This window comes from Peromyscus californicus, unplaced genomic scaffold (genome assembly GCF_007827085.1).
Source record: "Peromyscus californicus insignis strain IS unplaced genomic scaffold, ASM782708v3 Scaffold_8__1_contigs__length_139910024, whole genome shotgun sequence".
NCBI classification, from domain to species: Eukaryota; Metazoa; Chordata; class Mammalia; order Rodentia; family Cricetidae; genus Peromyscus; species Peromyscus californicus.
Window position 1 is genome coordinate 101,005,963 of NW_026294606.1, and position 71,369 is coordinate 101,077,331.

A 71,369-nucleotide genomic window follows, 5' to 3' on the forward strand; every position below is an offset into this window, starting at 1 on the left:
ACAGTTCTGCTCCATTACAGCCTCCCCACAAGATGCTTTGCCCCATTTCATACCCAAAGCAATGGAGCCAGCTGAGTACGAACTGAAACTGGGACCCCAAACAAACTGCTACAAGGCATAACAACGGTTTTGGTGAGGATGTGGAGAAAATGGAATCTGCATTCACTGCTGGTGGGACTGTAAGATGGTGTGGCCAATTTGAAATACAGTTTAACCATTTTCAAAATGTTAGTCACTGTCTTGGTGAGTTCAAGGCTAGCCTGGGCTACATAAGACCCTGTCTCAAAACAAACAAAGCCCCCAAACATCTGTATTCATTAAACAGTAGCCCTCTTATACCCCTCCCCTGAGGTCCAGTTGATGACCATTCTAGTTCCTGTCTCTATGAATTAACCAAGCACCTCATGAATGAAACTGCAAAACTTACCTGTTTGTAGCTGTCTTGAAATTAATCCTGACTGTGGCATGTGTCAGAATTCTCTTCCATTTTAATTCTGAATAGTGTGTTCCTGTGTGATTATGCCACACTTGGCTTATTCATTCATCTTTGATAGACAAATAAATTTTAAAGCCTATGTGACCCTATAACCCCACTGAATAGCTTCACTAGGTAACCTCTACTTTCTTTCTCTCTCTCTCTCACTTTGTCTCACAGATAATGTAATATTATATATATATATATATATATATATATATATATATATAATTTTATATGGGTTTGTTTGCTTTTGTTGTTTGTTTTGAGACAGAGTTTCTCTATGTAGCCTTGGCTATCCTGGAATTTGCTCTGTAGACCAGGCTGGCCTCAAACTCAGAGATTGCCAGCCTCTGGCTCCCAAGTGCTGGGATTAAAGGCATGTGCCACCAAGCTCAGTAACTCTCTCTGTTTTTTAATGGATGCTAATTGCCTATGTTACTTAAGGCATATTGAGAGGGGTTGACAAACTATACCCAGAACGCCAATCGATCTCACTGCTTATTGTTATCTATACAGTGTCATTGATAAAATTCACACTCATTTGTTTATCTACTTATCTATGGCTGTTTGCATGCCACAGCAGCAGAACTGAGTAGCTATAACATCAATTATAACAAAGCCTAAACTATTCACTACTTGGCCTTTTAAGTAAATATATGCTGTTGTGGGATGTCTTTCTGTATGCTGTGAATATGTGTGACTCCCATTGGATAATAAATAAAGGTGTTTTGACCTATGGCAAGAAAGCTTACAGCCAGGTGGGAAATCCAAGCAGAGACACAGAGAGAAGGATGGAGTTGGAAGAGACTTAAACCCACTGCCCAAGGAGCAACAAGATGTCAGCAGACCAGTAACACCATGGTCACATGATAATACATAAATTAATAGAAATGGGTTGAATTAAGTTACGAAAAGCTAGCTAGCAAGATGCTTGAGCCATAGGCCATACAGTTTGTAATTAATATAAGCCTCTGAATAATTATTTTATAAGTGGCTGTGGGACCGCAGGTGGGAGAGATTCATCTGGACCACAGGGCCAGGCAGGACCAGAGAAACTTCTGTCTACAATATGCTCTTTCCAGAGCTATAGAAACAAATAGACTTCAACATTAATAAAGTGAAAATACAAGCTTATTTTTCTTTCATGGCATCTTAGTTGGAGTTCAATTGCTGTGAAGAGACACTATGACCACAGCAACTCTCATAAAGGAAAACCTTTAATTGGGTCTGACTTACAGTTTCAGAGGTTCAGTCCATTATCATCATGGAAGAAAGCATGGCAGACATAGTACTGGAAAAAGAGCTTGAGAGTTCTACATCCGGATCCATAGGCAGCAGGAAGAGAGAGACCCTAGGCTTGGCTTGAGCATTTGAAACCTCAAAGCCTATCCCCAGTGACACACTTCCTCCAACAAGGTCACACTACTCCAACAAGGCCACACCTCCATAGTGCCACTCCCTGTGAGCCTGTGGGAACCATTTTCATTTAAACCCCACACATGGCTAGGCAGCTTCTCTCCTTGCTTGATGCATGAGCATAGGATGCCTCCATCCTGTGGCTAGGTGATGCCTGGGGTCTCTTCCTCTTTTGCCTTGAGCTGATAGAAGAGGAGAGTCCCTGCAGGAGACGTCTACTCTTCTACTTCCCTCTACCTCTTTAGGCCTGGCTCAGCTGGCACACATATGACTCATTCATGATCCTTTGAGTGGCAACCTAAGCTCCAGACATCAGTGGGCATAGTTGTCTCTGCCGTACCAACACCAGAAAAGCAGCAGCACAGTCAATGGAGGAGGGCAGCCGTGCCTGGGTAGGTGGCTTTTCCAGCCTGGAGAAGGCCAGATGAAACGTTGTGCTAGTTATACCAACCCAAGCAAGCCCCTCCTGAAACAAAGAAGTCAGCAGGTTTGACTGGCACCAACTGCCACAATTATGAACTGGCCTTGTGCAGAGCTAGATCACGTCACCTTTTTGTATCGGTTACTTTTTTATGGCTGTGATAAAACATCACAACTTGTAAAAGAAAGGGTTTGTTTGGGCTCACAGTACTAGAGGGATACAAGTCCGGCAAGGCAGGGAGGCGTGGCCACAAAGGGGCAGGCCTGGCTGCAGGAACAGGAAGCCGAGAGCTCACATCCTCATCCACAAGCACAAAGCAGAGGGAGCAAACTGGAAGGAGGGGGCATTTTAAGTCTCAAAGCCCACCCCTAGTGACGTACTTCCTCCAGCAAGGCCACACTAATCTAGTCCTCCCCAGTCACCAGCTGGGGACAGGTGTTCAAATGCCCACGACTCTGAGGGTTACACTTCCTTCAAATCATACTCTCCATCAACCCACGGGGTTATGCACTGCTGAGATCCAGCCTCAGGACAGGGTCAGACCCGTTTCCTGGGATGTTTAACTTAGACTGAAAGTCAAGCACTGCCAAACAGTTTGTATATGAAGAATTGCTGTGGTTGGCTCCACAACCGTCAGTGAACACCAAAGCCCCCTTTAGAAAGGGGCACAGCCTTCCATACAGCCCATGCATAGCTTTCTATGCATTAGTCACCTCTAGGTTATTACTGTACCTGTTCTGATGGGAGTGCTATGTAAATAAAAGTTATAATGTATTGTTTAGGAAACAAAAAGCACATTTTCAGTGAAAAAAACCCCACCAACTTTTCTTCTAAATACTTGCAGCCCATGATTGGTTGAATCCCAAGTATAAAACTCATGGATGCAAAGGACTGGCAATATACACTTTTTCTTACATTTCTTAAGATTTCAAAAAGTTCATGACCACCATCACTACCACCTCCAAAGTTACAAATAAAACTAAATCTGACCTAAAATTCTTTCCACACTGTGGTGTGTGAATGAAAAAGTCCCCCATGGGCACCTGTGTTTGAACACAGTGGTGCTGTGGGGGGGTTTGTGGAAACTTTAGGAGGTACAGTGGGGAGAAGGATGTCACTGCCCCCCATCTGCCGTCTGGCCCCACGTCTTGCTGGCATGCCTTCCCGGTTATGAGAGACCGTCCCTCAGGAACTGTGATGCAAAACTACACCCTTTCTTCTCTAAGCTGCTTTTGTCAGGGTGTTCTGTCACAGTCACAGCAAAGTGACTCATACACCCACCCTGGAAGAATGGTGCTGAAGGCAGACAGAAAAAAATCCATTACTATAACTTGGTTGTCTGAGACACATCAACAGGTTATTCTGAGTTTTGCTCTACTTTATTAATTACAAAGTCATATCTCATAAAGTTACCTATCAAACACAGATATCAATGAGTGGGGATGGAAAAAAATACACACACACAAAACAAAACAAAACAAAAAAAACCGGAAAAGCCCCCAAGCCATATACCCAAAGCCTGGGAATATAGCCAGCTAACCATAAAAGCTGAAGTAGAGGGAGACGTGTTGGAGATGTCCAGTACTGTGAGGTCACATGGTCTGATCTCTTTGGATCTTCACTGGCAAGACCATAGCCCACAACCTTCAATATAAGAGCTGGTATACTGTAGCACTTTCCTTGGAGCCCGTGACCAGATACTGACTATCAGAGGACACGTCACAACACAGAATGTCATAACACTCCTCTACCTAGAAAAGAGAGGTGAAGAACACGAAGGGTCGGGGCTGGAGCCAGACATTGAGGACTTCATGTTTCAAGGTTTACGTAGACTCAAGGCTTCATTGAGTTGTGGATAAAGCTCAAAGCGAAGACCATGGGTTCACAGGATCAGTCCTCAATCCCTACCACTATAAAATGCCATCTCAGTGATATTTTCCAGTTCTCACTGGAACCCATCAAGTAGGGATCTGGGGCCACAAGCTCTGAGTGCTTTAGTTCGCACACCCCCACCACTCTCCACCTCCATACCTGGAACAACCTTCGTAGAGAAGGTGCTGCTAAACAATGGATCATATCATCCAGCGTGGACACAAAACAGGTCCCTGTCAAAGGGAAGAAGAGGTACGATCGAGAGGTCAGAAACTGAGCCTATGTGCTCATTCCGGCTGTCTTCAAGTAGACTAGGGAGAGATCAACTATCTGCTCTGCCTCGGGTTCCCTGCCCTATAAAAATCAGGTGCGTGGCCCAAGCCATCCCTTCATCTGCTGCCACCAGAGCCATACCCAGAACATAGTGAACTGTCACTGAACAAGAGACCCATGAGATGGGACTCCTGCCACTTCTGTCTGCCTGGACCTTCAGGCTTCATTCTATATGGGAAGCCCCTGTGATAGAGGGGAGCATAAGGATAGGGGGTGGAGAAAGAAGGTAGGAACCCATGGGGGGGGGGGAGCACCTGGCTTCTAACTCACCACAAGAGGCAAACTTGAGGTTGTGGTGTTGTGTGTATCTTTGGACCACAGCTTTGTACTTCTCCTCCCGGTGAGTATGGAGGATGACAATGTCACTCATTCTCAAGCCTGCTAGTACCCATTCCTCACTGGGGTCATGAGTAATGCTAAGGATCTGTGGGAAGGGTTGAGTCAGCATTCAAAATTGCCAGTGCCCTCATCCAAGCCTTGGCCTCACATTCACACTCAGCACCCCCTGCCCACACCCAGGTCCCCACCCTGGGGTTGAACTTGGTCCTGAAGGTGACCAAGCAGGCACCTCATGGCATAAGTTGTGTTGCTGCAGCTTCTGGTAGCTCCTCATGTCCCAGGAGTACAGGATGGTGTCTTCACCACCTGTCCAGAACTTAAAGCCTGTGACGTCCACGCAGCGGGACCCGTAGGGAGGAACTTCATGTTTCCTGGTGGGAAAACCACTCAGAGGTCTTTAGAAAAGTTTGCCCCCCGGCCCCCCAGAATCTGGAAGGGTTAGGAAGCCCCTAGATGTACCTTCCAGGCTGTTTGGCATATCCCTACCACCAAGAAGGGGAAGTGGGGTCTCATTCTCAAGCCCTTCCCAAGGGACACCTGAGTGGCTCTGGAGAGAGGTCCTACCTGATTAAGATTTGGTTCTGCACATCCCAAATCTCCACAAATCCTTTGAAAGAAGCCAAGCAGATGTGGGCATCAGAAGAGAGGGCCAAGGAATAGCACATGGGGCCTGTGGAGGCCATCTGGGCCCTGATTTGGGGTGTTGGAGCCAGGTCCCAGAGAGTCAGAGCCCGGGCCATTCCCCCTGTGATCAGACTCTGCTCATCGGGGAACAGCTTGCAGGTAAGTACACGATTCCGAGGGTCCTGGGGAAGAACACACGCTCTCAATACACGTGGCAGTGCTGGGGACAGAGGCTTTCCCTAAACCTGATTGAGAGCCCCTCACCTGAAAGTCCAGCTGGGCCTGAGGCGCTCGGTCCGAGGCATGCAGCGCATCTTCGTCCCACACCCTGATGTAGCCAGTGCCACACGTGTACACATGGCGTGGGGCACTGCTAATGGCAATAGCATTCACTCGCTTCCCGTGGCGGAGAGTGCCAACCCTCCAGGAACTACGTGGGGACTTCCGTGTGACTACTGCCTCATCTGGAATGGGAGGCTGGCAGGGACGGCGGGACTGGTCAGCCAAGGCGGCAGCCTGCTTTGCCCCTGCTCCCCAAATTTCTAAGCTTCTTCTTTCTCATAACAGAACTTGGTTCAGGGGCCCCCAGGTCACATCTCTTGTAGAAGTGGCACTGTGGGGCTAAAGGCCCTAATTGTCAAAATGGTGGAACAAGGAGAGCAGCCTCATTGAGAAGATGGTATCAGGCCCGGCACTCAGGAGGCAGAGGCAGGCGGATCTCTGTGAGTTCGAGGCCAGCCTGGTCTATAGAGCGAGATCCAGGAACGGCGCAAAACTACACAGAGAAACTCTGTCTCGAAAAACCAGAAGAAAAAAAAAGAAAGAAAGAAAAGAAGATGGTATCCCAGGCCACCACTACCTAAGAGAACGGGAATGGGGTGTACAGACACACCACTTCTCCACTGGAGGGTGGGCAGGAAAGAAGGATGGTGTCTGACTGTCAAAAACATAATATTAAGGTACTTACAATGGCTTTGAGGAGTGACCAGACTTCTCTGTTGGGCAAGGACGAAGAACAGAACTGACCTGCAGGGAAACAGCCACACCCACCTCTCATGGACCAGGCATCACAGCAAAGTCACAACGTCAGAAAGAGAGCTGCCCTCTTACACCAAACGGGGTACTTCATCCACCATCTGGGCTCCAGCGTGGGCCACTCCCCCTCCCTGACCACACTGTCATGGCCTGCACTTACCAGTCATAGCTCCTGGATGAAAGCTACACCAGAGAAGAAAAGAGGGAGAAGATGGCATGAAGTGTCGGGCCCTCTCTGCCCAGGACAGTTCATCACCCTGCCCAGCCCTTGCTCATGACAGCCTTACCTTGAGCTGGTTCCTCCTTCTGGTTCTGCCTCTGAAAACCACATGGGCTGGAGCCCAGATGTGTCCTGGGCTTGGGGATCCCACCGCTGCTGGGTCATACTGTGCATTTCCTGATAAACAGGGTCATGCTGTATTGAGGGACATGGGGGCAGCTGGCCCGTTCCCTGCGTGCTGTCCATTTGGCGTTGTTCTTGTTGCCCATGATGAGAAAAAATACCAGAGCTTTCTGGCATCTTCTTTATCTCCTCTGCTTCATCATAAATCCTGAGTATCCTGAATGAGTCCTCTTTCTCTTCACTCATGTTCTTGGGTCAATCAAGTAAATAAACCAGTTGGCTCTAGGGACCCAGCACACAGATCCTGGGCTCCCAGTTCATCCTGATCTCCTGCACTATGAAAGAGAACAGAAAAGGGCTGGAAGACAGCTCCGTCGGTGAGCGCTTGTTGCACAAGCGTGAGGATCTGAGTGCAGATTCCCAGCCTCCATGTAAAAAGCCAAGCATGTATCTAGTGCTGGGAAGGTGGAGGCAGGGGACCCCTGGGGCTTGTCGGCCAGCCACTCAACCTGAGTTGGTAAGCTCCAGGTTTAGTGAGAGACCCTGTCTCAAAAAAAAAAAGACATAAATTAATTAAAAATAAAAACGAAAATAAGGAGAAGGGCCAGGGAGATGGCCCCAGAAACCTGATGGCCTGACTTCAGTCTTCAAATCTGTGTAAAGATTCAGCTGTGGTAGGACACATCTGGAATCTCAGCACTTCTACAACAAGATGGGAAGTGGAGACAGAATTATCCAGAAGCCTAAAGACCAGCTGCCCTGGAGTATGCAGTATAGCAACAGACACAGAGAGACCCTGCCTCAAAATAAGGTGGAAGAAGAGAACCAACTCCAGAAAAGCTGTCCTCTGGCCTCCACATGTGCTCTGTGGCATGTACACACTCTTCTCCCCCACCCCCCCAGCTGAGGACCGAACCCAGGGCCTTGTGCTTGCTAGGCAAGCGCTCTACCACTGAGCTAAATCCCCAACCCAGCATTCACACACGCTCACCCCAGAAAACAATTTCACAAGAAGATAGAGGATGATTGAAGAAGATAGCTGACATCAACCTTTGACCCACACACACATGCACACAGGAACACACACACACACACACACACACACACACACACACACACACACACACAAGAGCACATATACATACACACACAGAGGGAATAGAGGCCAAAAAAAATCAGGTGTACTGTGCAGAGTCTGTTTGGAATGTTCTGTAAACACCTCTTTGGATGTAAAGACTCAAAAGATTGACTGACAATTAACTTTTGCAGACATTGACTGTATTTCTGTGTAGACAAAATCAAACTCACCCTTTAATTTGGACTGTATTTCTGTGTAGCTTTGGAACCTTTCCTGAAACTCACTCTGTAGCCCAGGCTGGCCTCGAACTCACAGAGATCCACCTGTCCATCTTTCAAATGTGGTTCATCCTCAATGTACCCAAACCCTAAGGCAGCAGGAAATCCACACAGAGACCATGGGGTGTCTCACCCACCACAGGGGACAACATGGAGGAGCCTGGGACCATGAACTCAAATATAAGATGTTCTGTTTGGTGAGAACAGAATGCAGAGTGATGAAGACTTGGCCTGGCAGTGATTGACATTTGCTGCACCCTGAGACAATTCTAAAATGGGAACAGACTCACATCTGCAGGCTGTGGAACACTGTAGAAGGCTAATAGAAAATGGTGCATGGAAGACAGTGTATTCAGTTGCAGCCTGTGCAGGGGAAATTGTGAATTTAAGACAGGCTATACCCTCTTTAGAAAGATTCCACTCCAATCTATCCAACAGCTAGCCCTAGAAATGTCCCTGGGAAAGCCCAGGTTTTTCTATTAAGAGAACCTAACAGAAACCTCGGGGACATAGGCAGCCATGGAGAGGGAATCTTCTCTTCAGAACAATGGTTTTAACAGCCAGGCTCACTCCATGACATTCATGAAAGGCCCTAGCAGGACCTCAGCAGAAAACCAGCAGCCTGACAATGGTTAGTTGTATATTTGGTCCTGAACTAAATGCTTTACATGGAAGATCTAATCTTTTCCTTGCCACCATATGCTCTAATTTATGATTGGTTGGTTGATTGTTGGTTTGGGGTACCACAGATGAAACCCAGGACCTTCTTGGCACATGCTAAGCAAGCAAGCACTCTACCACTGAACTAAACACCCAACCTCTCTGAACCATTTTATAGATATTATTTTGAGACAAGAGCTCTTTCTGTAGCCCAGGCTGGCCACTATCCTCCTGCTTCAGCACCCCAAGAGCAAGGGCACATTTCATAGATAAAAAAGTGAAGCCCAGAGCAAGTGAGTCCCAGGTCCCAAGGTTGAGTGACTAGAGAGCACAGCGCAGCTCCCACTGTGTCCTCTCTGGCTCACCTTGTTTTTGTTTTTGTTTTTTTGTTTGTTTTTTGAGACAGGGTTTCTCTGTGTAGCTTTGGAACCTTTCCTGAAACTCACTCTGTAGCCCAGGCTGGCCTCGAACTCACAGAGATTCACCTGCCTCTGCCTCCCGAGTGCTGGGATTAAAGGCGTGTGCCACCACCGCCTGGCCTCTGGTTCACTTCTTACCATCCACTAGAAGGAAGAAGGCAATACCCACTGTAAGAACCAAGGCATGCACTCTGACCTAGCACCCCCACATTCACAAAGCCATCCTGTAGACACAACTGGAGATATACAAAACAATATGTGTACAAATTGGAGCAAAACCAAACAGCAAGGTGAAGACTGCTGATGTATATAGCACATCCCCATAGTGGAACAGTACACAGTCGTTAAAAGAAAAAGGCCATCTTCACGGACACGGAACATTTCAAGGTATAATATTAGAGGGGGATGTTACAAAGCTCAGAACAATGTTCAAAATTATTAACTTTGTATAAGAAAGGATGGAAATTAGAATTTATTTTCCTATATGTACAAGAGATTAAGAAGAATAGTTGTGTTTCCAAAACAGAAATTGGAAAACAGGAAAGAGGAACAGGAGGGGGAGTAGTCACAACAAGACCTGATACAGCTTTCTCTTCTTCGGGGACATTTCAACCCATATTAGAAACTGTTGAACCAGGGGCCAAATTTCATCGCCCCCAAAGCACAGCCCCCATGATTCCTAATTAGTTACATCATTTGTTCACACTTAACACGTTTTCTCTGAGAGGCATCAGGCTTCCTTTAACTAGGGACACCCGGGCTAGATCAGCCTGGTGAGAATGAGCAGTAGGGCACAGGCCTCTGCCCCTAGCAGGATAAGGATCTCAGTAAGTGAGGACCGGGTTGCAAAGTCCTCTTCTGGAGGTTGGATAAAGCTTAAAGACAATGGAACTACTTAGCCAGGGCTTGTGACTTCAAGTTACCCAGATTTTCACCATAAAGGTAAGACAAGGCTTTTGACAGAGCCAATGTCATGGGTTCCCCTCTCTTTTCCCCAAGAGTGGGAAATTCTGCACTCACAAACACCGTGGGGCAAAAAACTCACCTCAGAAGGCAGGTCAAAGCCTAGAGACTGAAGTGGGGGAGTAAGGACCCAGTTAGGCCTGGATTCACCCTTTCACATGTGAGGGGTGGGTGGGTGGAGGGAGGGAGGGAGGGAGGAGGAGCGGGGGGCTACCAGCGCCTGAGGTAAACACCCGCCTAACAAATACTGAAGCCCTGGGTGAGAACCTGGTCAGGTGTTTGGATCCTGAATGGCTGGTCAATATCAGGGTGTGGCCACATGCATGCTGAGCTCCGGTGTCTTTGGGTGGAGAACTAGGCAGGAATCTCTCCATGGAAGTTCAGCAGATAGAGTGAGAAACTTGAGGGGAATAAGAATGTGGTTTCAGCTGACCAGTATTTGGTCAAAAGGCACTTGCTATTAAATTCCCACCTCCAGGTGAATTCCCTTTGCTCCCAGGGTAGATCTTCAGTAAGCCCAAAACAGGGAGTTAAGGGGAGGAGGGGCTAGTCCCGCTCCTCCTCCCTGTTCTGGCTCTGTGCCCGTCATCTTTTACCAGAGTTTCTGAAATTGACCACTAGAGAAGCCTTGCCTTTCTGTGGCGGTCTTGTCTAGGGATTCTGAAATTTGAGCATCCAACTGAGTCCTCTGGAGGGCTTGAGGGAGAGTGCCAGCCCCTCGTCCCAGAAGTTCTGACTCAAGGGGTCGGGCGCTGAGAATCCATACTTCTAAGCAGGTGCTTGGTGACGCAGATTGTGGTTAGAAGAAAATGTTGTGGTGATGGAGATGGTGGAGAAGACTGGTGATGTCCAGATGGGAGCAGTGATAGAGATGGGATTGGTGGTGGGGATGGTGATGTTAATGTGGCCGAGGGGGTTGGTATGATAATCGTAGATGGTGATGATGTTACTGAGGTAGTGGTAGCAGTGGTTGGAAAACTGGTGGTAATGATAGTGGTCATCTTCTTGTGGTAGTTTAGGTGACAACAGTGGCAATATGGTAGTGACCATACTGGTGTTAGGTGCTGCTGCTGCTGTTGGCTGGAACACCATGTTGGAGCAGCTCTGTACAACTCTTCTGTCCACTGGTTCCTTCCCACAGGAGGACAGTTGCTGGTGAGTCTGGACACTTTCCCTATTCTGCTGCCTGCCTGTCCTCTCTCCTCACCAAATTATCCACTCTGGTTTCTTTTTCATCCCTTGACCTTCCTCTTTTGAAGCAAAAATCCTGAAAAGGCTGCTGCTTAGAAGTCCTTTGCCTCCAGTCTCTAAAATCCTGTCTCTTCCTCTCCTCCGCTTCTTCTTGTCCCCAAGGTTTCTGAAGTTCTCTATTACCTTTCAGATTACTCAGATCCCCTCACCTGGTATTGAAGATGCATCCACATCTGCTCTCCTCCTGTTCTGTTTCTGCCATACCTGACCCACAGTTTTAATGGAGGGGGAGGGATCAGAATCTCACAGATTCTTGTCTAAGACTAGAATACAAATCCTAATCCTGGCAACTATTTTTAATATTGCAGAAGTATTAAATACGAGTCTTTTTCTATCACATACCATAAAACTTGTATTTAGGACAAGGAAGTCAAATCTTTTTCTGTTTATTTTGGTTTTTGAGACAGGGTCTCACTGTGTAGCCCTGGCTGGCCCGGCTGGCCCTGAACTCCAGAGATCTGCTTGCCTCTGCTTCCTTAGTGCATACAGATGCTTGGGGAGGGAGGAGCCTAGTGAATCTGGTCAGTTGCTTCTGAAGCTTTTGAGTTGTCTACTTCCTGAGGCTTTGGGGGATTTTTTTGGTTTGCTTGTTTGTTTGGTTTTGGTTTTTCAAGTGTATGTAGCTCTGGCCATCCTGGAACTCTCTCTGTAGACCAGGTTGTCCTGAATTATCTTTTTATTGATTCTCATAGGAAACGCACAGTGAGGCAAACAGGGCCTGGGTTTGTCCCCACTTTGGAATCATAAGAATTAAGGAGAGGCGCTGGGCGGTGGTGGCACACACCTTTAATCCCAGCACCCGGGAGGCAGAGCCAGGCGGATCTTTGTGAGTTCGAGGCCAGCCTGGTCTACAGAGTGAGATCCAGGAAAGGCGCAAAAGCTACACAAGAGAAACCCTGTCTCGAAAAACCAAAAAAATAAAAAATAAAAGAGAGGAGGGGGTCACAATTCCACAGATTATTGTCTCAAACAAGTTGAGAAGCATTCAAATGTCTTTCAGTAAGAAGGGTAACCTTAGCTAGGTGTGGTGGCACACACCTTTAATCCTTGCACTCAGGAAGCAGAGGCAGGCAGATCTCTGAGTTTGAGGCCCAAAACACCTGAAGTAGACCAGGCTAGCCTCTGCCTACTGAGTGCTGAGATTAAAGTTTTATCTCCCCTACCCTCTAAAACATTTACACTAATTTTTTAATCCCCCCACCCACCCCCCAGGTAAAAACCTTTGTTTACACAAAGACCCTGCTACAGTTTCAGACTGAAGTGACTGACTCCCTCCCCACTTGATTTTCTTTGCACTGTTTAAAACTAGCCAGTTTCAGAAGACCGTGAGATGAGACCCAGCCAATGGGGAAAGACAGTCACCACAGCATTAGAATAAAATCCAAGTGTACTTCTCGCCTTGGGGTTCTTGCTCTTCAAAGCACACCCTCTTGATCAAAGTATACCCTACAGCTGGGTGAAGACCAGCTCTGTGTGCCGCACTTCTGGATTTGTGATGGTGATCAAGTTCAGAACTCAGTTTCCTGACACATAGGCTTCCCCACAGGGCAGCCTCAAGAGAGGGCTGGGACAGTTGACAAAGCATCATGATCAAGACTCTGCCCTGCCTAGAAATCCTGGCCTCAAGGCTGCACGCACTGATCATAGGGGACCTCCCCAACACCAGCATCTGTCTCTCTGAGCCCCAGTGGACATGTATGTACTTGGAATCTAACTTTGCTGAAGCTCTCACTGATCTAGGGGCCTTGTCCTCTTTCCTCTCCTATCCACTCCAAAGCAAGCCAACTCCTCCTCCAGAGTCAGAAGTTTGGTCGCATCCCCTCCAGTCTTAGGAAAGCTGTTTATTGTTAGCTCCACTTTCAGATGGGGAAACTGAGGCTGATAACCTGCGATGGTGAAAAAGTTCTAAAACTGGAAAATGATGATAGCTGCTTAAGTGATGTCGCTTAAGTCTATACTTTATAGAGTGAAAATGGTGGGTTTTGTGCTGTTATGTGTATTTTACAAGAAAAAAAAAGCAAAAAGAAGTTAAAGGCCTGTAAGTCCCCAAATCATGAGCCTTTTCTTCTCCCTCCAGTGAACTCCTGGTAGTTTGGCCTGTGGTTTCTTACCTCTGTGACCCTAGGAGGACCAGTCAGCGGCAGATGTCCCCTGCCCAGGGAATACAAGCAAATGAAGTATGCAGAGGTAAAGGTGTAGCCCAGCTGGTGGGCCCACCACCGACGTGTATCAGAATCAAGAGCATTGGCCTGCAGACCTTTATTTGAGGCTCCTCCCTCTGGTGGACAAGAGCAGAGCAGCTCAAATCTAATTTCCACCATAAGGCCCTTGCAGTTCCTATGCAGTTCACTAGAGGGCTATGCTCAGAGAATTGACGCTCCTCCCCCCGCCCCCCCCCACTTCCATCCTTGACTCCAGGAACTGCTCTTTCAACATAGTGCCCCTGGGAGCGCCACCTAGACACTTGCTGATGCAAATGTATAAACGATAATACCCACAGGTACCAAACACCTCCTCTCTTCCTGAAACAGTGTGAACACCTGTAGTTCCAAGTCCAGACGGCAGAGGGCTGTAAAGAGTAAGCTGAGGTCACAGAATGGGGGACCGGGAGAAGCAAAGGAAAGGTGTGACTTTTGCTCTGAGCCGTGTAGAGGGCCCTTCCAGAAGGAAGGGATGACATTGGTCAGGCCACTCCTCACTATTCATCTGGTCCTTTGATGTCACGGGGAACCTCCAACTCTCCAACCCTCACCGAGTCTCCTTTCAGACAAGCACACGATGATGGTGGTCGCCCATCGCACCAAGTGCTGTCCTTACCCACCCCCCGAGCCTGAACACTTGCATTCCGAATCCTACTGTTCCGGTTTCTGTCCTTTTTCTTCACTGGGGACCTTTGAGCTAAGCTTGGAGCTGTCACTGTCAGGGCCTTGGGGCGACACCCCCCATCACAGCTCCTCTCCGACGGAGAGCTGGTTCATTACTGAACTGCTGGCCTTCTTTAGAGAGGATGTGATGGACTAACGGGTGTGCTCCCCTCCGCCGCTTCTGCAGCCCTCTGGCCTCTGCCATCTTTGCCGTCTCCCCCAGGAGACCTCGGGCACATTTTCCCGCCGCCGCCACCTCAGTCCCAGCTGCTCCGGGGTCCTGGATCTGAGGCAGCTGCGGAAGGGCTTCCCCTCAGGTTCAGTGCAGAGATGGAGCCTTCGTGTGGCCGAAGGGACCTGGTAGCCACACGCTGGTGATCGGGCGACTCGCTCGCTTCCCGCCATGCTGGAAGCGCCCCGGCGAGTTTGCTCCACAAGGAGGCAGCCGAAGCGGGGAAAACTCCTAAGGGCTGCTGTGCCCGCCCTCCTCCCCGTGCAGGGCACCCCCAGACCCCCACACAGGGCTCGTGTCCCCACGACGCCAGCAGCAGGCCCAGACAGCCGTGCGCGAGGCCCTCCCAGAATGGCGGGATCTGTGCAGCAGGGTGCATGCGGCTCCCGCCCGCGCTGGGAGGAGCCCCGGGAGGCCCACGCCCCGGTGACAAGTGGGCGGCCTCAGCCCGGGTGTCCGGTGGGGAGGGAGAGCCTGGAGGACACGCAGGGCTCGACGACGGAATAGTCTCTTACCGTGACAAGTCTCCGAGGGGAACCTGGGCGCCGCCACAGGAGACACTTGAGGCGGTGTGCAGTTGAGGAAGGCTTCCTGGAGGCTGGGCTTGGACCCAGGGTGGGTGGGGTTTCCGCGGCCGATAGGGGGTGAGAGCCACACCTCAGGAACATGGCAGCCATTGGAAGACCCGCCCTGCTATGGTAGATGAAGCTAGGGCAGGAAGCAGGCCCGGGATCCCACAAACGAAAGAGGAGGCTGATGGCTGGCGCCTACCCTTCTGGTTCGGGCCTTAGCAGGGAGCCCCCAGGAGGCCTGGAAGGTGCTCCACTCGTGGGGAGCCACCTGATCTATAGTGTGTGGGACTAAAGGACGCAGGGAACTTGCCCAACCCTGTGACTGTGTGCTTATCCCCGAAAAGGCCAAGGTCTGCTCATCTCCCGTTGTCCGATTCTTGACTAAGTGGAAGGGGTTGGCAGACATTCTGGAATGGAACGGAATGCTCCTCAGTTCCTGGTCAGACCAGACAACAACAGACAAATGTGGGTAAGTGGTCTGGAAGGTAGGGAGAATTCAGGGTCTTCCCAGATGCCCCTCGCAGACTCAGGTATGCCCAGGTGTTTTCTGGGGGTGACAGGTTTGGGTGGGAGGGCACCCTATACCCCTGAGACAGATGTACTGATCCATACGGAAGGAAAAGGATTGTAACAGATGCCCATCTGGGGCCTAGAGCTGCAGATGAGAAATGTTACAGTGTAGAAACAAGAGTCTTTGGGGCTGAGGCTCCTGTTGTCATTGTTAGGCATCTACTGGCCTTGGGCAGCTGTGGCTGAGGTACCTTCCTAGCGGTGAGGCTTGATAGCTTGAGGTTCTGCCGATGATCAACAGGTTTCTTCACCTGCCAGTCTTTGGAGTCTGAGCAGACAGACCTGTGCTGGACAATAACAAAGCTACAGAGAGGGAGAAAATATTTACTTAGCCTTCCAGAGGCCCTGGATTGGCCACGTCCTCATCTTGGCCAAGACCCTGAGCCCCAAGTTTACACAGGTTCCCACTGGTGGCAGATCTGGGACATCAGACCTTCTGATTTCAGTGCTCTTGGATCTGTGCCTCAACAGCACATCTGTGTTGAGGCAGGAAGCAGGACTGGGGATTCCTGTTCCCATCTTTGACTTCATCCCAGATGCCAGCAGCAGATGACCGTGACCTAGCTAGTATATGTGGAGCAAGCCCCAGCCGTCTGCTGTGAGACAGAACTTTTCCTGGGGAAACGCAACCCATGCATCTCCCCTCCCCCGAGAGAGGGAGCCCATAGCAGACAAGAGTATGGAAGGCAGCTGCATCACCAAAGCCCACCCCAGCGTGGGGACAGCTCACCAAACTGGAAAGGGGGAGCCCACTACATAGCCTGCAGGCAGCTCAGCAGGTCGGAGAGCATCCTTTCAGGTACTGCAGTTGGCCTACACCTCTTCCAGACAGCTCGGGTGGTTCCTGCTTCTTCCAGGCAGCTGGTCTGGTCTGAGTCTTCTTTGAAGTTCAACTTCCTTCTGTCTGAAGGGGACTCTAGACTTTTATTGCTCACTGGCATGGAGGGGGCCTAGTGAATTTGGTCAGTTTTAGGGACTTTCTGAAGCTATTTTGAGTTGTCGGCCTTCCTGTTTAAGGAGCTTCCTGCAGGATGGAATGTTTCATCGGACCTCTCTCCCACCTAGGATTAGAGACCCATGAGCCACTGATTGGCTGTGTGACAAGAGAATGTTGTAGCTAGAGTTTTCCTGCCTGGCCCACAGTCAGGACAAATCTCTATCGCCTGCCAGTCCCACAGCCGCTCAGACCTGACCAAGTAAACACAGAGACTTATATTGGTTACAAACTGTACTGCCGTGGCAGGCTTCTTGCTAACTGTTCTTACAGCTTAAATTAATCCATTTCTATTAATCTATACCTTGCCACATGGCTCATGGCTTACCGGCATCTTCATATGCTGTTTCTCATTGTGGCGGCTGGCAGTGTCTCTCTCTCACTCAGCCTTCCACTTCCCAGCTTTATTCTCCTCCTTATCCCGCCTACACTTCCTGCCTAGCCAATGGCCAATCAGTGATTTATTTATTGACTAATCAGCAACACATTTGCCATACAGAACATCCCACAGCAGAATGTCCCATCCATCCCTGGGCCTCAGTTTCTCCGTAAGTAAAATAAGGATTTGGACCCACGGTTTGTGGCCCTTCTAGGTCTCATAGTGTATGGTTTGAAACTACTCAGGCCAGCACAAGTGGCCAAGGGAAGGAAGGGTCCTGCTCCTTCCTCTCTCCAAGGTATGATGGAGGGGGGCAAGGCTCGCTTCTATCCATGGCCAACTCCCAGAAGCCCCAGGAGAGGGGTCACTTTACACAATGGCATCCCTGAGACACAAGGTCCTATACCATGTCACCAGCTGGTAGGGATGGCTCGTTTGAAGTACTCAAGGCAGCACTCCTGGCCAGTATTTGTGGCTGAAGTTGTAAGAACAGACCAGGCATGCTTTGGAGCCGTGGTGTGTATTATGTGTGTTTCTGGGAGTCTGTGTATATGGGGATCTGTGGAGGATCTGTCAGTGGCAGAGTCTGTGTGCACACCTTTATGTCAATGGGAGAGAGACTTGGAACTTGACTTTGCATGAGCACACACGTGTGCACACGTCTGTGTGTATACACCACTGTGTAGCAGATAACACACTTGGGAAGTAGATCCTACCACCACCCCATTTTGCACATAATAAAACAGGACCTGGAGATATGGAGACACTTCTCCTACCTCAGCTGTGTACAAAGAAATATGATATCCAAAAAGTGGGATATAGGTAAAAATAATGCTTTTGCGAGTTTTTAAATATTTCCCCCCAACTGTCCTCTGACTCTCCGGGGGGATAAACCAGCTGGGCTCAATTTTTTCACAGCCCTACAAACTTGAAGCTAACGTGGGGTGGTGCCACAGTCTGACTGTTTGAGACAATGCCTACATGATGGCAGTTCCTGGTGACAACCACCAACCTGCTTTCTAGAACAGCCACCTGCCATTGACTTTTTTTACAGCTAGATATGGGTATCTATTGGTGTTCATGCTCTTGGAACCTTGTCTTTCTGCTGGCTCACCCCCATCCCTGTTTCTGTCTGAATGTCTGTCTACCTACTCAAGAATAAAATAGATGCTAACGGTGGTTCTGGGAAATTTTCTTACAGATGTGAGACCAGATGCAGCCCCTGTCTTTGCTACCATCAGTCAGAACTCAAATCACAGTATGAGATGTAGAAAAATATTGTTTCCTGCGTATTGTGAGTTGTCATTATTACTTTTCCTTGGATTGACTCCCTTACAAGCTTTTTGTTACAGCCCCATAAAATCCTTAGAGGGGACAGATAGAGACTGATAAATTACCTGAGTTGTCCTGGGCTCCCAGGGCCTGGGGCCCCTTCAGGCCATGCCTTCAGCTCTCATCTACATGGGCATGCTGCAGAAGAGGCCCCAGGAAGCAAGTGAGCAAAGGCAGCATCTCTAGGCAAGTCAGGGTACCAGGAGTCCAGGAAGGCCCTCAGTGCTGGGGACAGATGATCCAGTTAGATGCACATTCTCACACAGCCCCTCTCCATCCATCAGACAAAGGAGAATCTGGGTGATTCTATCAAAGGACAGTCATGAACTATTTAGCCTCCCAAAGGACACTCAGTTGGAGACAGTGCAACAATGGTGATCTGTGACTTTTTCAGAGGGGACATTCTTTGGATGCTCTATCAACAAAAGCAAATTAGCCATCTATCTTGAAGTGGATTAGGCAATAGCTGTGTCTCTGGGGGTAGGCAGCTCCCATTTGGCTTGAGTCTGGGGTCAAGCAGGGCAGGGGCAGAAGAGAGGATCTTGACTAGGCACTGTGGGCAAGGCTTATTGCTGGGAAATTCAACACTGTAGAGAAACTACTGGTGTGAAATACAGACTTGTCTAGGGGGAGTTCCACAGTTTTATCTCTGTCTGAAAGCAAACTGACTAAGAACCAGATTGGGTATCCTCTCATGAGCTGGGCCCTGGGCCATAGAGGCCAATGGGACTTAGTCTCTATCCTGTCCACATGCTCTGTTCCATAGATCTATCCTGGCTAGTTTTTATGCCAACTTGACACAAGCTAGAATCATCTGAGAGGAGGGATCCTCAATTGAGAAAATGCCTCCATATGATCGGGCTGTAGGCAAGCCTGTAGGACATTTTCTTAATTAGTGATTGATGTGGGAGAGCCAAGTCCATTGTGAGTGGGGCCACCCCTGGGGTGGTGGTTCTGGGTTGTGTAAGAAAGCAGGCTGAGCAAGCCATGAGGAGCAAGACAGTAAGCAGCACCCCTCCACGGCCTCTGCATCAGCTCCTGCCTCTGCATTCCTGTTCTGTTTGAGTTCCTGTCCTGACTTTCCTCATGATGGACTGTGACCCGGAAGTGTAAATGAAATAAACCCTTGCCCTCCCCAAGCTGCTTTTGGTCATGGTGTTTCATCACAGTGATAGTAACCATAACTAAGATGAGATCTCAAAATGGAAGAATCTGAAGACATCATGTAGAAGGTCACAGAATCAAGAAAGGGTTGCTGAGGAAAGGAGGCCTCACTTTTAACAAAGATACCCCCGGGTATCTGTAATAAACACCTGGTCAGGGTCCAGGCTGAGTGGGCCCTAAGAAGTTTCTATAAGCTCTGCAGGAGACTTCTTGTCACATGCCCCTACCCCTCACCCCTCAGCATACAGGACATTCTACCAGCCACCAGAAAAAGGGTTTGTCATCCACTTAGGACCCTGTGCAGCTTTAGGAAGATGAGATGCCTGCCCCTGTCAGTCCCTGGCTCTCTGAGTCAGCTCTGCAAACAGTTAAGGCCACTAGGGACTGAGATGGGAGACAACTAACAAGGGGGGAGGTCTGTAAGAAAGGAGGATGGACAAAGGTGGAGAGGAGATGCTCACAGAGAGAGAAGATAGAGGAAGGTGAGGTACACTGAGGGTGGCCTGAGCATCAGGCCCCCGTAACCTCATGAGAATCCAGAAGACAGTAACATCCCCAGTTACCTGGGTTCCTTAGAAGGGCTTGTTTGCCTTTGGGGGATGCTGTTATGGACAGGGCAGATACAATCTGCTCTCACAGGTGAGCCATGCACACTTTCCTCCCAGGTGCCCTGAAACCTGGGTCTGTTTGAATTTGATTCCAAGCTCCTAAGCCAAAGTGTCTATTTCAATGGAGCAGGAGTGCTGACCCTAGGAAGCCTATGTCACGGAGCACTAAGACACTGAGACGGTAGATGAGAAAAGCATTGTTCCCCTCCCCTGCAGAGCCTAGCTGCAAACTCTGGATGGTAGGACTGCGTCAGTACCCCCTCTAGGATCCTGCTTTCTCATGGGATGTCTCCCGGATACCACATTTAGTCTCTGTGTGACCTTGGCAGCCCATACCCAGGCCCTCTGCTCTATCCAGGCAGGTGTGTGGCCTACATCATGTGGTCTAAACTTTCCTAGGTGTGGGGTGATGGGCCACAGAGATATCCCTGTATAGCCAGGCTATATAGGAGAGCCTGGCCAGGACTGTGGATGTGGGAGGAGTGGAGCCTTCCCTTAGATCTGCCTCATAGTTAGTATTGTGTTTCTCTAGGGGTCATATCACTTATACAAGCCAGAACTCTGCTCCTACTAACCCCAGAAGCAGAGCCCCAGGGGGAGAGAGGGGAGACTGCCTCTACTGGAGGTATCCCCTCTGTCCCCACAGCCTGTGGGCATGCATGTAAACATGTACTGGACAGGTACTCCGTCTGTGTGGACGTCTGTGAGGGTGAGTGTTATGGTTGGTTGTGCAGTATGTGAGAACAGACTGTGCTGTGCAGATAGGTGACTGAAGATGGGACAGAACACGCAAGGGGACATAGCCTCCCTGTTAGTCATGTGTATCTTGTCCCCAGACCTACTCATGCCAATGTTCAAGTGTGATCCTTCTATAGGCTCCAAGAAGCCCTGCTCTGTGTGCATTTCAATGTGCTGGAAGCTTCCTGGGGGTGGGGGTGGGGGTGGGGCTGTTTATGTTACAGCTTCCATACTGTCAGAACTCTCCCTTTCGGATGAGCAGGTGAGATAACTTACTTGGGGCAGAGGAAGCTAGGGAGGGGTACTGCTGCCCTTGGTGGCTCTGGGTTGAGGCAGAAAGGGAGCCTTGTACCTAAAGCACATCCACTGTGCCTGCTCAGAACTGCAGAGGACCATTCTTCCACACAGTAGGAAGCCAGTCCAGCAAGGCACAAGGGACATCTCCCAGGACCCTCAGGTTTCTCCAGCTGCTGGCAGGAACAGAAATCCACGTGACACTCCTTGTAGTCTCCAGAATGCTTCACAGTAGTATTTGGTGCACCCACGCCCACCCCAGGCAGGGGTCACATGTAGACTCACAAACCTGCTCCACTCCAGTGACTGCTGTGTTCTGCTGGTGTCCAGACTGCAAGCACCAAACGCAGTCTTTCTCCAGTATGACGTCTTGTCCCAAAGGCTCTCTACTCCACTTAAATGGGCTACCAATGACACATGCCACATCGTTTAACACTGGGTACCCTGATTTGAATGAAAATGGGTTCCACGGGCTCATATATTGTGTGTTTAGTCCACAGTTGGTGAACTATTTGAGAAGGATTAGGAGGTGTGGCCTTGTTAGAGGAAGTGTGTCACTGGGGATGGGCTTTGAGGTTTCAAAAGCCCATCCTGGGCCCAGTGTCTCTCTGCCTGCAATCAGGATGTAACCCTCAGTTACTTGACCAGCACAGTGCCTGCCTGCATGCCACCACACTCCCCACCATAATGGACTAACCCTCTTAAACTGTGAGCAAGTCCTCAATTAAATACTAAAGATCAAATAAAGAATATGAGTTACCTTGGCCATGGTGTCTTCCCACAGCAACAGATCAGTAACTAAGACACCAAGTATAACATGAATTCCTTGGAAAGATCCTCACCCAAACAAGAAAACCTGTTATCCATGCTGTCTGCCCCCACTTCATCCTACACAGATGTTTTCATGGTGACATATTATACTTATCAACATGGATTTTTTTACACCAGTACAAAGAGACTTGGTCTGAGACATTTGTCACCTGAGATACTAGATGTTGCATCTCAACTCAGACTATTAGCTCTTCCCCAGGGTAATACAAAGTACATTTTTGTTTGTTTTTCAAGACAGGGTTTCTCTGTGTAGCCCTGGCTGTCCTGGAACTCGCTCTGTAGACCAGGATGGCCTTGAACTCAAGAGATTTGCCTGCTTCTGCCTCCCAAGTGCTGGGATTAAAGGTGTGCACCACCACCACCCTGCATAAAGTAGTTTTATTGTGCTGTGTCAGCAAGAATTACTAGGACTCAGCTTCCTCATAAAAACTCAACAAGCTCACAGAAAGTCAGATACTGCTTTCCCACTGTTCTCTGCCCTGTAGAAAAGAGCTCCCAAGTGTCCAAACCCTGTTAGGATATATTTTACTTCAGCTCAGTGAAGGCCAGGTCCACACTGCTAACTAAAATTGTCTCGACTGTTTTACCTCAGCCTTATAGTCCTTAAGAGCACTTTGAATGTCATCTTTATTTTCTTATAATCTTATGTCTGTTAAGTATCCCACTAGAACCTGATTTTTTTCCCCCAAATCCTCTGATATTTAAACCCAAGTACTTCCTCAGGCTAATTGTAGTCTCAAAAAAAAAAAAAAAAAGGCCCTGATTTAAATATATTCTCTCATGTTATAGAAGTTTCAACAATTTTTTAATTTATTAGATTTTTAAAGACAATTTGCACACTTCAAAATGATCAAAATGCTTAATTTCATAATAGGTATTTTAGTTTTTAAAATTTAATTATTTTCATGCATGCACAGAGGCCAGAGAACAACTTGAGTGAGTTCTGTTCTTTCTACCGTTTGGGTTCTAGAGATTGAAACTCGGGTCAGGCTTCACCTTTATCTGCTGAGCCATCTCACTAGCCATTACACAAGTTTTAAATGAAGACATTTTGCAAAGAACTGCTGTATGGAAGAAAAACACGAATACTCTGCATTGCCTAATATTTGTCTGTGTTCATAGAATCGATAGCTTTCATGTTGCTGTGATTCCATTTTATCCTGCTTACTGCTGAACTAAAGACAACCACCAAAACCCCCCAGACACAGGGAGATGTAAACCAAGTAAATGGGTTTCTGCCTGTGGCATAAGAATGTTTGGTCTCTCTCCAGTTTCTAGCATAAGAGCCTCTAAAACCTTTGGTTTCCCAATTAGTATGAGAGGAGCATCTTCTGTTACTCCTAAGCTAAGTCTCTTGCAGTTATCTCTTTATGCTAAAGTGACTTATTGTTAGGCTCTCAGCTTGCTCCAGGACTGGGGCTAGTTGTCAAAGGAGCCAACTATGTGCTATGAGAGTTTGAATTTTTAGCAACCCCTGTTGACTTCTGGAAGAGGAAACTTACTAACAGTCAAGGACTTCATCAATCATGGGAACATACTGTAATCTCCATAAAAGCCCTAACAACGAGGCTCAGCACGATAAGGCACTCCAACTCCATGGCAGCAAAAGCACCTGCACATGGGAACTCTATGGATCTTGCTCCAAGTATCTCTTCATCTGGCTGCTCATGTGACATTCACGATGTTCTTTAAATGGTAACTGTAAATTGTCTCTTTAGGTTCTGTGAGTTACTATAGCAAATTACTGAGCCCAGAAGGGTTCAATTTGTAGCCAATTCAGAAATAATAGGACTCATCACTAGTGTCTGAGGGTAGGAGGAGGGGCTGAGGCAGTCTTGTCCATTTCACCAGTAGGATGTTTATTATGAGTAGTGTCTAAACTGATATAAATTGGAGGGCATCCAGTTGGTGTCTGCAGACAACAGAACTGGTGTGGAAACCCAAATATTTGGTAGGAGTGTTTTGAGTAGAAAAACACTTCCTTTACTACCCACTAACAGTTGACAACATTGAGAATCAACTGCTGTTACTCAGTTTCTTGGCAGCTTAAATGATCTTATTAATATTAGGCTTAGATTTTTTTTTAAGTGGGTAAGAGACTTCAAAGAGTATCTTGAGAATTCCAACATTTTCATGGAACCCAAGACCATAAGGAGTTGAAATCCAAGGCAGACACATTCCTTTAGGACATAGCCATGTTTGTAGAGTTCAGACAAAATAGGAACATTCTATTTTGTTAAATATATTTTATACTTGTATGGCAGGCATCTATGGCAAATACAGCATTTATAATCACTGAGGGCTGCGGAGTATTGGGGGATATGCATATCATAGACTCAATGTGACATGCAAAAAATGTCTTCACGAATTTTCACTCCTTGGGGTACTACTAAGGCAGAACATTTCTTCAGAATGCTTGTGACGTTGAAGCAGTGCCTGTTAATGTCATTTTTATATCACAAATTTTACAAAAGTATTTCCATTTTTGTGTATGCTTTACATTTCATACTTATTTGGAATTATTTACAACAAAACACATAGGTTTATTTATGATTAAGTAATTTTCCAATATTTTCCTTATTGTTCATCTCTACTTTGGATCTGATTTTTTTTAAATACTTTTATGAGTGCTCTGCATGTATACCTGCATACCAAAAGAGCGCATCAGATCTCATTACAGATGGTTGTGAGCCACCATGTGGTGGCTGGGGATTAAACTAGGACCTCTCGAAGAGCAGCCAGTGCTCTTAACAGCTGAGCCATTTCTCCAGCCCCTGGATCTGGTATTTTTAAAGACCTCTATTAATTTTTTAAAATGGTTATCCCTCCCCCTTTTTTTAAAGGAAGTGTAATGCACTCTCATTGTAAAAAAATAAGCAGAAATAAATTAATTTCTCTCCACCCCTTTTGTTTACTTTGGTTTTCCTCAGTGGAGAATTCTTAATTTTCTTTAGTCCCACAAAATAATTATTCCTAGAAAATCTACTTTTCCTGATGCTGCTGGAGATAGGTTGTTTTCTTTCATATTTCCTGACTGGTTACTGATATAAAACTAAGTTATTTTAGATATAACTTTCCAGCTGCTCATCTAATCTTGATTAAAAACAGAAAAAAATTGTTTCCAAATGAAGACTGCCATATTCATTCCCCTTGATGTTTTTCTTCCAAGTAATAATTGATGAGCCATGATCCATCTCCTATTAAACATAGGAGTATTTTGTTTGTTTGGTGTTGTTACTGTTTTGTTCATCTATTAGGATTTTTCTTCACTATGAACTTCTTGGTGCTGACTAAGTTGGAAGCTAAACCTGAAAGTTTTCCCACATATATTACACACATAGGGCTTCTTCCAAGTATGCACAGTCTGGTGTATAATACAGTCAGAACTAAGGCTGAAGCCTTTGCCACACTCAACACATCGGAAAGGTTTTTCCCCAGTATGGCTTCTCTGGTGTCTAATTAAATGAGCATTGACATGGAAGGCTTTCCCACACTCACTGCATTGAAAGGGTTTCTCTCCAGTATGGATTCTCTGGTGCACGATATAGTCAGAACTACAGCTGAATGCTTTCTCACATTCCATACATTTGAAAGGTTTCTCCCTAGTATGTATTTGTTGATGTCTAGTTAACTTGGCATTGATACTGAAAGCTTTCCCACACTCCTTACATTGATATGGCTTTTCTCCGGTATGGGTTCGCTGATGATCAAGTAGGTTTCTTTTGGAAGTAAAGCACTTTCCACATTCATTACATTCAAAAGGTTTCTCCCCTGTGTGAGTTCTCCGATGCTGCATTAGTTTTGCATTAACGTTGAAGGCCTTTCCACACTCACTGCACTTATATGGCTTCTCCCCAGTATGGATTCTCAGATGCTGCCGAAGCTGGGAGTTACACCGAAAAGATTTCCCACATTCATTACATTCATAAGGTCTCTCACCTGTGTGGATTCGCTGGTGCTGGATTAACTTCCCTTTGGCACTAAAAGTCTTTCCACACTCACTGCATTCATAGGGTTTCTCACCCGTGTGGACTCTTTGATGTTGAATGAGTTTTGCATTTTTAGTGAAGCCTTTTCCACAATAACTACACCTATGCGGTTTTTCTCCAGTATGTATACTCTGATGCTGCCTAAGCTGAGTGCTGCACCTGAAGCCTTTCCCACACACATCACACTCATAAGGTTTCTCTCCAGTATGAATTCTCTGATGCTGAATTAATTTTGCATTAACATTGAAAGCTTTCCCACAGTCACTGCATTCATAAGGTTTCTCCCCGGTGTGGGTTCTCTGATGTATAATGTATGCAGAACTACAGCCAAAGCCAGTTCCACATTCCCGGCACTGATAGGGCTTCTCTCCTGTATGTATCCTCTGGTGTCTAACTAGACTCCCATTAACACTGAAGGCTTTTCCACATACCGTACACTGATAAGGCTTTTCTCCACTGTGGATTGTCTGATGTGTGATATAGTGTGAACTATAGCTAAAGCATTTCCCACACTCCACACATTTGAAAGGTTTCTCTCCATTATGAAGTCTTTGATGCCAAACAAATTTTGCTTTAACACTGAAGGCTTTGCCACATTCTGTACACTGGTAAGGCTTCTCCACAGTACAGCTTTCTAGAAGCTGACTCACTTGAGAGCTACCTTGAGAGGTGTCTGCTAACTCTTTGTGTTTTGGAGGTCTTCCCTCTGTCGTAATTCTTTCATTCTTAGTAAGTTTGGTATCAGGACATTGCTCTCCAGTGGAGTTGGTGTGATTCTGGGACACATTTGCAGTCTGACTAAATAAATATCCTTCCATGGAGCCTATCTTAACTCTTCCATCAGTGGCACTGATCTTCTCCTTCGCACTTCCTGTTAACTGGTTTTCCTGTCGGTGGTCTATAATAGAAGTTTTTGAAAAGCTTGTTTCCTGGGAAAAGTCCTTCTGAAGTTCAAATAATATACTCCTTTTTTCTTCACACACTTCTTTTGTCAAATTATTGCCAGTCTGGATAGCAGTATATTCTACCAAAAGAAGTAAAAATTAAAAGATGTCATATAGAACCATGCTGGAGGGAAATAGTCAGAAAGCTATTTATTATACATATGGTCTCAATATGTTGTCAGGTTGGCTTTGAACTATTGATTCTCCTGCATCTACTTCACAAGTACTAGAATTACATGTGTACAGCACCATGCCCTGCTCTAGAAGGATCTTTAAAAATCTCTAGACTAGGTCAAATAACCTAAGGTTCATGCAGAAGGTGTAATTATCATTGGTAAAAGAAGGAAACAGATCCATATATATATAGACCATTAAAAAATGTCCAGGATATACTTTAAAATAAGATTTAAAAAAGAAATAGTAAAAGAGATTCCAATTGTATAATCAAGAATGTGAAGAGTAGACAGGAACATGTGTCTCTGTCAGAAAACTTCAGGAAAAGTACAGCTACACGAGACTACATCAATCAAAAATGATCCCAGCCACACTCTCCTAAGGCAAGGCCACCACAAAAGGCGACCTCAGCAGCACAGAGGTTAAGAGTGATGGCACTGGAAGAAAATTCTAGGTCTTGTCCGTCAGATCAGTATCGTTCTCCATCGCCTCATGCTTTCCTACATCCTACAACCCCTTCTTGGGTGTCCCCATGGATCAAGTTCCTTATTAATAAAAGCAGAAAATGATTGGTAAAGAAAAGGCAGAGGACCTAACGATGTGCTGCAAGACTAGGTTTGACAGGCAGCAACAGAGAAAGCCAAAGGAGGGCTGTGTCTTCCCTAGAACTTCATTCCAGCTTCCTGAACCCTTCTTTCTCTGCTTCAGAAAGCTCTGCTAAGGCCCACTCATCCCATCTCTTTCCATCTCTTCTAAAATACTGCTACACCAACTTGCCTTCTGTCAATCTTGAAACATCCTTTTGTATAGAATCGTAATTTTTACAATACTGACCACTTCTCCCCAAATTTCTCCCCCCAAAAACTTCCTTATTTTCCATGTCTCATTTTTTCCCAACCACATAAAATATGCCCTTCCATCTTCTGTAACCAGGCAAGGATCCCAGTGGTGGGACTGGGGCACCAATTCAGCCACAAAACCTTCTACCCACACCTCTCCTGCCTGCAATGTTTGGAGCAATGGTGTCTCAGAGCTTATGGGAGTGGACAGCCAATGCTTGGTCTAACTTGAGGCCCAAGCCATGAAAGGAGCCCATGCCCAACAGGATGGTCAGGAACTGGAAGCTGAATGGCTCAGAGACCTGGACAGAACCAAACACAACTGCTGACCACCCCCACCCCCCACCCCCGCAAAGTCAATGAAATGATTACTAATGATATTCTGGAACTCTGAGGAAGAGGGGGAGGAAGGATTGTAAAAGCCAGAGGGGTCAAGGATACCAGGATAGCATAGCCCACAGAATCAACTAAGCAGTGTTCATAGGAGCTGTAGTTGTTTAGCTTGAGGTTTTTGTGGGACTCCTAACAGTGGGGGGGTGGGAGGGTCTCTGAGTCTTTTGCCTGTGCTTGGGACCCTTTTCCTCCTACCGTGATGCCTCATCCAGCCTTGATGTGAGAGACTATGCCTAGTCTTAATACATCTTGTTATGCCATGTTCAGCTGGTATCACTGGGAGGTCGGCTCTTTTCTGAATAGAAATGGAGGAACAGTGGATCTGGGGGAGGGCTGGAGGGAGGGGAGGCTGTGGTCAGGATGTATTGTATGAGAGAAGAATAAATAAAAATAAAATAATAAAATATACCCTTGCCTTACTACTTTATTATAATTATTCTCAACAGAAGAAACCTGGGTTTGTCTGGAAAGGACTTTAAAACAATATGCGCCTTTTCAAAATTAAAAATATGTGTATCTGTTGCTACAGATTCTCTTTTGTTGCTGTCCACCCCTACCATCCCCCGTAAAAACCCTAACTTTGAAGTGATCATTATTAGGAGGGGGAACGTTTGGCGGAGCCCTCACATATGGAATTGCTGTGCTTTAGGAGATCTAGTGACGTTCTCCTCCCTTCTACCCTATGAAGACACAGCAAGACAACAGAGAGCTGCTATTAATTAGGAAACAAGTCTTTGTCAAACAGAATCTGCCTGCACCTTGATCTTCTTGGACGCCCAACTCCCAAACTGGAATAAGAGATTTATGTTCTTATAACTACTCATGGTATTCTGTGATAGCAGCCTAAGCTAAGTCAGACAGAAGACACAAATTATGTTGTTTATAAACCACTAAATCTGTGGTACTCTGTTCCAATAGTTCAAACTGATGAAGACATCAGTTAAAAATTCCGTTACCCAAAACATGAATTACCAGGTGCTTAAAAGTAACTTCCACTAGTCTAACACATCTTTTTCCTTCAAATCAATTTTTTTTTTTATTTTTTTCAGAACTAGATTTTCTTTCCTTTACTTCATGGTGAACATTTTCCAATATTTTAAAATAGACTGCAAAAAATATAGTAGCTAAATTACTAAATACTCTTTCAACCTGCAAAAGTACTTCAACTTAGTCATTCTCTCTATCCTAAAAATTGGGATGGTTCCCACTATCTTGATACTCAAGTGCATTAGGCATCTTTGAGTATAGTCTGATTACTTTATGAGTCTAGGGCTCTAGGAAACAATATCCAGGTTACCAAGTACCAACTTTTCTTCTAGAAAGATACCAGCTCACACTGGATTCACTCCAGCTCCAGAAGTCATATTCCTGGTTTGCTTCCTCACTGACATTTGACAGGACTAGGTTCTCTGATAGGGAAGTATCTCTCACTCTTACTACTTCTCTATTGTGAAATCAAACCCAGTGCAAACTCATGCATTCTAAGCAATGCTCCACTACTGTGCAGTCCCAACCTTCTTCCATTATTATGTCTTGTTTGTCTTTGGTTTCTACTGAGGATAGATATTTTTCAAATTGATTAACATCTGTACTTTTTTTCTTTGGTTTCGTTTTTTTGATTTTTTTTTTTTCTTTTTTGGTTTTTCAAGACAGGGTTTTTCTGTGTAGCTCTGGCTGTCCTGGAACTCACTCTGTAGACCAGTCTGGCCTCGAACTCAGAGATCCACCTGCCTCTCCCTCCTGAGTGCTGGTATTAAAGGCATGCGCCACCACTGCTGCACCAACATTTATACATTTTATGCAGATTAACAACTTATTAGTTCTTTACCAACTTTTATTAGTGACCTTCCAAATCCTATAGTATGGCAGATGTTAATATCCAGTGACTATTTCATCTTTACTAATATACCTTTGACTTAATTTTCTGAAGTACTGATCTGCCCACCAAAATCATATTTTCCAGCTTCTCTTGCAGAAAGGATCTAAAGTCCAGCAAGTAAGACTTCTATAGAAATCACTGGACTGAGTTATGAAAAAAGCCTTTGTTTTGTGTTTCAAAGTTTAACTGCCACCAGTGTCCTCATGCCCTCCACCTTCTCCCTCTGCCCACCCACTGCTTGTCTCATTTTTCATCCAAACAAATGAGACGAACTGCTTGCTGCCTATGGAATGGGAACCAAACACCTTTGATTAAGGACCTCACAGTATGAATATAAATGCAGACACTTGGCTGGGCCAAAGGCCTACTGACAGTCTGTGTACTTGTTTTTGTTGTTGTTGTTTTGGTTTGGTTTGGTTTTTTGAGACAGGGTTTCTCTGAGTAGTTTTGGAGCCTATCCTGGAACTCACTCTGTAGCCCAGGTTGGCCTCGAACTCACAGAGATCTGCCTGCCTCTGCCTCCTGAGTGCTGGGATTAAAGGCGTGTGCCACCACCACCCGGCCAGTCTATGTACTTGTAAGAACCCCCAAGTAATCATTTACACATCAACACTCAGGAAGCATGGAATGGGGGCACCTTTTATTTATCCTCTCAATGTACAGATAATAATTTAACTAAGCTAAACTCTTGATATATGTTATCACGTTTAGTCCTGAGCCCACTGAGTGGGTACCATTGCCTCCTTTTATTTTCACATTTTCAGAGATGAGTTCACTAGACTGAAGAGACTTCAAGTAACTGACCTACTCAGTCATGGAACTAGAAACAGATTCCTGGGATGATACCTCAGGAAAAGCCTGTAGCTCTGAGCTCCGTCTGTCTCCCCGTAAAAGTTGTTAAGGCTGTATCCTCCACTTTTAATGGCAATGCGAGATTCCCAGCCTTGTTTGAAAATGGTGGGGTCAGAGATAGACTATGGCAGCTGGGAAAAAAATGCATTGCATAATGCACAAATGTGGCACACATTTATGTTGTTGGGCAATCTGTGCCTCGCTTACCAGTCCAGAGGCCCTGGGAGTCTGTTCCAGTGGCCAGCTGAGACAGGTTTCCCAGATCCTTTCCTTCCTCTAGCTGTGAGATCAAAGCTGGTTTGAGAAGTGGAAATCCTGATTTGGGAAGAAGAAACACAAGAGACATGAAAATCTCCCACAGGTGCATCCCTAACTTCTCCCAAGACGCCTCAGCAATGGGAAGATAAGATCTCTCAGAAAGGAGGTGGGTAGGGGTGAGAAGGGCCAGATTGTGAGCCAGGGTCTACATGCACAGAAAGCTGGGAGAGTTTGCCCAAAAGGGAAACCACTTCTTGATCTTGGGCTGAAATACTCAGAGTCCATTGAGATTCCTTAAAAAAGACTCAAGATAAGTAAGGCAAGAGGCAATTTGAAGACGCCTCTGTAGAATAGCAAGTTTCTATTTTTCACACCATGTCCAATATACAGCTTCTCTAAAGTAGTTCAAAATCATGCACTGGTCTCAGCAAAGTCCTATAACAGCTTGGGATTCGCTCTTCCAGCAGTCTATACATAAAGAGTTAGAAAAACCCACTTGCCGGGCGGCGGTGGCGCATGCCTTTAATCCCAGCACTCGGGAGGCAGAGCCAGGTGGATCTCTGTGAGTTTGAGGCCAGCCTGGTCTATAGAGCAAGATCCAGAACAGGTACCAAAACTACACAGAAAAACCTTGTCTCAAAAATTTAAAAAATAAATAAATAGAAAGAAAGAAAGAAAGGAAGGAAGGAAGAAAGAAAGAAAGCCCACTCATAAAGGATTGCCAGATCCCCACCTGCCACCTGTTAGGAAGAAAAGAGCCAAGAAACCCAAAATGGCAGAGTCTGAGTCCCAGGGAGAGAGGCCTTACCCATGGAGGCCAAGTTCCTATAATTCTCCAGCATTACATCCCTGTACAGCGCCCTCTGTTCAGGGGACAGACTATCCCATTCCGTCTGGGTGAAGTACACAGCCACGTCCTCAAAGGTCACCGACTTCTGAAACAACAGGTTCTGGCTGCCCTAGGGCCAATTCCATGGCTCAGGCCCTAAGTGAGGGGCAGAGGGCAAAATAAGGGCTTGGGGGAGGGGGCTTGTGAGGAGAACAAAGTTAGTAACAAAGGAAAATGGAGGGAAAAACACCAGGAAAGTCAACTAAGGAATATCCGCCTTCTCTTACAGCAGAGAAACCGCGTGCCATTTTCACACTGGGCTGAAAGAAAAAGAATTCCCATAAGCAAATTCCACTACAGCAATTCTGCTCTTAGACAGGCTACTCCCTCGCTGGCAGGCTGCTGGAGGCATCTGCAGTTCTCACTGCATCCCTGTGAGGTCCTGGCTCCTCTGCGGCTTACCTCAACCCCCTAGCCCCACTCATCACCCTCATCCTCATATGGTAAAACAGATGTCCCCCACCCCACCAGGGCATCTATCCCATTTGCCCCCTGACTCCCCACACAGACCTCCAACCAAGGGCCCCAGGTCTCCTGTCTTTTCCTTGCTCCCGCTTCCCATCATCTTCCCCATCCCCCTCATCGGAGATAGAGCTATCCTTCTCATTCATCTGCAGCTCTTCTTTTCCCACCCCAGCTATTAACTATCCCAAACCTCTGCAGCGCCTCCATTCACATCCATGCACAGAGCACCACCTGGGTGGTTTCCATGGCCCTGTTCTCCAAAAGCCCTCTGCTAGGATGCTCATGTGCAGTGGCACAGAGACCCTTGTGTGACTCCATCTGCTAGGGTCACTCTCCTGCCACCTTCTCTGGTCACTGCCCCAGTCTCTGCCACTTGCCTGTCCAGTCTGGCAGGTAGAAGCAGTTCTTATTCCAAGTCTCACCAGCTCTCTTCTCAGTTCTCAATCTGAACTGCCCAGAGGAAGGGATGAGGGACCCACAGCTCACCTGGGGCCAAACTGACGGGATCATGGCTGCCATCACCTGGTCTCCCTCTCAAGGAATGGCTGGAGCTGAGGAGAAACAGAAGGTTGGGTGGGATGTGAGGCAAGCCACCCCAATCAGGAGTACAGTTAAGACCTGAGGTACAAGCAGACAGGAGGAGGAGTTGCCAGAGAAGAGAGTGGTCCTCTCACTAGCTCAAGTGCCCAGTATTCTTCCCAGGACACTCATGCTTGCAGTTGGCTGCCAAGAAGCCTCTGCTTTGGCAAGTCCTACCAGCATCATATAAAGGAGTGACTACAAAACTCAGGCAGAGCCTAAAGACCAGCAGGCCAGGAGCTGACAATTCAGCTCAAGAGAGAATATCCTCAAGTCTAAGTCACTTCCCTTTCTGTAACCAAGCATCGTTCGCTAGCTAGGTGCAGCATCCACATGGGGACTGCGAGTCAGGCTGCAGGAAGACACCACGCAGACAGGGGACAGCTGCTCCTCTACTTCCTGTCAGTGCTCTCATTAGTAAGTGTCAAGAAGCCTAATGCTTGCCAGGAGCGATGGTGATACCCACGATCCCAGCACGCAAGAGCTAGAGGCAGGAGGATCAGAGTTCAAGGCCAGCCTGGGCTGAGGCTTCTGTGCAGGCAGGCCTCAGCAGTCTGGCTTCCTGCATAGCCTAAGCTAACCTTGACAAAGCTGGGCTAGAAGTGACGTAGCAGGCTGCCTCTCCATTCTCAATCTGAACTGTCCATTTTTGGATCACAGACATGCCAAACCAGCTTCCCAAAGCTGTAACCAACCTGCACAAGGAGCTATACCATATATACCCCATTCCTGCCCAAGGGCTTCTCCCATGTTCTGTGTGAGATGTCTGCTGGGCCCTGAACTGCAGACAAGTAAACATCCGTGAGGGCATCCTTGACCAGCAGGGGGCAGAATTAGGTGGGTAAGTGCTTTTCCCATTAGCCCTAGAAGGGCATCCTTGAGATTCCAAGGCCCCTTAGAGACCCTGCAAGACAGAAGCCATTAAGGGCCAAGCCTGATAAGGCAACCTTGTATTGATTTACTAACTAATAAACTAAATTGACCTCGCAAAGCCTCCCTACTCATATATCTGAGTCCTGACCTGTACAGAATTGCAACCCCATTTGGTATATAAACAATTCAAAACCTAACTTAGGAACTGAGTCTCAGCCCATCACAGTGGCCAGGTTGGTCAAATCAGATTCAAATAAGGCAAGCACCAGGAACAAAGCGACTGAGCTAGCCCTTCAGAAAGGCGCTTCCTCTTTCCTGTCTATGAATGTCCAGCCGTGGCATCCCCAGTCTCACAAGCTGTTGTGGTGTTTGCAACCTGCCCAAGTGTCAAATCACTCTTTGCTCAGCTGAACTGTTAGGTTTAATTTATCTATAGTTTTTTTCTCTATTTTGCTCTCTTTGTCCTTCACTCGGTCCAGGTGACCACACTCATAGTTAAATTCCCACAGACAAACAAAAAAACTTTATCCTATGTTCTACATCTGGAGAAACCTAGACTACATGAGGATTTTAAATTTCTTCTACCTTCTTCAAGTTGCAGGAGTTTTTCAGTTATTTTCATTATTTCTTATTTGGCAATTAAAAACTATTCAACCATAAGTTTCCCTCTGGCTCACTCAGCATTAGCCCTCAACCAAGAGGGCTCAGAAGTTCTCATGTTCTACATTTTAATTTCTATTTTAGAGCTCAGTAACTCTGATTTGTCTCTGATGTGATAATTATTTATAATATATTGGTGCTGCTCACACTTTCCTAATAAGCTCTAGTTTTATTATTATATGTTTAAGTGGCCTGTTCTTTACCGATTTTTTTTTTTTAGAGTTTTTGTTCTTTGTGTATGCCATTAATGTCTATCTTTTCTAAATATCCTTTGGTATTTAAAAAGAAAACCTATTCTACAATGAAAAAATATGTAATTCAATTTGAAGATAACAAGTCAACTCTATTAATACATGGTCAATCTCAATGCCAAAGATGTTTGAAAAATTCAATATTCACACCTAATTTAAAAAATGTATACTATGGGGGTGTCCAGGAGATGGTAACGCAGAGGAGTAATCAAATGAATTGATCAAATGCATTGAAAATGATCAAAATGCATTGTATACATTGTTTTCAAAGAATTAAAAAAAAACTTGAAAAATGTATCCCTATGGATCTTCTCATATATAGGAGATATGCACCAAATATTCACCATGAGTACTATTTTTTATACATAACCAGTCTGAAAACAGCCTGCCTGTCCATTGATTCTGTATTGTTTTGATAAGTGAATATTACCCAGCAGGCAATACACTAATGAATTTAGAAATTAACTAAGTACCAGCTGACTATACACTAAGATGCTCAAAAAGCAAAAGAGGTTAAATTATTTACATATTAGTGCATATGGATACACTTTTAGAAATAGGCTGTGATTAACACAGACTTCAAAAGAGTTGTTACCTCTAAGGGTGGGCGAGTCTGGGAGTCTGGTGAAGAACGAATGTACTGATGGATGCAGCAGTAAGGACCCAAACTCTTTCTTAATTGGCTGCTCATAGGTTTTATTTTGTTTTTTCTTCACACACACACACACACACACACACACACACACACACACACACACACACACACACACACACACACTCTTTGAACCTTGGAAACAGTATTTTGACTACGGCAAGGCTATGACCAAAGACACCTGCATCCATCCAAATGCTGTACTGTCTTCCATGGGGTATGAAATAGCAAATCTCAAACGACTCTGTGTGTAGTCTAGCGATGTCGTAATCATGCGAGCATGTGTGGGCCGTATCACCTTTGGGGCCTGACGTCGATGCAGCAGACCAGGCCGCAAGGCCTTCTGTCACCCGTGGCTGGGAAGGGGCCCGGCTTTTCCTGCAGTGCCCTGCGCCCCTCACCCTGTCTGGGGCCCGGGGACACGCAGTACACACCTGAAGCGCCTGCAGGGCCGCAGCGCGTCAAATGACTCGGGATGTCACCTCGCGCCGCTTCGCCCCCGCACCGCAGTCACCCTCTGGCTGCAGGGACACTGCTTCTCCGACCGGCCACCTGCTAAGCGCTCCGGGCCTGGTGTGTAGCCGCCACCCACGCTTCGCCACCGCGGGCACCGAGCCCTGGTGGGCGGCAAGGCCGGCTGCGGGAGAGGCTGCGTGCGTGCGGACCGCCGGGACACCGCGCACCGCAGCGAGTCCGCGCGGACCGCCGGGACACCGCGCACCGCAGCGAGTCCGCGCTCACCTGCGCTGCGCGGTCCGCGGCGCGGCCGGAAGTGCGTCACCGGCCCGCCCCCGCCCCTCTAGAAGGGTTGCCCTCCCGTCCCGGGGTGCCCCTCCCGGCCTCTGCGGTGTCCCTCTGTCCCCTAGGGCTCAAGCCCTTCCTCACGGTGGTCGGTCGGTGGGGTCTGACGCCTGAGGACGTGACTTCTGAGGACCTAGACGGGCCCAGCCGAGAAAGGCCGCTGGAGCCGGTGTCTTGGTAAAGCGGCAGGTGCCAGCAGGTGGACTGTGCCAGGGCGTCCCAGGCTGGAGGAACCACGGTCCACTTTAAAAATGAGTGTTACGTAATGTCGTGCGGGGGCCCGCTGGGCTTTAACCGCAGCTGTTCTGGAAGCTGAGGCTGGAGATGGAGCTTAGTGGTACAGTGCTTGTCTGTCACTCTAGATCCAATCGCCAGTGCCAGTAATACAATCATAATTTCTTAGCATGAAATTCCTAACTGCCTGCTGTTGACACAAGAGAACAACTCCCACCTTAAAGGGGACAGGAGATAGTTTATTCTGGAACCAAATTTGAGTGATCATGGCCCAGGAGCACAGATTTTGGTTACCTCAAATCCCATGTTCCAAAGTGGAAGCAGTTTCATAGTTTTACAGGACAAAGTCTGGAATCAAGCCAAATTTAAAACACATTGGTGGGGCCTGGCGTAGTGGCACATGCCTTTAATCCCAGCACTCAGGAAGCAGAGCCAGGAGAACTCAGTGAGTTCGAGGCCAGCCTGGGCTACAGAGTGAGTTCCAGGAAAGGCAAAAAGCTACACAGAGAAACTCTGTCTCGAAAAAAAACCAACCAAACAAAAACCACGTTGGTGGGCACATCAGAGAAGTGGCTACAGCATGATAGGGAACCCTTTTCTATAGGTCAGATAGATGCTATCTGATAATATTCTGGGCTTTGGGGTTGGTGGAAGCTAGTGGCCTGTTGCTAGATTTCCAAAGGGTGTTTAGTCTATTGCCACAGGATGTTAGTTCTACACAAAGATGGGTGTAGTGGGTAGCCATTCCAGCTTTGATCTGGAAGTTCCAAGCCCCATTGAGACTTCAGCAACTGTCACGCCTACAAGGCGGGGCCAAGGGAGGCGCCTGGGGACCCGAGAGCTGGATGGGGGGGGGGGGGGGCGCGCTCTGTTGCGGGACCCTGGATAGTGGAGGTGGACCGAGCAGAGCTCCAGAGAACACCGCTGGACTGCGATACACCTTCCCCAGACTCCGCGACCTACCTATCCCTTAATTTGTAAGTTATGCCATTAAATAAATCTCCCTTTAACTACGTGGAGTGGCCTTAATAATTTCACCAATAGATGGGTAAGGAATGGTTATTTGGGGTGCTAAAGCTAGCCCAAGATAAGATAATTAGCCTCTGCACCTGCAACATTCTAGCCTCTCCACTCACTGCCTAGAGATCCACAAATAATACATTTTAAGGATACATGAATATAATTTATAATAACAATACTACTTTGATCTAATGACATACATATTTGCCATGGTCACACATAGAATTTGAATGTCACAGCTACAGAGCCGCTGACTTTTGCTAGCGTTTTCAAAAATCACAAAAGTGTGACCTAAAATGTTAAATGGTTTTTGACAAAAGTTCTGAATAAAACCCATGATGGTTTTTCTCTTCATTACACTGTAGTTTGATTCCTAGAATTACTACATGTTAAAACTGTGTGACCATGCACTGTGTAAATCCTAGGTTTGGGGCAAGGTTTTCACCCACGTGAATGACCAGCAACATGCTTGCAAGTCTGAAATCTTCCCCTGTAGGCAAGGCTGTCCTGCATGGCATGCTTTGTGGTACTTCTGACCTCCATGCACAATGCAACCCCATCATCACCATCAAATGTATATATTTTTAAAAAGCCCCACATAAAATCCTCTGAAGGAACCCTGGGGAGGGTAGACAGCACTAAAAGCTACTGGGCTGGAACCTTTCTAAAAATTCTCCTTCCTGTAGATGCTCAAAAAATCCAACCTCTCGTGGAGGAGCTATTGGGAATTGATGGGTGCTGGTGAAAGAGGACTCAGTTTTCTTCAGGGATGGGGATGTGGTCCCTGAGAGGCTGCCCATGCTCCATGACTGGCAGCACTAAGAGGATTCAGTGAGTTTTAGAAGAACACATGAAGTTGGAGAGAAAGGAGTAGAGAGGGGAGGGGAAGTGTTGGATGGCAGGAAATAAGGGTGGATTTGGTTAAAATACATTACATGTATGTATGAGATTTTCCAGGATTAAAAAAAATCCCCTGTCCTGACTCCAATAACATAGTTATTTCCTCCTCCCAGTTTGCCCCCCACCATACTGCTGTACTGGAAGGTGATGGTTGGCCCCACCCACCTCTCCAGACTCTCATCACACCCATTTTCTTTTCTTTCCCTGTACTTGTACAGTGCTGTTCTCTAAATGAACAGCATTGCTAGAATGTTCTTCCTTTACCATCCCTATCCTTCATCTTGGTTGTTACAGGAAATGTCAGCTGAAATCCCATTTCTCTCATGGAAAGTGAGCCTTCCCTAACCACCCAGAACAAGGCAGGAATTATATGCCGTTATAGCATCCTGTACTTCTCAGCATTTTGCACATTTTTACCTAGTTAGCGTTGATAGTTTACTTAACTATTTGTCTTCTCTGGTAGTTCCAAGAAGCAGGGACTACATATAACTAAACCTGTACCTACACATTGTGTGTGTGTGTGTGTGTGTGTGTGTGTGTGTGTGTGTGTGTGTGTTTGTGTTTAATACCATTATCCTCAACTAGAGACAAAGCCAAGCAGGCAAGAGAGAAATAAGAAACATCTGTTAATATGACCCTGAACCTCCAGCCCCAACTCCCGGAAATCTTTTATTTCTGCGCAACCAAGAATAGCAGTGACCTCCATTTTCACTGTTTTCCAGAGTGAGCACCGTATGTGGCTTCTCTCTTTCAGATAGGAAACTGGTCTCCATGACGGGCCAGAATGGTGTGTACTGATCTTGGCAGTAAGTACCAGTTCCTCCTTCTTCCTGGGCTCAGAAAGCAGACCTGTAAGAAAGAAGTGAAAGGACCCCCGAGACCAAGTTCTCAGCACAAAGGAATTTATTTGCACTAAAGGGACAAAGGGCAGGGAGTAAGAGACAGAGACAGGAGACAGAGGATGAGGGAGAAGGGGAAGGAATAAGGGAGAGGGGAAGCGGGTATTTGTCCAGGACAAAGGACTGCCTCTGGATGGAGCGGAGACAGACATGGCCTGTAGGAAAATGGTGATTATAAAGGTAAAAGGGGAACCCTGTGTTAGAATGAGGTGTTTAATTTTAATTGAACATGTTAATTAGGGTAGCCAAAAGGGGTTTCTGATTGCTGGACTTCAATAGTTTGATAGCTGGACCTTGGTGGTCAGCCTCAGGAGGAGGAAGTGGCCAAGTAAGGGAGTAGACCTTGGTGGCTAGCTTTAGGAGTGCAATCTAACAGTTTTTAGAAAGGCAGAGGAATGGGGGAGAAGAGCAAGGCCTGCCAGAGCTATGTTTGCCATGCTTGGGCCGGCTAGAATCCCCTGAACAAGGATTGCTGGGTTAAATAGGAAAGGAATCAGAGAGAACAGTACCACATCAATACTGAACTCATATGAACAGATCACACACCAGTTACTCGGTTTTGCAATTAAGAAAATATGGCCCAAAAAATAATCATGAGACTCCTATTCCTAAGTGTTAGGACAGACACAAACTGTTGAGGTGGAAGCCCCACCTTGGCCCCATCTTTCTCTTTCTCCCCAACCCCGCGCCCCTGAGAAAGTCAAGTGTAAACCTGATATAAACTAGATCCGCCAAGCAGCAGCTCCTCCCCCAGAGGGTATTTAAGGCCCCTTTCTTGAGAGCAGCCTCGTGGTTTCTCTTCTTCCCCTGGGACCACCCGGGAATGCTTTGCTCAGATTAAAACCTGGACTTTAATTTGGCCTGATCTGATTTATTGCATCAGTGGAGAAACCCAATATCGGGGTAGGGAAACCTTTCACAAGCTAAGTTACCAAAGCATGTGACCACATCAGCCATGCTGAAAAACTGCTGTTCTGATTCTGCCTGTGTGGAAAGAGCAGAACACAGAGCACTTGGTTACACCAAAACTACAGAGCCCCCTCTTCATTCTAATACTAGAGATAAATGACAGCCCACAAAATGGCTTCCGTATTCCTAAAAATTGACACTGTATCTTAGCTATGGTGACTATTGCTGTGATGAAACACCGTGACCAAAAGCGACTTGGGGAGGAAAGGGTTTGTTTGGCTTCCACTTCCACATCACTGTTCATCACTGAAGGAAGTCAGGACAGGAACTCACACAGAACAGGAATGTAGAGGCAGGAGCTGATGCAGAGGCCATGGAGGAGTGCTTACTGGCTTACTCCTCATGACTTGCTCAGCCTGTTTTCTTATAGAACCCAAGACCACCTGCCCAGGGATAGCCCAACCCACCATGGGCTGGATTCTCCCCCATCAATCACTAATTAAGAAAATGCCCTACAGCCTTGCCTACAGCCTAATCTTACAGAGGCATATTTCTCAGTTGAGGTTCCCTCCTTTCAGATAACTCTAGTTTATATCAGGTTTACATAAAATTAGCCAGCACACACTGCAACAATTAAAATCAACCTATTGTGTATACAATGTTAAGTATTCAGGTTACAAAGGACTAACTAGTCTGATATTAATCAATTTCTTCCTTTGAGGGTAAGCGAATAAGTCCAGGACCTTAGAAGGCAGGTCATGGTAGAGGGGAAAATAAATCGGATAGTGCAGTCAGGCTAGCGAACGACAGCCTGGAAAGGAATGGCCCAGGCATTTGAGACTCTGGTCTGGGCTCGTACTTCTCTTTCTTGCTATTGGGTGTGGTGGTATTGTGTTCCCCAAAATATTGTGCACCCTAATAAACTTATCTGGGATCAGAGACAGAATAGCCACAATATTAAACATAGAGGATAGGCAGTGGTAGTACACGCCTTTAATCCTAGCATTCCAGAGGCAGAAATCCATCTGTTCAAGGATACAGCCAGGCATGGTGACTCACGCCTTTAATCCCAGAAAGCGAGCCTTTAATCCCAGGGAGTGATGGTAGAAAGGAAAGATATATAAGGCGTGAGGACCAGAAACTAGAAGCATTTGGCTGGTTAAGCTTTCAGGCTTTCAAGCAGCACAGTTCAGCTGAGAGTCATTCGAATATGAGGACACACAGGCTTCCAGTCTGAGGAAACAAGATCAGCTGAGAAGTTGGCCAGGTGAGGTTAGCTGTGGCTTGTTCTGTCTCTCTGATCTTCCAGTTCACCCCAATACCTGCCTCAGGTCCGATTTTATTAATAAGAACTTTGAAGATTCATGCTACAATTGGGTGTTTAGTGTCATTACTCAAAGCTGGACTTTAGTCATTAAATGACTGCTCCTCAGCCAAACATCTGAAACTTCACTCAACACCAAAAGAGTTTCTACCAGAAGACAAAACTGATTCCACTTCCAGCCTTCTCATTCATTTGCCTTCTAAAACGAACCCTCTTTGATTCTGTCAATGCCGTCTAGTCTTCCACTGCTGTACTTACAAGGGGACACTAGACCTCAGTCTGTTTAGACACTGATTCACAAACGACATCTCAGCACTCCTCGCTCCCACTTTGCTGCTCCAAGTGTCTATCCACCCCCACATCGTGCTCACCCTACCCATACCTCAGCCCACAAAGCATGTGCACCATGAGTCAAGGTTGGTCCTGATCAGCTTGCACCCAAACCTCAGTCTTGACACTGAAGTTAAGGGCCAAGCTGTCTGTATTTAAAGATGCCCAGCAGAGGGCACTCGCTACCTATGTGGCCGGAGCAGTGCATTCTGCTTCCTGATAGTCTTCCTGAGAAAGGATGCTTCTAGAATCTGATGGCTGCTGTTAGATAGTTCCTTGGATGCCTATCTTTATACCTCCTGACAATATATAATAAATTCTTCCAATCAAGCCTTTTGCTTTCTTAATAATGACACTTTCCTGTTCTTAGCCGTCCCACCTCCACCTTCTCATACATTCTAGCATCTGGGTGAGAAGCTCTGGTCACTGCTCAGACTCCATGTTAAAGCTGGTTACCTAAAAGGCACCCTACTGCCCTCCCACACAAGTGGGTCTGCACTTCCTCACTGCCCACTCATCCCAGCACCGCCTTGAACTTGGATGATGCAAACCTGCCGTCCATTTCACCTTCCCTACAAACTGGTTCTTTTTCATTCATATGGACCTACTGGCAGAGACAAGTAAGTCTCGCTCTCTGTGAACAGACTGGATTTCAGCCCAACCCCCAATGCTAGCAACTTAAAGTTCACTCTAGAAACGTCTTGTCCCAGTTACTGTCGACAAACTTTCGACAAACCGTCAGTACTCAAATTCTCGGTGTCATCGCCTAAATATTCCTAGAACCCAATTTTTCTTTGCCACAGCAAAAACGAGTTTCACATCTGGGGACACTTACCCACTCTAATCTAGTACTGTCCTGAAAGCATCTTCTCCCCAGCTGATAACAGGTCCCTGTCAAGTCTTTTTTTTTTAATCTCTCGAGTGAATCAACACTAACTAAAACAGTGATTCTTAAACTGTGGCCCCTTGTGTACCACCAGCAGCAGCGACAGCACCTGTTAGAAAGGAATTTGCAAGGCTGCTCAGAGCCCTCTGGGTGCATAGTGATGTGTAAGAACCCTGGACCACGCGCTAAAACCCAGAGTCAGGAAACTGTAAGCAGAAGATGACGGACGGCACAAGCCTGCACACGGAGAAGCTGTCTCGGGAAATCCGCAAACAAAATCCTACAAAAGGAATAACCCGACATGGGGGAGGGAGAAACCTACAGCGTGGGAGAAGTAGAAAAGATGGAGGTGATCTCTCTCTGGAAAGGGTCTCAAGGGGGAAGAGAGCCATCCATCCGCAGTCTAGAAACTGACTGGTGAGGATGTTGTCAGTGATTTGTACAGGGTTAGGTGAGTGGTGCCCTGTGCCACTCTCAGGAGCAAGTTCACGCCTTCCACCACATAGACTCTGGGGATCAGACTCAGGTGGCAAGCCCTTTACCTACTGAGCCATCTTTCCGGCCACGGTAGGGGATTTTATATTGGTTATTTTATTATATGTATATGGTGTGTGTGTGGGGGGGGTGCGTGTGAACACAGGTACCTGTTGTGGGCAGAGGCACTGGATCCTGTTGCTGGAGTTACAGGCAGTTGTGAGCCCCCTAACATGGGTGCTCAGAAATGAACTCAGGTCCTCTGCAAGAGCAATATGTATCTTAACCATCCAGCCCACAGGAGAGGACTGTAAGCGCATAGGCACTAGAAAGAGAAAATAACTCTTCTAGTGCGGTCTCACTTCATTTTTTATGTTTAAGCCTTTAGTTAACTTGAGATTTTAGTTACATATTGAAAATGTCATTTTTTAGTATAAGTTCTTATAAAATTGATAGTTACCATCCAAAGTTAATTTGGAAATGGATTTTTTTTTTTTTTGTCAACTCAAAAAAGCTACAGATGGCAGGGGAGGGGGCATTCAGGCAGCGGTGGCACGTACCTTTAATCCCCAAATTCAGGAGACAGAGGCAGGTGGATCTCTAGATTAAAGGCCAACCTGGTCTGCAGAATGAGTTCCAGGACAACCAGAACTACACAGAGAAACCCTGTCTCAAAGACCAAACAAAAACAACAACAAAGACTATTTTTTCATTGACAACTCATCTGAAATGGTGGTTAAGTTTCCATGTAGCCTAGGCTGGTCTTGAACTTGCTATGTGTGAGGATGTAGAAAGCACGGAGGTCCTTGTGTTCACAGGTAGGTGAACCAGGAATGTTAAACACATAGTGTTATTCCTTCAAAGGAAAGGATGCATAGCTGTTAACCACCCAGAAGGCTGGGAGTAGATGTAGTTAATAAACTAGTGACCTTTGCTTTATCAGTGTGGCCAAGACCATTCTGGATCATTCCTAGACCCTTATTGTGAGCTTCTCAATCTACAGAGTCCACCTTTATGGAAGATGTCACATGCATTTGACAAAGAGTTTTGATGTAGTTACATCTTAAGCTTTATTGTGCACGTGGGATTAAGTTAATTATCACCAGGAAAGTTTTCACCAAATTGTCTAATGTACCCAAAATAAACTTACTCAGGGTCAGACTCCTGAAGTTTGAACCAACTCCAGCCACTTAGTTGTGTTGAACCGAACTATCATCTCACCTCCCTCAGATCATCATTCTGCCAGCTGTGGTGGTGCACAGATCCTCACAGCTAAGTAACCAAGAAAAACCTTGAATCAATTCTCCTGCCTCTACCTCTGGGGCTTTGAGAGTACAAGCATGTTCCTAGTTTATAGAGTGCTGGGGATTGGCCCCAGAGCTCATGTATACTTGGCAACCACTCTGCAAACTGAGCTAAATCCCTAGCTACTGGGCTTTTCGTTTTGTTTGTTTTATGTCTTAGTCACTGTTATATTGCTGTAAAGAGATACCATGTCCGGAGAAACCCTGATAAAAGAAAGCATTTAACTGAGGCTTGCTCACAGTTTCAAAGGTTTAGTCTATTATCGTCCTGGTGGGGAGCATGGAGGTACCAAAGCAGACATGGTACTGGAGAAGTAGCTGAGGGTTCTACATCCAGATCCACAGGCAGCAGAAAGAGAGAGACACTGGGCCTGGCTTGGAAGTAGTAAGAGAAGCTACGCCCAAATTCCCAAATTATATGTAATTTTACTTTGTTAAGGTTAAAACCTTCCTTTTTGAAAAAAAAAAGGGGGGGGGGAAGTGCTGTGGGATGTTCTGTATGGCAAGTGTGTTGCTGATTAGTCAATAAATAAAACACTGATTGGCCATTGGCTAGGCAGGAAGTGTAGGCGGGACAAGGGGGGAAAAAAGCTGGGAAGTGGAAGGCTGAGTCAGAGAGACACTGTCAGCTGCCATGATGACAAACAGCATGTGAAAATGCCGGTAAGCCACGAGCCATGTGGCAAGGTATAGATTAATGGAAATGGATTAGTTTAAACTGTAAGAACAGTTAGCAAGAAGCCTGGTACGGCCATACAGTTTGTAAGCAATGTAAGTCTCTGTGTTTGCTTGGTTGGGTCTGAGTGGCTGTGGGACTGGCAGGTGAGAGAGATTTGTCCTGACTGTGGGCAAGGCAGGAAAACTCTTATCTACAAATGGCGCCCAACCCCAGTGATACACTTTCTCCAACAAGGCTACATCTACTCCAACAAAACCATACCTCCTAATCCTTCTCAAGTAGTGCCATTTCCTGATGACTAAGAATTCAAATATATGTGCCTATAGGAGCCATTCTTTTGTTTGTTTTTCCAGAATTCTTCCATTAATTGAAAAGAAAATGGTTTGTACCATCCCTTCTCTTCTTTTTCTTTTATTCTTCTCTCATACATTACATCCTCTTCCCCCACTCTTCTCAGTCCCCCCACACACACACAACTCCCCTCTCCCCCAGATCTACTCCTCCCAGGGATACCAACCAAGCACAGCATAACAAGTTACAGTAAGACTAAGCACAAACCCTGGAGGCTGGACAAGGCAACCCAGGAAGAGGAAAAGGGTCTCAAGTGTAGGCAAAAAAGTCAGAGACACCACCTACTCCCACTGTTAGGAGTCCCACAAGAACACCAAGCTACACACCATAGCATATATGCAGAGGATCTAGCTCAGACACATAGAGGGACTGTACTTGTCGCTACAGTGTCTGTGGTGCCCTAGGAGCCCTGCTTAGCTGATTCTGTAGGTTGCATTCTCATGGTGTCCTCAACCCCTCTGGCTCCTGCAATTCCCCTCTCCACCTTCTGTGGGTGTTCCCTAGCCTAGTGTCTGGCTGTGGGTCTCTGCATCTGCTCCCATCAGTTGCTGGGTAACACCTCTCTGATGACAATTGGGCCAGGCACCGATCTATGAGTATAACAGAATATTGTTAGGAATCATTTCATTAAGTCCCCCTCCCCAGTTGTGTTTGGTTCTATCCTGGGTATCTGGGCTGTCCAGCCTCTGGTTCCTGGCCATCCAGGCAGCATCAGGTGTAGGGTCCCTCTCATGGGGTTGACCTCAAATTGGACCAGTCATCGGTAGGCCACTCATGGGGCCATTCTCGTTCAACCGACCACATTTTTGAAATCCTGGTCTTCTATATTTCATTTTTCACTTTTCCATCTGTGGCCAATTGGCCAACTAGGCCTTTTGCTCTATCCAAAGAGAACTCTCAAGTGCTAGGTTTTGGCAGCTTGTTATATTCCAGTAGACTTTGATGGCAGTGGGTGGCAGCCACAGGCAGGAGAGATCAGCAACAGGCAGCACCCTCTAGTGTTACAGCTCTCTCAAAAGGCTGGGAGCTGAACTCCTTGGTTCGACAGGTATTAGAGCTCCTGTGTGGACACAGAAAATTGATATTCCCTAGCCCTTAGCAGCAGCAGCTTCCTGGTGAGCCTATATGTCTGGATTCCCCAACTCTTGACAGCAGCCAGCTCACAGGCCTGGGGCACGAGACCCTTGGCCCTCAGGGCTTGACAGGTTCTCTGACTCTTCTCCAGTGACCAGAGCTGCAGTTCCTCTCCTCTAGCTCGCTAGTGTCCTTTAATTAATTAATTAATTTGTGTACACGTACACACACCGGCAAGTACATCTACTCGGGTGTCGTTCTACATTAATAACCCACCAGACTTTTTGAGATGGGATCTTTTTGGTGGGACCTGGGGTTCACTGATGAAGTTAGGCTGTTTGACCGCTGAACTCTGGGGATCACCCAGTCTCTGCCTCCCCAGCTGTGGTGGTCTGAAAGAAAACGGCCCCCAAAGGGAGTGGCACTATGAGGAGGTGTGGCCTTGTTGGAGTAGGTGTGGTCTTGTTGGAGGAAGTGCGTCACTGTGGGGGTGGGCTTTGAGGTCTCCTATGTTCAAGCTGCACCCAGTGAAAGAGACTACTTCCCATTGCGTTTGATGTAGGGCTCTCAGCTGCTTCTCCAGCACCATGTCTGCCTGCACACCATCACGTCAGCACCATGACGATAACGAACTAAACCTCTGAAAATGTAAGCCACCCCCATCACATGCTTTTCCTTTATAAGAGTTGCCAAGGTCATGGTGTCTCTTCACAGCAGTAGAAACCCAAAGACACCAGCATTCACATTACAAGCATACACCGTCGTACCCAGCATTTTGTGAGTGATCTCAAGCCCTCGTGCTCGCACAGCAAGCTCTTTACTGACCGAGCTATCTCCCCAGTCCCTCTTCATAGCCTTCCATCCCTCTTTGGCCTCACCTCGGTACCCTCTCTCTACCTCCACCATCTCTCTGGCTTCCGTCTCGGGTGCTTCTTGAATTGTTCTAGTTGTCCCTTATTGCTACGGCTGTTGCCACGGTCACTACCATCTGGGGAGCAGCTGTGGCCACTTTTTCAGCTGCTGCTCCTGCCAGCAGCCGGTCTTGTGGCTCTGTGTCTTCCACACAAACCTGCCAGCTGCTCAGCTCTGCCCTTCTTCCACTGCTCTATCATTCCTGCACTTAGTGTGCAGGCTACCCTCTTGAATCCCGCCCTGTGTCCTTTCTTGTTACCGGCTCCACCGCTTGAGAGGAGCCTTCCATTAGGCCTGATGTAACCCTGTGGAGGGTGGGGCAGTGTGAGAGGGTGTCTTCCAGCTAGCTTAGGGAGGGAGCTAAACACCCAGTTTCTATAGCCAGAGGAGAAGGGTTTACAAGCAATCACAGCAAAGCTCACACGCTAATAAATGAAGGTTTATGTGGGCACCAGTCATCGGAGCCTCCTTTTGACACCACTCCCAAAAGGAGGTGATCCTTCGTCGCCATCAAGCAGAAATGATTGCAGTGCTATCGAGAGTCTGCTGGGACTTGGGATGGCCAAAAGGGCAGTTCAAACCGAAACAGCCCTGACGGGGCCTGCACTTTCCGGAGCCAGAGTAGGCAGTTTCCTCAAGGCATTCACTGTGGAGTGTTCCAAACAGGCGGTTCTGGTGTCATGGGAATCCAACTGGCTACTCAACTGAGAGTGTCCCTGTTCAGTGCAGCCAGGCCAGCAAGGGAAAATCCAATTGCTCCCAATCAGGGAGTCAAACTGTCCCATTTCCCAACGTGTTTGCTTACTGCTTAGGAAAATGAACATCAGGAGTGTGCAGAGTAGGACCTCGTCATCAACACAAATGGTGATTTAAAACAGCAGCAGGCTTTAGTAGCATGGATTACTTGCTCAGTGCCTCAAGGAGAGGTGGGTCTCCCTTAGCTGCCTCAAAAATAAACCAAACTGTAAATGAGATATTAGCTTTCTGTATGTCCTGGCAGGATGCACAATCCTGACATGTGTTCAGTTGGATTTCAGTTTGGGTGGCATGTGTTTTATTTTTTAAAAGATTTTATTCTCTGTATTTGTATGTGGCTGTGTGTGGTGTGTGTACACGTATGCAAGTGCCTATGGAGGCCGGAAGAAGGCTGGGATACCCTGGAGCCATTATAGGTGGTTGTGAGTTGCTCAAGGTAGGTTCTGGGAACTGAACTCTGGTCCTCTGGAAGAGCAGCATACACCCTACACCCTCATCTCTCTAGCCTTCCTGTGGCATGTTTTCTAAATTTCAAGTTTCTGGATTCTGCACAGACTCGTTCAATCCCACTAGCTCCTTGTGCCTCTGTTTAAACTCTCAGCAACTGGATTCAGATGATCAACAAGGCGTTTTGGTTTCTGTTTTTCCTCAAGCTTTCTCCTTGAAATAATAATGAGTTGCCTTACTGATTTTGCTGGCTGTGTTTGATTGACCCTCAGCAGGGTTCTAAGCCACACTTCTTTCTCTGGGTTCGTTCCTTTGGCCTTTCCCCTCCACATGCCCATGAGCAGGTCCGAAGTTCACATCTAGATTGTGATCTGTAAGTCCATGTTCTACCTCTCTTAAATATTTAATTTGGGATCTTTTGCAATGTAGCTCAAATCTGTACTCACGGCAGGAGTCTTTAATAACATGAACTGACGTGGTCTCCCTTATTGGACAGAATTATTTTACTTGCTCCCTTGGGAAAATTTCTTCGATCATAATTAGTGTTGTCACTGTTGAATCAGACTGTATTCTGTCACGGGGGAGGGGACAGTGGGAGGAAATGAATGGCCCTACAGCACCGCTCGGTGTCTCTGGCAAGCACAGTTACTTTTCTGTTGAACCGTGGTGTCATCCAATGTTAGAACGAGAAACTTTCACTGGTTCTCTAATAACCTGGGATTTTAGATCCCAGGATTCTTACTTCATATCTCTCAGAGACAAGAAAACATTGTTTCTCTCTGATTTGTAATTTACTGCTAACTTTTCACATTACCAGTTTAAAACTCATGTCTACTGAGCTGGACACTTCTTAAAATGCAGGAATCAGTGAGTTTGGACTAGCAGAAAACAAAATAAACAAAATTCTGTCTGCATAGGACCTCCACTCTTTACTTTTTGAGATAGGGTCTTATGTAGTCCAGGCTGGCCCCTAACTCACTATGTAGCTGAGGTTGGCCTTGAACTCCTGATCCTCCTGCCTCACTTCCAGAGTACTAGGGTTCCAGGCATCTGCCACTGAGCCTCATAAGCTTTATTCTTAGTGTAATCTTATTCTACATGGCTACTCCAAAGGGGTATAGTCTGTCATGGTGGCAATGGTAAGGCAGAGAGAGCATGTTGACAAGGCTCCTGTGAGGCAAATCAGAGGAAGCAGAGGGTGGGGGCAGAGAGACTGGGGCAGGAAGCAAGCCCAACTGTCATCCTCAGAGACTCTAGGACCCACAGTGGCCAGCCAGGCCCAGCTTCTCACAACAGCATCACTTGCTGGGGGTCAGGTGTCCAAGTACATGAGTCCCTGGGGTCCACTTCCTGTCTAAATTACAACACAATTCTATATTAAAATTTTATTATTACTGTTATTATTATTACTGACTTCTGTAGAGAGTCTTTCTCTGTCCCACCAGCTTCCAAATCATGACACAGAGACTTGTTAATTATGGAATGTCAGCCAATAGCTTAGGCTTGTTTGTAACTAGCTCTTATAACTTAAATGAACCCATTTCTATTCATCTCTGTGCTGCCCCAGGCTTGTTTATCTCGTCTATGTACTGTCCATCCTGCTTTCCTGCTTCCTCCTTGTCTCCTCGTGTCTCCACCCTTTCTTCATCCCAGAGTCCCCTGTTCCTGGAAATCCTGCCTAGCTATTGGCCATGTAGCTTTTTACTAAACCAATCAGAGTGACACATCTTCACAGTGTACAAAAAGATTATTCCACAACAGACTTCAATGTCTGCTCATTGAAAACATGTAAAGAGGTCTTCCAACACAGGGACCTGACCCACATGACACCACAGGACGAGGTAATACTATATCAATTCCACATATCTTGTAGTCCTCCAGCTTGCTTAGATCTTTTGCTGGCTCAAGTCCCTTGCTCACCACAAAGCTGCTGGATCTTGGTGACAGGCTCAGCTGGCTTGCCAGCCTCTGAGATCATTCATAGTCTGATTTCCTGTTTCCTGGATAGAAAGGACCAAATCACGCCTGGGGCAGGATGAGAAGAAGCACTCATCTGGCCCAGAACATTCCCATTCTTCCTGGCCTATTAAATTACAGTCCGTAAGAAAAACTCTAAAACTTCAGAGACTTTCCACAAGATCCATTTCCCAAAGGAAATGCCATCAGAGTGTTGGTTCTCAAGCCTGGCTGCATCAGAACCAGCTGGGAAGCTTTTCAAAATGACGATGATTGCAGCATCCTACCCACAGAGTACTAACTCTCAACCGGATGATTCACACACATACCCCAACGCCTTGGAAAGCCTTTAGCAATGGCTGAGGGCGAGCATCATAGGCATCTGGAGGTATCTAGAGTCCAAGATGCTGATAAGTATCCGTCTGAGCACAGGACAGCTGAGTTACACAGCCGCAAATGCCAATAGTTCTCTGGTTTTAAGAAAAGCTGGCCCCGGGCTGAAGAGATGGCTCAGTCGTTAAAAGCTAGGCTCACAACCAAAAAATACAAGAAGAGCTGGCCCGAGCTCCAGCTCATTAGCTATGAATCCAGCCTAGGCACTGTGTTTTTAAAAACCTTCCCCGGGTGATCTTAACATACAGCCAAGCTTGAGAATCCATGGCTAATACCTGTTGCTAGAGAATATTCCAGTAGGTGGCTAACTTCTACTCCCTGCCACTGAATTTCAACTGGAAATTTTCCACTGGAGACTGGTTTGAGAGTTGAGAGTGTGTAAAAGGAGAAGAGTTTGTTGCTTTTTGTGAGCAAGCCAACGTGTCCCACAACATGTGTGATCTCTCTACCAATACCAGTTCTGTGGCTTATCATTCACCTTGTGAGTTGGCCTCCCTGGCACCGTCCAGGAGGATCATTAACCACAGTCAAACAAAACCATCCCTGGGAACCTTGAAAACACGGGAAGTGGGAGAAGCCAGGCACAAATGGTTCCCATTTGTGTGCTCTCATCAGATTTAAAAAGCGTCTAAAACAAGCAAATCCATAGAGATTGAAAGGGGAGGAGCTGGAGAGGATGGCTCAGTTGTTAAGAGCATGTACTGTTCTCGAAAAGGACCAAAGTTCAGTTCCCATCCCCCAAGTCAGGTGGCTCAAAACCTCCTGTGACTCCAGCTCCAGGGGACCTGACACCCTCTTCTGGCCACTGGGGGTACCTGCACTCGTGTGGACATACATCTGCACAAACACACAATAATTTTAAAATAAGTCTTATTTTAATTTAAAACTTAATAAATTAAACAATCAAAACTTTTGAATAATTTAAGTGAATGATATTCAACCCAGTGTTTCCCAGAAGAGCTACATGGGAAAGAGGAAATGCAGGGAGACTACTTACTGGGTACAGAGTATCCTGTTAGGATGAGAAAGAAAAAATCTTGGAAATAAATAGAGGTGATGGTTGAACAACATGGTGAATATATGAAATACCCACTGAGCAGTATTCTTTGAAAAAGTGGTTCATTTCATAGCATATGAATTTTACTGAATAAAAATTCATTAAAGAAAAATTTTTAATGTTTTAGCTAATATTTAACATTTCTACCATAAATGTAAATAGTTGCAAAGATATACTTTAAAATAAAACTAGTTAAAATGAAAATGTTACATTTTCTTCTTCTAAATACACTCACTCTTGATGCCCCAGTTATTTATAAGTGATCAAATATTTTTAAAACGTATGGCCAGAGAGATAACTCGATGGGTAAAAGCACTTGCACCAAGCCTGATGACTTGACTCTCCTTCAATTCTGGTAGAAATCAATAATTAGGAACCTGTAAAAATATTCTGTTGTCTACTTATTGGAGTCTTTTGATTCCTTAATTCCTAGAAATTAGTGTGTTAAACTCTTCAGCCAGGTGTGGTGGCACACAATGGTGGCCCACCTCACCTGGTGGGCAGAGGCAAGAGAACTGAGTGTACAAAGCTAACCTGAGTTACACAGCAAGACCCTGCTGCTTGGGATTTTACAGCCTTTGAAAAACCACACTTACGGATTCTGAGATAAAGTTCATACTTTGGCAGAAGTTTTAGAGATACAAGAGGGAGCAGAATTTAGAGAGCTAATAACTGTCTGTGATCATCCTTTGTCATTTTTCACGATAGTAAACAAAACCGAGAAAAGGAGTATGAGATAAACAACAGTGACCTCTATTGGGAACAGCTTACTTTTTTAGCCATTCTTAAGCACGTACTGTCTTTTCCTGAGCTGTTTTGGTTTTCTTCTTTCTCTGTCACAGAGTCTGGTGGCCTGTCTGACCCAGGACAAAGACTTTGAAAGAAACTTTTAAACCAACATGTCAGCCAAATTCCAACTCCAGAGCCAGTCTTCTCAATAGAGAAGAGAGTGTGAAACCATTTTCAATAGTATCCATACTCAAAAGACATCTGAAACTCTCTGAGACTGAACCCAGTGATCCTACATATCCATAACCAATTTCTCTCTCTCTCTCTCTCTCTCTCTCTCTCTCTCTCTCTCTCTCTCTCTCTCTCTCTCTCTCTCTGTGTGTGTGTGTGTGTGTGTGTGTGTGTGTGTGTGTGTGTGTGTGTGTGTGTGTGTGCAGATGGGGCAGACAACCTGAAATGCTTTTACCTCTGAGCTGTTAAAGATGCAAGCAGGATTTTCTAGGTGTGGAGGGGCAGAAACACAAGGTAAGCCAAAAGCATAAGGCAAAAGAGGTCTATGCTCTCTCAGCTAGGACAGTTGTAATTGTGAAGAAGCAAGTTTGGAGTCCAGCAGAAATGGCGAGCATTCTGGCTCTCAGCGTGGTTTTAAGCCAGAGTCTAAAGATTTAAGAAAGCTGGGAGTTTTATGGGGGAAGGGAGGGGAACTCAGACCATGCTGTCATTCCTTCTTAGGGAGTTAAATTTAAGTCAGTTTAGATATTAAAAATCAAAAATTCCAAATTTGGGCCAGCAGTGGCCACTTGTCCAGTGCATACTGAGGCTAGATTTGCACTAAATGGAGGAGAGTCACCAGTTTTAATTCTCTTAGCCTTTGAACAGGCCAAAGGAGTGTCTTTTGGAACAGAAAATTTGGAAGCTATGGCCGGGTCCAGAACCGAGGTTAAAAAAACAGAGGTCAATGTCCAGCTGCTTAGAGTGTCCTCTAAGTTCTGGAATGACCAAGTGCCCCTGGAAAGTAAGGGGGCATCCCCAAACTATACAGTTTCATGGTTAAGGGCCATGGAGCTAGTGGAAGGTTGTCTGAGCTTTCAGCTGTACAAGTGGTCTTGCAGCCAACGGATCTTGGGTGCAAAGAAAAGGCTGCCTGAGAGTAAAGGGTGGCCCCAAGGTGCCCTCGGGTCCTAGTATAGGCTTGGAACTGCCTGCTGGGGGCAAAGCTCCAGAGGCCTTCCCGGGCTTTCTGCACCATCTATTAGATTATTAAAAGGCAGCTGTAGAGACAGAAGTCGGAAAGAAAGAGAGGCTTAGTCTGACCTAAGGCTGAACCATGTTGATTTACAACAAAAGAGCATTTTGTCACCCACATGTGCAGATGGCCAAAACGCCTACTGAGGAAGATGGATTGGGCCCCTTATAGGGACAGAAAGGACTTCTGTAATCTGCAAGGGAAGCTGGGAAATGTAGTCTTTCAACATTGAATTATCAAATGCTAATGGTCAAGATTGTAGCTCAACAATAAACACTTTCCTAGCAAGACTAAGGCCCTAGGTTCAATTCCTAGTATTGACAAAAAGAAAGGAAAATATTTTTAAAAAAGGAAGAAAAGAAAATTATAGAATTATGTTTTAAATTAATTAATTATACCTGTCACCCTTTCACTTCAAAGATGCCCTGTTTAGTCTGATGTACTCAAGCACATATTGGGAAGTCATACACACACACACACACACACACACACACACACACACACACACACACACACACAATCTTAGAGATTTATCTAACTTCATTAATGGAAAATATCACATATCAACCTAACTGGTGATGCTGATTCTCATTGTCAATTGAATTAAGGAAGCCAAAGTTAATTCTATCTTCATTGAAATAGGTATTTTAATAGGCATTTCTGAAGACTTCAATAAAAAAAAAATCAAGAAACTCCCAGAAATAGTGAGGCCAAGAGGCCATGGGCTAAAAGCTCTGAAATCCTGAGCCAAAATAAATCCTTCCTCCACCCCCCTCCCCCCGCTCCCCCTCTGGTATTTATCAGTGATAAAAAGTCTACCCAACAACACATAAGAATATATAGATTTGACGTACATAATTCAACAAACTTCATGTTTGCATAGAGCTTTGAACCTAGCCTGCTTTTCCCAGAAGCTTTGTGGTTTTCGTTTTATGCTTAGGTCTGTCATTAATGCTCTAAGTTTCTGTTTATAGATTAAATTTTTAACCAAAGAAAATCAAGAAACAATTTATCAACATATCTTATAAGCTATATTGTTGAAATAGGCAATATTCAAACAGTACAGCCCATAAATAATTTTTATTTAGAATAATTTATAAAATAATTATTAATTTATCCTCACTCAATCATGATACTTTAAAGTACTCTATAGGCAACTCTGAAGTTCTTGACAAAACAAGCAATATCACAGAAGGTATGCTATCCATTTGCTCTGTGTGTATCAGGATAGGGTTCAGCTTTTGAAAGCAACTATACAAAAGATCTATAAATCACAGCCTTGCTAGACAAGGTTGAACCCGAATTTTTCCTGTGGAAGAAAGAGTATATATTGCACTTACTGGTTCAGCCTGTGCATCATTAAACGTTTTACAAAATAAAATAAGGTGATGATTGTCTGCTGTTGGAATAAATACTACAAGATAAGATTCAGAAGAGAAAAAAGAAACACCTACCATGTTAACTATATTGCTTGAAGCACAGTATGAAGGAAACCATATAAAACTTTTGTTGGTGAGTTTATTCCATGGATAATGAATGATGTGTCAGACCCAGAACACATTCCAAGTTTTCAAGTGTCCCTGAAGAGAATAGCAGTATCAGTCAGACATGGAGCTCACACCTGGGACCTCAGCTGAGGCAGGAGTTGAAGGCCAGCCTGTGCTATGTAGTAAGTAAGCTCCATGATAGCCTGGGCTACATAAGATCCTATCTTAAAATAAAATTTAAAATACAAAAAAAAAAAAAAGACTTTTCCTCATCTTCCTACTTCTCTTTTGAGGGTATTTTCTTTCCAAAAGTCTTGGCATGTGAGGAGAATGTACTGAACAGAATGATTTGTCTCAAATATGTAGAGGAAAAGGCTGTTTTGGAGTTTGCTTTTTTGGTTTCGGTTGTTGTTGTTGTTTGCTTTTTTGAGATTTGTTGCTAGCTTTACATTCTAGTGGCTCTTGCTTGCAGCAAAGATTTCCAACACAATAACCTAGACCTGGAAGAGAATGACATCTCCTGCATTACCCTACTTCACCGTGTCCAATTCTAACAATTCCTAGTACCTTCTTGCTGGCCTACTCTTCCCAAAAGAGTCGTGCAGGGACATGAACTGGAGGATGAAAGGTCAGACGGTTTTATTCCTTCCTTTTTGTTTAATTATTAAAGGAGCTCTCGTAGAATTCCTTATTTTAAAGTGTTCCTTTGTTTGGCGTTTAAACTCATGGGGCCATCAAGAGGGCTGAGTGTACACTCTTCCTGTACAGCAGGATGATAACAGGGCTTGGGAAAAAACTGGCATGCACAGTCAGGCACACTCCCAGAAGACGGCATAAATGAGTGAGGATCTAAAAGTTAAGGCCCTTAGTTAGAACTGTCTGGAGTAGGCCAGCGAGCTGGCTCAGTTGGATACGAGTGCGTGCCACCAAGCCTGACAACCTGAGTTTGTCGTTAGGACCCACTTGATAAAAGGAGAGAACCAACTCCTGGAAGCTGTCCTCTGACCTCCACACGTGCGCCATGACATGCATACACATGCACACATACAATAAGAATGTAACAAAATCGATAATGATAATATTGTTAAACAAACAAAAGTCTTTCAAACTGCCCTGCTGTCCTGGCTTAGAAGGCACTCACCCCTAACCTTGAAGGTTTTTCCTTGGAGTGGGAAAGTGAGGTACAGCTGGCCCAACCACTGATCTGCTTTGCAGCACCAAGAATGTGCTTTAGTCTCGTGCTGACCTAGAACACAGAGCCCATCCTCTGGTGTCTTCACCTGGAGCCTTCTGCCTGAGGAAGACAGTTAATGACTTAGGTCCTGAATACAAGTTTTTATCTTTCAAAATACTTTGGTCCTTAGATCTTGCATTTTCCTACTGAATGTATCTGTGCAGTAGATTCGGGTCATGAAGACCAAAGGCAAAACTTAGACACACGACAAATATCACAGCAAACAAGTGGCCCCGCCAGGAACAGCGCCTTCGATCACCTCCTTTCTCCACATGTGCTGTTGTGGGGAAATGCTGAGCAAATGATGAATGGCACACTCAAAGAAATTACCCACTAAACTAAATGCCATTAAATAAGCAAAAATATGAAAACACCATCACGTATACACACCTGGTATGTCTGGGCTTACAGTAATACGTTTTAAATCATTTTCATATCTTTAAGTTCCTTTTCTCTTTTATTTTTCTCTATTGTCCTAATTTGCTGAACCTTTCTTTAGGAAAAACAAATCACTCTAAGTGCGTAGAAGTCCCTCCACCCAGCCCTTCTTCAGCAAATGGTGCCGTCAAGCTGGAGGGCTCCAAACAGTGAGACTAGACCCTCACCCTGCACACAAGTCAACTCCAGATGGATCAAGGACCTCAACCTCAGGCCTGACTGATAGACACTCCAAAGCCGTTGGAGGAGAGCTTAGGGAATTCGGTTCCACTTACAGGCTCAGGAAGGTCCGAGGGGTCAGTAGAGCAGGCATAAAGTGTGACAAGTGACGAAAGGGACCTCGTGGAACTAAAATGAAAAGCATCTGCACCTCCCCAAACACCAGAATTCTAGAGAAGAGGCAGCCTACCTAGTAGGAAAAAGCATCTCTATCAGAAGCACATCTGACAGAGGGTTAGTGCCCAGAGCAAAGACTTCAAAACCCCAAACACCACAACCAGCAAGCCAACTGAAAACTGAGATGTGGAACTAAACAGAGTTCTCAATGGGCTGGCTTTTTGGAGCCTGGGGCCTATGCTGCGACACTTTGCTCAGCCTTGGTGTAGGGAGGAGGGGACTGGACCTGCCTAGGCTGAGTCTACCAGGCTGGACTGACTCCCCAGGGGAGACCTTGCCTTGGAGGAGGTGGGAATGGGGGGTGGGTTGGAATGGGGGAGGGGGAGGGGGAGGAGGGAGGACGGGGGAATCCATGGCTGATATGTGAAATTAATTATAAAATAAAATATTAAAAAATGCAAATGGCTGATGACCATGTTTTATGTTTTTAACCCACCAAACTGTGACTCGTGTATTCGAAGGCCCCCTCCTGAACTACATTCCTTCCTCACAGCCCAGTGAGCCAAGACATGCTTACTTTTCCTGTACCAATCCTGTGTGCTGGCCTTAGTCTGAGAGAACAATGGCCTGCTGACAAAGAAGTTCTCAGAAGCGAACACGTCAGGGAAGACTAGGGAGGGCGCAGGGAGTCTCTGCTTTGTCTTCTTTGGAACAACATTTAATTTTACTTAATTTTCTTTTGCTTTTTATTTTCTGAGACAGAGTTTCTCTGTGTTGCCTTGACTGTCCTGGTATGTGCTTTGTAGCCCAGGCTGGCCTCAAACTCAGAGATTCACCTGCCCCTGCCTCCTGAGTATTGGGATTAAAGGCTTGTGTCACCATGCTGGGAGTTTATTTAGTTTTTAATTAAGTCTGAAGCTGTTAGGAAAGTGTGAAGCATTCTGTTCTCCCTTTTCTCTCCATCCCTCCCCAGTTCCTTTTCCTGGTAGTACTCAAATGGCAATGAATTCAATGCACGAAATATCTTATAATCCTGTACATGCTGTGGGTGATATATAATAAGCCAGCTAGGGGCCAATGCCTTCTCCAGAAAGTATTTGACTACTGTGAAACACTTTGTTTTGTTAACTTTAGCATTCAAAGTTGAGAGAAGTCCACTCAAGTCTGTGGAAACCCAAACCAAAAAAACAAACAAAAAACCCAGACACATTACAAAGGCATTAAAGAGGACAGGGGACAAAAGAATGAAATAATGAGTCTTAGAGAGTTGAATCATAACTGAGGATTATGTAGCTGCCCAAAACAGGAATAGACGTTTCCAGAAGTTCACAGAGCAGTTAAGATCAGAACAAATCTAGGTAACCAAGATCAGGCATGGAGACAGGTCCTAAGGATGTCATTCATTTCTGAGCTGATTCTGATGGATAAATGATCTTCGGCCCTTCTCCTGCCTTCCAAAATTTGGCATCTGGACAAGATTGCCTAAAGAGCTAAAGTTATAGAGCTGGAAGGAAACAGAAATGTCACCTAAGCCACAGGGCTGGAAAGATAGCTCGGGGGGTTGGAGCTTTCACTGCTCTTGCAGAGGACTTGGGTTTGGTTCCTTTCACACACACGGCAGTTCATAACAATCTATAACTCCAATCCCAGGGGATCCAACACCCACTCTGGCCTCTGTGGGCACCAGGCCTGCAGGTAGTGCACATACATATATGAAGACAGATAAATCACACACATAGTATAGAAATAAATAAACCTTTTAATTTATATTAAATTAAATACTACCCAAGACATCTGTTCTCTAGCTCTGGAAGATATTGAGATCCTGAAGAACCTGTGTGCACACCCATGCACCCACCTATCAGCATTTGCCGTACTCAGAATTGAAACTGACCACTTAAAACACATACTTGTCAGTTTATTTAAAAGTAACAGTAATAAGCACATTAAATGTCAGTATGAATAACATTTTTTTGAAAAATATTTTGCAAAACAGAAAAAAAAATTGGTGAAACTATTGGCACCATTTTATGTTCTTGGAATTTTGCTTCATGACCATCTTGATAGAAGAGAATTTGAATTCTTCTTTCTGCCTTCAAGATATTCTGGCCAGGTGGTGGTGGCGCACGCCTTTAATCCCAGCACTGGGAGGCAGAGGCAGGATCTTTGTGAGTTCAAGGCCAGCCTGGTCTACAGAGTGAGATCCAGGAAAGGCACAAAGCTACACAGAGAAACCCTGTCTTGAAATAAACTAAAAAAAAAAAAAAAGAAAAAAGATATTCTGATACCGTCCCATACACCTGGGAAAACACACACACACACACACAACACAGTCAGAAGAATGAAAAAGACAAATATGACTGATGAAAATGACTCTGCGCTTACAGACCCCCTCAGAGGGCTGTAGACCCCCAGCGGGTCCTAGACTATACTCTGAGGCCTATGAATCACACAGATTGTCGTGTACTTCCTTGTAATACCATTTCTTAACAAGGCGACCAGAGCACATTAACTTCCTCTAGAATGTCAATTTCCTCAGCCCTAACGTAAACTAACAATAGAAAGCCCCTTCTGAATGACAATGTCGATTCCTGTAAGTGTAGATTATTTAGATATGGAGGTGGAAGGTGAGTGGTTACTGAAAACGTGGTACGTTGGAATACCGTGTAATTGTACTTGTAACTGGAATACAATGGAATTTTATTCAACCATAAAAAACAGTGAAATATGCAGGAACTAGATGGAGCCGGAAAGCAGTGCGTGAAGGAAGATAACCTAGACTCAGGAAAAACAGGTACCATATGCTGTCTCTCTCATATGCAGTCCCAGCCCCTAACTCTTGAATCCATATATCCAGGTGGATATGAGAAGACCAAGAAACTAGGAAGGGGCCCATGATACTGGAATAAAAAGAGGCTTTAAAGAATCTCAAATAGAGCCCGGCGGTGGTGGCGCACGCCTTTAATCCCAGCACTCGGGAGGCAGAGGCTAGAGGATCTCTGTGAGTTCGAGGCCAGCCTGGTCTACAGAGTGAGTTCCAGGACAGCCAGGGCTGTTACCCAGAGAAACCCTGTCTCAAAAAAATAAAATACAAACAAACAAAAAAGAGTGTTCCTGTGGACAAGAGAGATGGCTGTGTGGTTAAGAGTGTCTACTGCTCTTCCTGAGTTTGACTCTCAGAATCCAAATGGAGCACCTCTCAAATACTCTAACTCCAGCTCCAAGGAGTTTCCTCTGGCTTCCATAGACACCTGTACTCACGCACACATACCCACACACATATAATTTGAAAATACAATAAGTAAAGCTTTTTATTATCTTTATTTGTTTGTTTATATTTTGGCATTTTGAGACAGGGTCTGTGTAATCCTGGAACTCACTATGTAGATCAGGCTAGCCTCAAACACACAGATTCCCCTTCCTCTGCCTCCTGAATACTGAGATTAAAGGTATGTGCCACTACATCTGGTCAGTAAATCTATTTTTTTAAAGACGTGTACATGTAATTTTCCTGGGAGAAAAAAATATTATCAATATAGGTTGTGAGGATGGGATCTGGTGATCTGGTGTTAGAAGGCCAGGGTTCAAACTCCAGCTCAACCACTTCCTAGATGATCACTTTTAGGTAAGCGTAATAATCCTTCTTGATCCCCAGAGCAAGCCAGCTAGCGAGGCTAGGCATCTTGGGGCGCTCTGGGTTTGATAGTGAGATCCTGCCTTGTTGAATCAGATGGAAGAGCAATTGAGATGATTCTAGACATCAACCTTGGGCCTCCACATGCACACACACCCATGTGTTTACATGTCCACACACACACATGTGCTCCCACACAGGCAAACCATGCATGCACACACATTTAAAAATGGAAAAAGAAACACAATATAAAAAGGACTGTTCCCTCTTACACCTCACTTTGCACATCTATAACAAAGAAACACAGAGAAAATGGAAGAGGGAAAATGGGGGGCGGGGGAGGGGAAAGACTCAAACAAACCAAATACACACATGAAAATCCTATATAGAATCTTGTTACTATTTCAGGTAATTTTAATAATAAAAATTAAATAAATAGTATAGGGGTTGAGCATTCCTAATTCCAAACTCTGAGATCTGAAACACTCCAGTGTCTAACTTTTCCTGAGCCTTTGACCTGATACCACAAGCAGAAATTTCCACACCATGAACTTGGTTGCATGTACAAGATTACTGAAAACATTTAGTGCGATTACTTTCAAGCTGTCTGTAGAGGATCCCATCCCCTAGATTTCTCATCAGGTATGTGCTAAGCTGAGACGTTCTTGATCCTGAACATCCTGGATGAAGGATGCTTAGCCCTTATAGAGCTGATTCCTAGAGTGTTTAATACAGCTTGAGGCTCACAGTAATGACTCAAATGATGGACCTACCTGCTAGTGCTAATACTTGATATCATGTCATGCCAACCAATGTGCTAAGCACCAGGAGGTATATCAAAATGTCCCACGTTGCTGTAAAGCAGGGGAAACAAGACCAATTCATACCTACAGAGTAAAACAGATTTTTGCCAAGAATGACCAAAGGTGATCACATTCATTGACTTTTTATTTATTCAACATATTTTAATTGATAATACCTACTACATGTAAGTATTAACAGAAGAAAAAAGGACCCAAAAGAGGGAGAAAAGTAACAGCAGGAGGTAAAATGAGGCATAGCATGGAAAATCATGCCAGACTTTGCAGGCTATTGTGATTAGTGTATGCAGATGTCTCTTATGAGGAGATGGGATTACAAGTAGAATAAAAGGTTGGACATAGGAAAAGAATTAATGCACACATTCGTTTATGCATTCATTCAACAAACGTTAGATTTTTCTATGGAATTTGCTTCAAAAGGATCCCTACTTTCAAAGAAGTTGTTTTTTGCGTTTAACTACTTACACTCTGTGAGAAATAAGCACTCATTTTACAAAATTAGAAAACACAGTCAAGCAAAACTCACAAAATAAAATCACCCATGACTCCCTTGTCCAAAGAGAGCCACTTCCCCGATGACGTGAAACAAAGCAGCTGGAGTGAACCCCTGGACTAGCAAGCGCTTGACTGTTGTGAGAGCCCTGTTCTATAAGACCCGGTACAGAGAACTGAGAAAAGGTCTACACAGGGTAGAGGTAAAACTGACACATGAGCATCAGAAAGATTAAAGAAGGCCAAGGAGCCAGCTTTGCATTCATCTCGGGTTGTAGAATAAGAGGAGGAGCAAAAACTGAAGATAAATAATCTTTTAATATAAAATTTTGTAAGAATACTGCCATAGAACCCAATGACACAACACCTAAATTTTAACCCTACACTGGCCAGCTCAGTCTTGCTTGCCTGGCCCTCTCCCTGGCTCTGCCTGGGCTGATCATTCCCTGTAGCTCTGATCTCACCCATTTTTCTGCCCATCTCTGGGTCCTGCACCAATAGGCTTTCAGTTTCTCTCATCCAACTAGAAGGATCTCTAAGAAACCAGGAGGCCAAGGAAGGCCTCAGCTAACTTCTAGCAGTGGCTGCCCCCCTTCTGTCCATAGCTCCTGTTAAGCCTCTCTCTGGCAAACTCCCTCTCCTCAGGTCCTGCCCACTACAGACTCTGGGACCGCCTCCTCTTCTCTTCGTGCTGTCCACATTACTGTTAACTGTCCCTCCTAAATTCCATGAGAGTCCACTTCAGCATCCTATGAGAACCTTGGCAATGAAAACCGCCATCAGCACCCTGGGTCTACAGTACTAGCTGCTGTTATTGTTGTTTTTAAGAGACACTTGCTAACTCCAAGACTCTGCTCTCACATGGGATGGGTAACAGAAAGGCTGAGGTAGCAGTGACTGTAATGGGATCTAATAGGTGTAGGGAATCACCTCAATTCTCAGGAAGCGCTCTTATAATTCTATTAAGGGATTGTAAAGATTTGCTGAGTAAAATAGGTGTAACACATCCTATCCCACATAAGCCCTTATATCCTGCAGGGAGTGCAGAATAAGTATTATTTTCACAGAAAAAGCCCACCCTAAGGGGGGAATGTGATAAGAAGTGGAATTACATTAAAAAGGAACATTAGTGTAATCAAAACATAGACAGTGGAGGAAAAAGGCATTATCAATGGGAACATCAGCCACAGCTTTTAAAACATTAGTGGGGGCATGTTCCATTTTGTCCCCAGTTATCCTTGTATAATTTTATATAAAACCCCTATTCCATAAAAATTTCTTTTTAAGAACCTGGGAATAGAGGAATCTCCTCTGATACAGAAGGAGTTTTCTTGCTGACTTTTTAGAGCTAAATGGACCCAGAGATTATATTCCATGTTATTAGTTAAGTTCAATTGAAATGATTAATCAGTCTTCTCTTCCCCTTCTTATTTTAGCACACCTATAATTTCCATTATCAGAACACTTTAAAGAATATTTGATGATGTTGAAGTCTGTTATTACATTGGGATTGGTCAGATTAGTCCGTCCTAAGTATCCTCCATCCATCTGGCTAAAGACTATTTGTTCCCCTTCTTTTGTCCAAACTATGGGCCCTGGTAGATACAAGCAATCTTTTGTATTACAAGACAATATCAGGGCATTTTCTATGACAAGGATGTCTTTTATTCCCCCCCCCCCAAGATGCATTTAGGTTCTGTTTGCATAGATCGAAAGACAAAACTGTTGGCCATAGGACAATCATGGATGCAGATTCCAACAGCAAAGACATGATGTTTAAAGTTATGTCAGACAGCCAGACCTTAGAAAGTTTGCTTCTTTTTTCCCTTTGGTTTTTCCCGAGACAGGGTTTCTCTGTGTAGTTTTGGAGCCTGTCCTGGATCTCACTCTGTAGACCAGGCTGGCCTCGAACTCACAGAGATCTGCCTGGCTCTGCCTCCCGAGTGCTGGGATTCAAGGGGTGCACCACTGCTGTCCCAGCGAAAATTTACTTCTTAGTGGTCCCTTTTTAGTCATTGTCCACCTCTGGGAGTTGGGCTCCTCTTCTAAGAGTTCCTCTGGTGCCTTCTCGAGGTGCAAGTAATGAACCCAGGCAGGAATACCAGCAACCTTCAGAGCAGTATGCATCTGGAGAATCATGAAATAAGGTCCTTTCCATTCAGGTTCAAGCCAGTCACCAGTTTTGAAATGTGGGTCTAATACAGCATCTCCGGGCAGGAATGGGTGGTCTGGTGGGCAGTACCCAATTGGTTGAGCAGCCTGGACCTGAAGGAAAATCTTATCCAAGGTTAATTGCAATCCTTTTAAGGACTCAGAAATTGGAGTGGGACAATCTGATAATAGTCCAGCATGTACCTGAGGGATTATGGGGGGTAGTCGCCCATAGACTATTTCATTTGAGGTGAACTTTTCTTGGTAGGGTGTGCAGCAGACCCTGAGAAGGGCTTAAGGCAAGAGGTCAACCCAGTTACCACCAGTCTCAAGAGTATATTTAGTTAAAATCTGCTTTAAAGTTCTAATCATCCTCTCTATCTTTTCTGAGCCCTGAGGATGGATGATACATATTCCAGTTTCTAATTTGTTAAGAGCCTTAGCAATTGAGACAACTTGGCTGTGAAGGCTAGGCCATTGTTGGAACTCAGAGATATGGTGAAGCCAAATCTGGAAATAATTTCATTATTAATTTCTTAGCTACCATTTGAGCCATTTCCACTAGAGAGAGAAAGGCCTCTACCCAGTTCGTGATAGTATCGACAAAGACCAGCAGATATTTGTAGCCATACAGTACTGGCTTGAATTCAGTGAAGTTCAATTCCCAAAATTCACCAGGTACAGTACCTGACTCCATTGTCCTGAGGGAAGTATTTACCTGGGCATAGGTAAGGCAGTGATCTGAAGTGAAGTTTTTCTTAGTTTCCAGGTAGCCAGGCATGAGAGGAGATGAGTTCTGAGATCTAGATGATAAGTGCCTGAAACAGCCCATTTGGGCTCAGTACCTTAGGCATGCAGATTCTTCTGTCAGCCAAGATCCACCATCTCTTGGGGCTCTCTTGAGCACCCAATTAAGAACATGACTTGATTTCTTCTGGATCATACCCAGGATCATCTTCAATGAGGCAGAGTGTGCGCCCAGGGACAGCAGGAAAGTTCCAGGATGGTCTGGGGTTTGGGTTCCCCGAGAGCAGCCTCTTTGACAACTTGATCTGCATGATTCTGCCTTGAGTTTGGGGGCTTTTGTCTCTTTGGTGTCCTGGCCAGTATATTATGGCCAGTTCAACTGGAAGCCAGATGGACTCTAGCAACTGGACAATTTCATGTTTATTTTTAATAGTCTTTCCCTCTGAGATGAGTAAGCCCCTCTGTTTATATATCTGTCCATGAACATGAACCATGGCAAAAGTATATCAGCTGTCTGCATAGATGTTCACCTTTTTTCTTCAGCCCATCTTAAAGACTGTGTCAGAGCAATTATTTCTTCTCTCTGGAAAGATGTGTCCCTGGGCAAAGCTTGTACCCAAATGACCTCCTTCTGGCCCATGACCACCAATGCCCCAGCATACCTGCTTCCTTCTTGAATGAAGCTGCTACCATCTGTGTAGAGATCCATATCTCTGGTGGTGAGGAACATCTGTCAGGTCTGGTCCCATACCTTGGATGATGTTCAGCATCTCCAGGCAATCATGGATGGGTTCCTCAGGGTTGCCATCCAGCAGCAGGGTGGTGGGATTAATGACCAAGGATTTATCAAAGGTCAGCCTGTCCTTATCAAAAAGAAAGGCTTGTACTGAGTCAGATGGGCATTTGACACCCATCATAGGTAGCATCCCACAGCAGGGCATCCACAGCATGTGGAGCTGTTACAGTTAAAGTCTGTCCCAATGTGAGCTTGTCAGCTTCTTCTACAAGAATTGCAGTGACCGTGGTGCCTCTTAAACAAAGGGCCATCCAGAGGCTCCAGGATCCAGTCTCTTTGAGATGGAAGATTTCAGCCTTTTCCGGGGACCCAGAATCTGAGTCAAGACGCCCTTAGTGATGCTCTTTTCTCATGAACGTAAAGATGAAAGGGCTTGGAGACATCATGGAGAGTTGATGCGGAGGCCTGTACCAGGGCCTCTTTTAGGTTCTTAAAGGCCTGTTCCTGTTCTTCAGTCCATTCCAAAGGGGTGTTGCCCCCGACCATAGCAAAGTACAAAGGTTTAGCAATTTCAGCCAACCCAGGTATCCGAAGATCGTAATACCTAACAGCTCCCAGAAACTCGCTAACTCATCTCTTAGGGTTGGGATTTGCAGTATGGCTACTATGTGGGCCTGGAGTAACAGTCTTTTCCAGTCTCTCGGTTCATATCTCAAGTAAATAACCTGGAGAGATCAAATGTGGGCTTTCTTTTTAAAAACTCTGTAGCCTAACTGGGCTAGAGTTTTCAAAGTCCTCTGGTGGCTCTCAGACAGTCCTCCTTATCTTTAGCAGTCAACAATAAATCAACCACATATTGAAGCAAGGTTACCTCAGGGTACCTGCTGAAGAAGAGACTTCAATCCTGGGTGAGTGCTTCCTCAAAGATGGTAGGGTGGCAAATATGGAAGTTGAAGTTAGGAAGGGACAGAGGGGTAAGGATGTTTATATGTAGGGAGGAAGGAACTTCTCAAAGACTGCTCCCTCTAACCCAACATAGGAGGCAGTCACTGGCCAGATCTTGGGTGGACATCAATAAAAAAATCAAGCTTGCTTCAAATTTGACTCAGAATTGTGGTAGTGGTGTTATTCTAGCCCAATGGGATTAAAATTTTCTGGATGCCCCAGTGAGATCAAACCACCCACCCAGACTCTAAAGCTGGACCTTCACTCCAGGACTCCAGGGCTGAAGGGCTGCCTCCAGGAGGTGTACATACTGAGAAGTTTCCAGGTTCCAAGGCATGCTTTCAGTTTCAAGGACTATCAGAGTGACTGCCAGGCTGGGAAAAGCAGCGTGCATCTATGGAGGTCTTCTTGGTAAGCCATAGTCTGGTCTGTTGGGATCCCGATCTGAGATATAGTGGGGTTCAACAGAAACCAGATACTCTCCCATCCCGGGCAAATAGTGAGTCATCACACTGCTCACCTGAAGGAGGTTCTGCAGGAGGAAGAATCCTCCTCCCCACATATAACCATCTTTACCCGTTATTACTTCAACCTCCATCTGAGTCCATTTCTCGGGCCCCTTTTATGGAGTAAAATTGGGAGTAGTTGCAATGTAGATTTACAGAAGAGAGACAATAGGGCAATAAGAAAGTACAGAAAATTTTCAAAAAGCATCATGTGGTTGCCATGTAATTAGGGAAGGTGATTAGGGAGTGTCAGGGAGAGTCAGGGAGGGTAAAGGTACTCTTAAAAACAAGTCAAGATCATGGATTGGGGCAGATCAGACTCCAGGAAACAGACTTAAAAACAGAAACTCAGCTCTTTAAATCTCTGAAGAAAGAAATTGAAGAAGATATCAGAAAATGGAAGGCTCTCCCATGCTCATGGATAGGTAGGATTAACATAGTAAAAATGGCAATCTTACCAAAAGCAATCTACAGATTCAATGCAATCCCCATCAAAATCCCAACACAATTCTTCACAGACTTGGAAAGAAAAATACTCAACTTCATATGGAAAAACAAAAGACCCAGGATAGCTAAAAGAATCCTGTATAATAAAGCAATCTCTGGAGGCATCCCCATCCCTGACCTCAAGCTCTACTATAGAGCTATGGTAATAAAAACAGCTTGGTACTGGCATAAAAACCAACATACAGACCAATGGAATCAAATTGAAGACCCTGACATTAATCCACGCACATATGAACACCTGATTTTTGACAAAGAAGCCAAAACTATACAGTGGAAAAAAGGAAGTATCTTCAACAAATAGTGCTGGCATAACTGGATGTCAATATGTAAAAGAATACAAATAGATCCCTATCTGTCACCATGCACAAAACTCAAGTCCAAGTGGATCAAAGACTTCAACATAAATCCAGTTACACTAAACTTAATAGAAGAGAAAGTAGGAAGTACTCTTGAACACATTGGCACAGGAGATCACTTCCTAAATATAACACCAGCAGCACAGACACTGAGCACAACAATTAATAAATGGGACCTCTTGAAACTGAGAAGCTTTTGTGGGGAAAAGACACGGTCAATAAGACAAAAAGTCAGCCTACAGAATGGGAAAAGACCTTCACCAACACTACATCTGACAGAGGACTGATCTCCACAGTATATAAAGAACTCAAGAAACTAGACATAAAATACTGAACAATCCAATTAAAAAATGGGCTAAAGAGCTAAACAGAGAAGTCTCAAAAGAAGAATTACAAATGGCTGAAAGACATTTAAAGAAATGCTCAACATCCTTAATCATCAGAGAAATGCAAATCAAAACGACTCTGAGATACCACCTTACACCTGTCATAATGGCTATGATCAAAAACACTAATGACAGTCAATGTTGGAGAGGATGCAGAGCAAAGGGAACACTCCTCCACTGTTGGTGGGAATGCAAACTTGTACAACCACTGTGGAAATCAGTATGGCAGTTTCTCAGAAAATTTGCAATCAATCTACCTCAAGATCCAGCTATACCACTCTTGGGCATATACTCAAGGAATGTTCAATCATACCACAAAGATACATGCTCAGCTATGTTCATAGTAGCACTATTTGTAATAGCCAGAACCTGGAAACTACCTAGATGCCCATCAACTAAAGAATGGATTAAGAAAATGTGGTACATTTACACAGTGGAGTACTACTCAGCAGAGAAAAACAATGACAGCATGAAATTTGCAGGCAAATGGATGGAACTAGAAAATATTATCCTGAGTGAGGTAACCCAAAGCCAGAAGGACAAACATGGTATGTACTCACTTATAAGTGGATTCTAGATATAAAGCAAAGAACAATCAGACTGCAACCCACAGAACCAGGGAGGCTATATAGCAGGGGGGACCCTAGGATAGCTGTGGCTTATAATAAGTTTTGATTTTGCTCAATTACTGGGCAAACCTCAATGAAACATTTCACTATTAGGATAAGAATTTATACTGTATCAAGCTGATAATAGAAAAATAAATAAATAAATGAAGAAAAAAGAAAAGAAACTCAGCTCTTACAGTAAATGAAAATTTACTTTAATAATACAGCATATAGTGACTTCTGCCTTTAAAATGGGGTCAGGCAGGTTTCTCATTCCCTAGTTGACTTATATTTCCCTGTCAAATCTTTGATAGGGGACCGTCTTTAAAAATGCTGTTGAGCAGCAATGATTCTAGAACTGTTATCTGACGGGTGATCAAGTTATTAACATGTTGGAGGGCACAGGGCCCGACTATGATAACTAGTAGAAATAATATTAGAGCGCCAGTGAAGGGGGAGAGCTACCTTAGCCATATTGGCCAGTTAAAATTTGTTTGACAATTTACGTTTATTTCTTTATGTCGATCATCAGTTTGGTTGTTAACCGTATGCGAGAAGACACAAGACATCCACTGTTAATCCCACCGGTCAAGAATAAGACCACTAAACCAGGCGGTGGTGGAGTATGCCTTTAATCTAAGTACTCGGGAGGCAGAGCCAGGCAGATTTCTGTGAGTTTGAGGCCAGCCTGGTCTACAGAGCGAGATCCAGGACAGACTCCAAAAGCTGCACAGAGAAACCCTGTCTCGGAAAAAAAAAAAAAAAAGATTAAGACCACTAACACAGTTTAAAGCCAAATTTGAAGCAAGCTTTAATTAAATACTGGCCAGGTGGATGGTCTCTGGCCAGGTCCATCTCTGAGTTTCCAGAAGATTGCCCCGAGTTACAGTTTGCAGTGGCGTAAGTATTTCCCATCAGGCCCAAGCATATCTCCTGACACATTTCCTGCCTACACTCAATCAGGTGCAAGCTTACATCCTGACACATCTCCCGCCTACACCCAATCTGGGGCAAGCTTACATCCCGACATATTCCTGCCTGTGAACCTCCTGCCCACATGTGATCAAGCACATCCGGTGCTAATGAGTCAAACAAACTTGTTTAGGGGAGTGAAAACATGTGGCTTGTTATCTCCCATTAACAACAGCCTCCAGCATTTCAGGAACTATCTGTCCTTGGGTAGGGGGCTTGCAGATCAGAGGCGGTTTTTTTTTTTTTGTTTCAGGGATCTCTAAAGCACAGTAATTGACTTTGGCTCTCACACCACCTCCAGTCTCCATAATCACAAAATGGAGAACCTTTAAAACCCTGTGTTCCTCTGACAAGAATTAATTTAACACCTGCCTCTACAACAGAAAATAGATACAACCTATGGCCCAGGCCCTCTTCCCCAGGCAAGGACTGGTTAATCTGTCACACAGCTCTAGCCTTGTCATGTGCCTTTCTAGAAACTGTAAGATGACACAAGCATGGTGGGGAGAAAATTAGACACTACCACACCCCCTACCTCCCCCCCCCC

The 71,369-nt window shown here is 45.5% G+C and overlaps 2 protein-coding genes across 7 annotated transcripts; both read right to left on the reverse strand.

Moving 5' to 3' along the window:
* Positions 1 to 3,842: 3,842 nt before the first annotated feature.
* Tle7 (TLE family member 7) lies at positions 3,843 to 15,283 on the reverse strand. Its single transcript, XM_052727312.1, has 10 exons — positions 15,128 to 15,283; positions 6,806 to 6,933; positions 6,679 to 6,701; positions 6,451 to 6,509; positions 5,748 to 5,960; positions 5,424 to 5,665; positions 5,089 to 5,230; positions 4,791 to 4,944; positions 4,347 to 4,420; positions 3,843 to 4,066 (listed from the first exon to the last, which is right to left on the reverse strand). Exons 1-10 carry the CDS (start codon positions 15,281 to 15,283, stop codon positions 3,962 to 3,964), a joined length of 1,296 nt encoding a protein of 431 aa, XP_052583272.1. The 3' UTR covers positions 3,843 to 3,961.
* A 7,597-nt stretch (positions 15,284 to 22,880) lies between these two features.
* On the reverse strand, positions 22,881 to 36,515 carry Znf23 (zinc finger protein 23). Of its 6 annotated transcripts, none has more exons than XM_052728249.1 (6): positions 36,220 to 36,515; positions 33,257 to 33,321; positions 32,533 to 32,565; positions 32,225 to 32,351; positions 31,366 to 31,473; positions 22,881 to 27,101 (listed from the first exon to the last, which is right to left on the reverse strand). In XM_052728249.1, exons 2-6 carry the CDS (start codon positions 33,287 to 33,289, stop codon positions 25,342 to 25,344), a joined length of 2,061 nt encoding a protein of 686 aa, XP_052584209.1. In that variant the 5' UTR covers positions 33,290 to 33,321; positions 36,220 to 36,515; the 3' UTR covers positions 22,881 to 25,341. The 6 variants fall into 6 exon arrangements, with proteins under 6 accessions (XP_052584209.1, XP_052584211.1, XP_052584213.1 ...); XM_052728251.1 differs by having other exon boundaries at positions 33,148 to 33,321; XM_052728253.1 differs by having other exon boundaries at positions 32,225 to 32,401; positions 36,220 to 36,514.
* Between the last annotated feature and the right edge of the window lie 34,854 nt (positions 36,516 to 71,369).

Bases quoted from the DNA above. Each gene is read 5' to 3' on its own strand.
- Tle7 (XM_052727312.1), bottom strand. From the start codon at position 15,283: ATGGCTGCCATGTTCCTGAGGTGTGGCTCTCACCCCCTATCGGCCGCG. The intron at 5,666-5,747 runs GTGAGGGGCTCT...GTTCTTCCCCAG, and splicing joins AGGCCCAGCTGGACTTTCAG to GACCCTCGGAATCGTGTACT. The intron at 5,231-5,423 runs GTAGGACCTCTC...TTTTCCCACCAG, and splicing joins CAGAACCAAATCTTAATCAG to GAAACATGAAGTTCCTCCCT.
- Znf23 (XM_052728249.1), bottom strand. From the start codon at position 33,289: ATGGCAGCCATGATCCCGTCAGTTTGGCCCCAG. The intron at 32,566-33,256 runs GTGAGCTGTGGG...TTTTTCTTTCAG, and splicing joins TCCCGTCAGTTTGGCCCCAG to CCCAGTGTGAAAATGGCACG. The intron at 27,102-31,365 runs GTAAGCGAGGCA...TTCTTTTGGTAG, and splicing joins CTCCCAGGGCCTCTGGACTG to AATATACTGCTATCCAGACT.